This window comes from Bufo gargarizans, chromosome 10 (genome assembly GCF_014858855.1).
Source record: "Bufo gargarizans isolate SCDJY-AF-19 chromosome 10, ASM1485885v1, whole genome shotgun sequence".
Lineage (NCBI taxonomy): Eukaryota > Metazoa > Chordata > Amphibia > Anura > Bufonidae > Bufo > Bufo gargarizans.
The window spans coordinates 99,297,955-99,359,890 of NC_058089.1; the positions used below are offsets into that span (position 1 = coordinate 99,297,955).

Consider the following 61,936-nt stretch of genomic DNA (forward strand, 5'->3'; position numbering starts at 1 on the left):
GTACCTAATCCGTCACGCTCGTGTGAAAGGGGCCTTAGGCTTGCTGAGAGATTTATGTTTGTGCTTTGGGAATCCAGTGCAGTACGAGTTCTCATTGTGTAATCCCTGGCTGGTCTGATGAAAGTCTAATCCCTATAACTAAGCAGGAGATAATTGAGTGGTAGTTAAGCGGTCACATTCTGAGGACCTCAGATAGGTTCCTTGATTCCATTCTAGGACATTACAGTTTTAAGATGGCCGCAAACTTTACACCATTCAGCGGACAGCTATACCTCTTGGCCAAGTGTGCATGTGTTTTGAATGTGGATAGGGGAGCAAGTCACTGCTGGTCACCTCTGGACGTGGCTTATCTCCCCGAAGACAAAAGCATTGGGCATGCTGAAATCTAACAGCATAACCCTTCTTTCTCTCAGGTTCAGACGACATTAATCTGATGTAGATGACCATGTCTTATGGCCCCTGTTTGCACCCATTTAGCCACATACGTCTTTGCAGTTGCTTTGCCTTGCAGACCACAGGAGATATGGAATATCTGCTTAGGGTGACCATGCATGGTCAACCATATCATAGCTTTTGTAGCTATTGTATAGAAGAAAACAACAAATAATAACTGTAATAAATATTTTATTCATATATATCTATTCCAGATATTAACGTTTGATCATAGCAGTAAAAATAAAAGAATCTGGAAAATGATTGTGCGAACATAGGTTCTAAATCTATAAATGTGTGGATAAGTTGATAGGAGCTTGTCAAAAGAAACACAAAGTATGAAATGATAGATACATATCTGGATGGGGACAAATGCAAATTAGGAAGAGTCATTCCAGTAGTCATATGTGTCCTATACATAACATGACCTTAGAAGTTAAAATCCGTGTAGCCAACTTAAAGGGAATGTCCAAAAATGTTTTTAAATTAAAATGAGTTAAGTGCTAGATATATCTTTATAATGGTCCGCGCTCTTGTTTTTCTTGTACAGAGCTCTAAATCCCTGGCACAGGCATAGATATAAAACATAACATGCTTGCTACCCACAGTCACCACTAGAGGGACCTTACTGCACACCGCTATGCATTGAACTTCATGATAGCTCAGTATACTGTGAGCTCATATGTGCCCTCTAGTGGTGGATGAAGGTATAGCCAGAATGTTATCTGCCTACAGTTTCTGATAACTATATGTGTATATAGTTTTAACACTATATCTGACCATTACTATACCTGGCATGTTAGTGGTTTTCTCCACTGTATTCTACATCTCTTAATTCTCTGTTGTCCCGGAGCTAGTAGGTAGAGACTACCTGTAATGATGTCTGCCCATGAAATATACATGAAAACAGCAGATTCTCTACCCTATCTCACTCAGAATCACCATATAGGACATTATAGAGAAGTACTGAGCAGTAGTGATGTGAATAAAACACTTGGGGTGAGCTATAACGCTATTCGTTGCTGAATCATGCCAGTGTCTCTCGATCTCACTCTGCTGATCGCTGCTTCCTCTCCATAGACTTCAATGGCATAATGTAATATGAGCCTTCAGTGAGCAGGCAGCCCATCTTGGTCTCACAAGACAGATTTAACACAGAATCTGTGATTATGAAAAGGGGAGGGTGATAACTGGAGAACAAGGCATTTTCTCTGATAAGATATATTACAAAGTTTCTTACATTCAACTGTACTACTGATTTATGAAAAGTTGTGTGAACAGTTAGTGACCATTTACATCTATGTATAGCATTGGATTTTGATGAATAGGGCTGAACGTCATTTATTGTGTATATGAGAGCTAAAGTATATATGACCAGACAATAGCTGCTCATACTTATCACTCTACCAGCTTTGACGGTATGTACAGATGAATGAATGTATACAGGAGCCTCCAATCTGTCCCCTTATGGCATATATTAGGACAAAGGAGTAATTTCTGTAATGTCGGGAGATAAGCCGCTGTCGTAAGAGTCTGGCAGCTGCGCGTATCCCCTTCCCCTAATAAACATGCATGCTCAGCCAAAATTAGTGGTAAAGCTGTCTTCCATCTGTTTCCTAGATCAACGCTCTCATCTATGTCCTCAGCTAATGGCGTCAATACATAGGTGAATGTTATCTGACAACTAAGGCTTTACTCTAAACCACAGGGTTGTCACCAGCAGGTCATCTCCACACAATCACTGCTTGGTTCCGATTCGGCTATGTTCACATTGCTGTTGGTGGCTCATATGACGGATCTGGCTCAGCATCATACTTTTATTTATGAACATGTCTGTCATCAAGGGATAGCGATATTCTGAATTCAGAAGTAAATAGATATGAGAAATATTATGAGAAAATTGTCTAGTCTCAGGATACACTTTATGTGCATTATCAAGAGGATAGTCACCACTTACAGGGACTTTCTATAAAACATTATGCAATATACATACAGCTGGTTGTCCCTCTATAGTGCTGACCTGTCAGATGACCACAGCCCTTTACTGGGGGAGGACATGAGACCACCCACAGGGACTAGAGCGCAGTCAGTAACTTAAAGATATTGCAGAGTACGTGAGTAGTTTTGACCACATTAAACTGTCCACAGCACTAGGTAGGGACTCTTCAGAGTTAGTGTGAATATGTAGTTTTATTCTTCTAGGTTTTGGTGGCAGAGATTCACTGTGACGTGCTCTCAGCACTGGGCTGCGTCACAGCTCAGCAGTCGTCACGCATTCGCACTGCGCATCTGTCAGCAGTTTTGTACCTATGACACTGGCTGACCTGTTACATGTGCACTTGGCAGCTGAAGACATCTGTGTTGGTCCCATGGTCATATGTGTCCGCATTGCTGAGAAAAATTAAAGTTTTAATAGATGCAAATGAGCCTCTAGGAGCAACAGGGGTGTTGCCATTACACCTAGAGGCTCAGCTCTCTCTGCAGCTGTTGCGCCATCTGGACTTTAATTGACAGGACCAGGCAGCAGTCATGTGACGTATAGAGGCATGCGGTACACGACCACTGAGGTTAGCTGCAGCGGTCATGTGACGTATACAGGCATGCGGTACACGACTACTGAGGTTAGCGGTTGGCTGCAGCGGTCATGTGACGTATACAGGCATGCGGTACACGATCACTGAGGTTAGCAGTTGGCTGCAGCGGTCATGTGACGTATACAGGCATGCGGTACACGACCACTGAGGAGCGGTCATGTAACGTATACAGGCATGCGGTACACGACCACTGAGGTTAGCGGTTGGCTGCAGCGGTCATGTGACATATACAGGCATGTGGTACACGACCACTGAGGTTAGCGGTTGGCTGCAGCGGTCATGTGACGTATACAGGCATGCGGTACACGACCACTGAGGTTAGCGGTTGGCTGCAGCGGTCATGTGACATATACAGGCATGCGGTACACGACCACTGAGGTTAGCGGTTGGCTGCAGCGGTCATGTGACGTATACAGGCATGCGGTACACGACCACTGAGGTTAGCGGTTGGCTGCATCGGTCATGTGACGTATACAGGCATGCGGTACACGACCACTGAGGTTAGCGGTTGGCTGCAGCGGTCATGTGACGTATACAGGCATGCGTTACACGACCACTGAGGTTAGAGGATGGCTGCAGTGGTTATGTGACATATACAGGCATGCGGTACACGACCACTGAGGTTAGCGGTTGGCTGCAGCGGTCATGTGACGTATACAGGCATGCGTTACACGACCACTGAGGTTAGCGGATGGCTGCAGCGGTTATGTGACGTATACAGGCATGCGTTACACGACCACTGAGGTTAGCGGATGGCTGCAGCGGTTATGTGACGTATACAGGCATGCGGTACACGACCACTGAGGTTAGCGGTTGGCTGCAGCGGTTATGTGACGTATACAGGCATGCGTTACACGACCACTGAGGTTAGCGGATGGCTGCAGCGGTTATGTGACGTATACAGGCATGCGGTACACGACCACTGAGGTTAGCGGTTGGCTGCAGCGGTTATGTGACGTATACAGGCATGCGTTACACGACCACTGAGGTTAGCGGATGGCTGCAGCGGTTATGTGACGTATACAGGCATGCCATTGATGCAGCCAAACAAACATAGCATCGGAGCAGCCCTGGAAGGAAGAGAGGTTATTTTATCACAAATGCTGCAGTGACCCGAACAACCCCTTCCACGGGCGGTGGAAGGAAAATGCCACGCATATGGCTGACGTTTACAGGCCCTCATGGACATAAGTAACCATTGTAAAACTATATGTTGTTGGTATTTTTGGATATCGGCTCTACTGCAGCCGTTACTTGGCCTGATACTAGGAAAGTTTTTTAAAATGACTATAGCTAATATATTAAGGTGCACCTCTTTGCAGCGCTATTTTTTGGGGAAGGCAATTGCTCAGGATCCCCGTGGACAGGACTAGAGCTATATGGCAATTACGTGGGCACTATATGGTAGAATCACGTTATATATGGCTATTTGGGAGCTGAATGACTGTGAGCACTAGTATGACAAAAACTGCCCCAAAATGGCAAGGAAGTCTCTACTTTGCTTGTTGCCCAGGGCCCCATCACTATAAAATAAATAGTCTGATATAAAAGTAAAAAAAATTGGGGTCTGCTAGTATTTTACAGTTAGTTTATCTTTTACATATAGTGTTCATTTATTGTGCATAGTATTACCTTTCATTTATTATATATATATGTTTTTATTATATTGCTTATAGTTTTACATTTTATACTTTCTTTTCTCATCATAGGCTTTTAGTGTAACTATTTTAAAGGCGATACCTACTAATGAAAACCTGATACTTATACATATTCCTTTTTTGTAGAATGGTAGATTTCTTCAGTCAGTTTTTTGCACACTATTTTGGGGGCGGCCATCTTGCCCGAGCTGCTGTTAACAGCATTTAGACATCTACTTTCCATTAGCCACAAGGACCATAGGTAGAATAGGCTGGAGATGTTCATTGACTTCTAGCCATGTCTCCGTGACCTGTGCAGAGGACATTGTGGAGGGAGGGGGAGTAGATAAGCTGTGATCATCACCTACTGTAAATGGTGGTCCCTGTGCTATCTATACATAGGTGTTATCTGTCATTGTAATCCTGCCTCTGGTGATGATGAGATGACTGCTGAAAAGTGATCTCTACAGAAGGGGAATTGTCAGCCTATTATTAGGCTTGCAGGATTTTAGGATCTTTTTTTCAAATATAGATAGCGACATGGAAAATAAAAAATATGTTAAACATAAAACATTCATTTAAACAATAGGTCATTTTTAACAAAATATTAATATATGGTGGGAATGGCACTAATTTGGTATGCAGGCACGGGGCAGGTAGAGGCCAAGGACGATGCAAGCCGTTAGTTGTTGTAGGCAATGCTCATCTGCCTCTGCTTGTGAGTCTGGTATGGGACCTCTTCTTACTGGCAGTACATGGTTAGGACATTCTTCTGGTTTCCTCTAACTAGAAGAACTGGTGGTCTCAGGTCTTGGGACAGGGTCTCCAGCCAGGCCATGTATAGAGAACTGGGACATTTACCTTTTCTGGCAACGGGCATTGCTCTAATAAAAGAGAAAAAAAAAGACAATATGTTACGCCTCTGTCAGACAGTAAAGAACCAGATGCAGTTTAATTTCTACTATACACCGGCCATCCCCAAATGAAGCCTAACCAGTTCAGCCTTAGGATACTTTCACACTAGAGTTTTTTCTTTTCCGGTATTGAGTTCCGTCCTAGGGGCTCAATACCGGAAAAAACTGATCAGTTTTATCCTAATGCATTCTGAATGGAGAGTAATCCGTTCAGGATGCATCAGGATGCGTCAGTTCAGTGCTGCAGTTCTCTCTCCAGCCAAAAATCCTGAACGCTTGCCGGAATGCCGGATCTGGCATTCATTTCCATTGAAATACACTAATGCCAGATTCGGCCCCAAGTGTTCCTGAAAAACGTATCCGGTTTTGCGGTCTGCGCATGCTCAGACGTCAGACCTTAAAACGTCAGATCCGGTATTGCAATGCATTTGCGAGATGGATCCGCAGAGTCACTAATAATATACTGTGGCACAAAATACCACCCCAGCAGAGCCAAATACCACAGTGCAGCACAATATAATGTCCCAGCAGCACAAAATACCTCCAAGAATGTACCCCACTGTGGTGGCCTTTGCTAGCTGCCACGTTCTGCCCTCACTTACCTGGCTGGCGGTTGTGAGGAGGGCTCAGGTGGCCCCCTGGGCATCAGTCGCCCACCGAAAAGTTTCCCTGTAGATTCTATGGACAGTCCGCCCCTGAACACACTGCATGGTCAGGCTCTGTTTGCAGTTTGGCATTAAAATCAGAGGTGTATTTTTGCAGCCAAAATCTGAGCCTGATACTTGGATTTCTGCTGCACATATGCTATGGATGGTAGCAGATCAGTCAAATTGTTATTTAATGATTTCACATTGCATTTTCGCCCTCTGCTGGGCTTTCCATCGGAGATATACGTGTCAATACCTGAGAATGGTATTCAAACATACAGTTGCATGAAAAAGTATGTGAACCCTTTGGAATGATATGGATTTCTGCACAAATTGGTCATAAAATGTGATCTGATCTTCATCTAAGTCACAACAATAGACAATCACAGTCGGCTTAACCTAATAACACACAAAGAATTAAATGTTACCATGTTTTTATTGAACACCCCATGTAAACATTCACAGTGCAGGTGGAAAAAGTATGTGAACCCCTAGACTAATGACATCTCCAAGAGCTAATTGGAGTGAGGTGTCGGCCAACTGGAGTCCAATCAATGAGATGAGATTGGAGGTGCTGGTTACAGCTGCCCTGCCCTATAAAACACACACACACACCAGTTCTGGGTTTGCTTTTCACAAGAAGCATTGCCTGATGTGAATGATGCCTCGCACAAAAGAGCTCTCAGAAGACCTACGATTAAGAATTGTTGACTTGCATAAAGCTGGAAAGGGTTATAAAAGTATCTCCAAAAGCCTTGCTGTTCATCAGTCCACGGTAAGACAAATTGTCTATAAATGGAGAAAGTTCAGCGCTGATGCTACTCTCCCTAGGAGTGGCCGTCCTGTAAAGAGGACTGCAAGAGCACAGCGCAGACTGCTCAATGAGGTGAAGAAGAATACTAGAGTCTCAGCTAAAGACTTACAAAAGTCTCTGGCATATGCTAACATCCCTGTTAGCGAATCTACGATACGTAAAACACTAAACAAGAATGGATTTCATGGGAGGATACCACAGAGGAAGCCACTGCCGTCCAAAAAAAAACATTGCTGCACGTTTACAGTTTGCACAAGAGCACCTGGATGTTCCACAGCAGTGCTGGCAAAATATTCTGTGGACAGATGAAACCAAAGTTGAGTTGTTTGGAAGAAACACACAACACTGTGTGGAGAAAAAGAGGCACAGCACACCAACATCAAAACCTCATTCCAACTGTGAAGTATGGTGGTGGGGGCATCGTGGTTTGGGGTTGCTTTGCTGCGTCAGCGCCTGGACGGATTGCTATCATCGAAGGATTAAATGAATTCCCAAGTTTATCAAGACATTTTGCAGGAGAACTTAAGTCCATCTGTCCACCAGCTAAAGCTCAACAGAAGATGGGTGTCGCAACAGGACAACGACCCAAAGCATAGAGGTAAAACAACAGAATGGCTTAGACAGAAGAAAATACGCCTTCTGGAGCGGCCCAGTCAGAGTCCTGACCTCAACCCGATTGAGATGCTGTGGCATGACCTCAAGAAAGCGATTCACACCCGACATCCCAAGAATATTGCGGAACTGAAACAGTTCTGTAAAGAGGAATGGTCAAGAATTACTCCTGACCGCTGTGCACGTCTGATCTGCAACTACAGGAAACGTTTGGTTGAAGTTATTGCTGCCAAAGGAGGTTCAACCAGTTATTAAATCCAAGGGTTCACATACTTTTTCCACCTGCACTGTGAATGTTTACATGGTGTGTTCAATAAAAACGTGGTAACATTTAATTATTTGTGTGTCTTTAGGTTAAGCAGACTGTGATTGTCTATTGTTGTGACTTAGATGAAGATCAGATCACATTTTATGACCAATTTGTGCAGAAATTCATATCATTCCAAAGGGTTCACATACTTTTTCTTGCAACTGTATACCGTGATCTGTGCATTCAAATGGAGTCAAAATGATTCAGCTTTTATGCCAGAAAGAAAAGTGCTACAGACTGTTGGCAAAAAAGCCAGTGCCAAACAGATAGCGGGTGAAATAGAGCCCAAAGATGAATCCTTTGGACTCCATTTGGCTCATTAAAGTGAATGCACCCATCATGGTATTGAGTACCATTTTTGGGTAATTTAAGCCCAGCAGAGAGCTAAAATGCAATGTGAAATCCATACAGAATAAGGGCTCATGCACATGAACGTATTTCCTTTCCGTGTCCGTTCCATTATTATTATTTTTTGCGGACCGTATGCGGAACCATTCATTTTAATGGGTCCGCAAAAAAAGTGTGCATTCTGTTTCCATTCGTCCATACTGCAAAAAAATAGAACATGTCCTATTACTGTCTGCATTATGGAGAAGGATAGGACTCTGTTCTATTAGGGGCCAGCTGTTCTGTTCTGTACAGAATGCACATGGACGTCATCCGTATTTTTTGTGGACCGCAAAATACATAAGGTCGTGTGCATGAGCCCTTAGTAGCATGGTACTCATCTCCCTAGAAGTTTTTTTTACCACGGTGTGGATGAAATTCCGCACAGAACTTGCACATGACCAGGGTTGTGTAAACCCCATTCACGTGCATGGAGTGCAGGACATCTGTTCAGAATACGACACCCGGGACCCCGATAATACCAGTTTAGTCTACAGGACAGCTCTAACTTGCCATTACTTCAAGCACATGTATAAATTCTACTTTGTACTCACACGACAACCAGTGCAGCATCCCGGGAGTAATCCTGAAGGATCTCGTTCAATCGGATTTGTCTCAAAGACTGTAAAATAATAAACTACGTATATTAAGAAAATATATATAATGCGGAGCTCCGTTACCTGAAGATGACAGGGTCCTGCTTAGCTCAATAAAAGCTGAAATGGGGAGGAGGCCTCCTTCATTACTCCATGTGCCCTGACATGAATGAGGCAGTGAAAAATTACCCCAAACTAGACTCCCTAAGCAATAGATGCCATGTCAGCTGAACGGACTGCTTACATCATTGCATTATATGAAAATGTCAATTAAAGGGGTTGCGTCACAAAGCATATTCTACATTTTCCAAACCAGCACCTGGATCTGAATACTTTTGTAATTGCATGGAATTAAAAATGTATTATAGCTACTGAGTTATTCACTGAAATGTATCTGTATAGCGTCACCTGCTGTTTATTCTATTTTGCTTATTTCTTGTCCATCACACTGAGCTGGTCGCACGTGCTCAATTTAAATCTTCAACTGCCACCAGCCATATGTTCTGTTAGAAGCTGTGGCAGTTACAGGGAGAGAACTGCAGCAGAAAGGACACGCTCCCTCAGCTGCCAGGCTGAAGATAATATAGCAGAATAATTGGAAAAGTAAATGAGGAGATCTCTGGATCCATGTGAGGTACAGGGCTGCTTCTGGTTTTCTTAGAAAGATATTGTCATGTCCTATACTGTCTGCTTTTCACATGGCATAACCCCTTTAAGGAGCCAATTAGTAAAATTAGATTAGCCTTTTTGCAGGATGATGTAACGGCCCCTTTATACTGCCGGGGAAGCGTTCCTTTCCAACAATCGCCTGCTCGTCAGTGGAGGAGAAAGCTGTATTTTCATGCAGCGATCTCCTCCACAGTATAGGGACTGATATCGCTTGTCCTCATACAGTTGCATTTTTTCTGAGTGTTGTTTTAGACGGCACAATGTGCTGCCCAGAAACGATAAGTTAAGTGACCGCACAATTGTAATACCCGATGAAAAAGCGTTTCGCTCGTTCATCGGGTGATTGGCAGCACCTTTGAATGGGCCGATGATCTCTAACAAGCGTCAGTACAAATGTTCGGGCAGTGTAATGGAGCCCTTGCTCATTTCCCTAGAATTGTCACCCCCTGCTGGAGGCGGCTGCCTGATTTCCGACAGGCGCTCCCTGCGCACACAGTGTCACTGTATTCACACCTTGGCCCTGTTCCTCTTGATTTCCTCATCTGATATCTTCCACGGACAGTCGCGTCTCATCTCGTTTACCAGGACCTCCTCTTTGAAGCCGTCGTTCAGCATGTACGGAGCGATGAGATCTTCAAACCGCTTCACACTGCCAACAAACATCCACAGTTTATATGACCGTCATATGAGATGAAGAGCCGATTTACGGTAGCTGCCCCTCCTCATGGGTGCCTTATATACTAGCTATAAATGATACCCCTAGATCAGTACTGCAGTGGGCCGCCCTCCTGGTAAAATCCCTCTAGTCTATCCCAGTCAGTCCGTACCTAATCCTGGCAAAGTCCATCTGTACAGGGTACCAATGTGCTATGCCAGGCTTTAGCCAAGCCGAGGGGGCACAGGCAGTGTGGACCATGTGTGGTCCTGCCTGCACAGCGTTCACTGCGGCCCCCATTGCTCCAGTACAGTGAAATCCGTATAGTCTGAATATACTGAATCTAGAGCGCATAGGCCCCAAGAACTTTGGAAACCTAGTTCTTTAGTAAAACTGCAATATCAGTTAATAAACTATATTAGAAAAATGTTTTTAGGCCATTTAGAAAGGTTTTTTTTTAGGCTTATTAAAAGTTTGGTTACTCCTTAATACTGAGATCAAACCACGAGCGACTGATGTGAGCGAGTTATAGTGCGTCTCCATATCTGACAGATACGTTGACATAATACTTATTTTTGCTTTTTGGACGCTTTTCAGATTTATTGCATCTTTACCAGTGGCGTAAAATGACCGGACCCCACAGCGAATTTTTGAAAGGGCCCCCCCTCCCCCAGCAACTCCTTTGCAACTCCTGACTCCTGTGCAACCCCTGCTCCTGAGGCTAGTCAAGATGGCGCTCTTAGACTAGGCCCGGCAGCCGCTCCGTACATTCCCTACAGTGTCACTGTATAATACTGTAGAGGGGCCCTGACAATAAAATCTTTTATTCCTCCTCCTACGTGGGCCCCTACTGAGTTCAGGCCCTAAAACAGCCGTTTCCCCTGCTTTCCCTATAGCTACGCCCCTGGTCCTTACTGTTCAGGCCGCGGTTTCTGGTTGATATCTGGTAGGACATGCACCTCATGAAATCCAATTCTGAACTTACTCAACAAAGAGATCATCCTGTAACACAGTAAAGGATATCTGTCAGTAAAATCTGTAAAGTAATGGATAGTAATGTAAGGTTGTAAGGCAAGGACAGTAAAGGATATCTGTCAGTAAAATCTGTAAAGTAAAGGATAGCAATGTAAGGTAGTAAAGTAAGGACAGTAAAGGATATCTGTCAGTAAAATCTGTAAAGTAAAGGATAGCAATTTTAGGTAGTAAAGTAAGGACAGTAAAGGATATCTGTCAGTAAAATCTGTAAAGTAAAGGATAGCAATGTAAGGTAGTAAAGTAAGGACAGTAAAGGATATCTGTCAGTAAAATCTGTAAAGTAAAGGATAGCAATTTTAGGTAGTAAAGTAAGGACAGTAAAGGATATCTGTCAGTAAAACCTGTAAAGTAAAGGATAGCAATTTTAGGTAGTAAAGTAAGGACAGTAAAGGATATCTGTCAGTAAAATCTGTAAAGTAAAGGATAGCAATTTTAGGTAGTAAAGTAAGGACAGTAAAGGATATCTGTCAGTAAAATCTGTAAAGTAAAGGATAGCAATTTTAGGTAGTAAAGTAAGGACAGTAAGGGAGATCTGTCAGTAAAATCTATTGACTCCATCTTCTATGTACCAGCATGATCACTATGACTTAAAAAAAAATAAACTCTTTAAACTTTCAGTAAAGCATAACTGATAGTATGAATGCACATACATTATACAGTAAAAGGGGTTTCTAGGACTTAATACAGGCCATCAATATTAGATCAATGTTAGCCCAAATCCTGGCACCTCCATGATCAGCTGAGGGAAGGGGCTACAGTGATCAGAGGACTGCCATGTCCCCTTGACTAGGCACAGCTTCATACAGTTGGTAGTGGTTGTGACTGGCACTGCCACTCAGTCCCATTCGCTTGAATGGAACTAAGTTGTAGAGAGTAAATGTATTGGATGGGTACCCTATACGTCAATGTCTGGCCCTTGGAACATGAATTGAGAATTTAAAGTGTAACTGTCATTTTTAGTTTTATTTTTGTAATGTATAGAGACAGTGATACTGACCATTTTTTTTAATATACTTTAATTACTGAAATTGTACATTTCTATTAGAAGATAGCTCTTAAGTGTCCCATTTTGAGCCTTAGCAACGCTCCTCTGTCTTCTGCTTACATAACACAGTCAGTACTGAGCAAGTCTCCACAGTTATGTAAACAGAAGACAGAGGAGCGTTGCTAAGGCACAAAATGGGACACTTAAGAGCTATTTTTCTAATAGAAATGTACTATTTCAGTAATTAAAGTATATGACAAAAATGGTCAGTATCACTGCCCCTACACATTACAAAAATAAAAAAAGAATGACAGTTACACTTTAAAGGGTTTTAAAGAATTTAAACACCTTGAGAATTTAAAGGGCTAAAGTTTTTCTGGTAATTTTTTTATTTTTTTAAACAAATTCCTGCAGTATGGCCACCGAAATAGAAGACTCATACTTATCTGCTCTACGTCGCTCCCCCCCCCCCCCCCCTCCTCTCAGCGCTGCCTCCACTCTCTCCATCTTCTGGTCCCCATACCGCTTGCATCCGGCTGGCTACAGGCATGGTCATGTGCACCACTCCAGCCAATGACTGGCTTCAGTGGTGACCCGTTGCTTGTGGCTACATCATCACTGAAGCCAGTCATTGGCTGGAGAGGTGCATGTGACCATGCCCGTAGCCAGCTGGCAGATGTAAGCAGCACCAGAACCGGAAGGTGGAGACAGCGGGAGCAGCGTAGAGGACAGGAGCAGCGGGGAGCAGGTAAGTATATATCTTTATTTTCAGGGTCCATACTGCAGGAACTTGTTAAAAAAAATATAATTTTTACCGGAAAACCCCTTTAAGCAAAAATCTTTTTTTTTTTTTTTTTTTTCTTTTTCTTCTTTTTTTCATGTCTCTGGGTTTTTGCCCCTTGTCAGTGCTGAGCAGCGTACTGCTTCGGCTGGGTGAAAAGGCTTTGATGTGGGTCTGAAGAAATTAAAGGGGTTGTACGGGTTCAGAGCTGACACCCATTTTTACCCAGGCAGCCCCCCTGATATGAGCATCGGAGCATTTCTTGAATCGCACAGGACAAGGGCTTTTTAACCACTTCAGCCCCGCTAGGTGAAACCCCCTTCATGACCAGAGCACTTTTTACACTTCGGCACTACACTACTTTCACCGTTTATCGCTCGGTCATGCAACTTACCACCCAAATGAATTTTACCTCCTTTTCTTCTCTAATAGAGCTTTCATTTGGTGGTATTTCATTGCTGCTGGCATTTTTACTTTTTTTGTTATTAATCAAAATGTAACGATTTTTTTGCAAAAAAATGACATTTTTCACTTTCAGCTGTAAAATGTTGCAAAAAAAAACGACATCCATATATAAATTTTTCGCCAAATTTATTGTTCTACATGTTTTTGATTAAAAAAAAATGTTTGGGCAAAAAAAAAATGGTTTGGGTAAAAGTTATAGCATTTACAAACTATGGTACAAAAATGTGAATTTCCGCTTTTTGAAACAGCTCTGACTTTCTGAGCACCTGTCATGATTCCTGAGGTTCTACAATGCCCAAACAGTAGAAAACCCCCACAAATGACCCCATTTCGGAAAGTAGACACCCTAAGGTATTCGCTGATGGGCATAGTGAGTTCATAGAACTTTTTATTTTTTGTCACAAGTTAGCGGAAAATGATGATGATTTTTATTTATTTATTTTTTCTTACAAAGCCTCATATTCCACTAACTTGCGACAAAAAATAAAAAATTCTAGGAACTCGCCATGCCCCTCACGGAATACCTTGGGGTGTCTTCTTTCCAAAATGGGGTCACTTGTGGCGTAGTTATACTGCCCTGGCAATTTAGGGGCCCAAATGTGTGAGAAGAACTTTGCAATCAAAATGTGTAAAAAATGACCGGTGAAATCCGAAAGGTGCACTTTGGAATATGTGCCCCTTTGCCCACCTTGGCAGCAAAAAAGTGTCACACATCTGGTATCGCCGTACTCAGGAGAAGTTGGGGAATGTGTTTTGGGGTGTCATTTTACATATACCCATGCTGGGTGAGAGAAATATCTTGGCAAAAGACAACTTTGTATAAAAAAATGGGAAAAGTTGTCTTTTGCCAAGATATTTCTCTCATCCAGCATGGGTATATGTAAAATGACACCCCAAAACACATTCCCTAACTTCTCCTGAGTACGGCGATACCAGATGTGTCACACTTTTTTGCTGCCAAGGTGGGCAAAGGGGCACATATTCCAAAGTGCACCTTTCAGATTTTGCAGGCCATTTTTTACACATTTTGATTGCAAGGTACTTCTCACACATTTGGGCCCCTAAATTTCCAGGGCAGTATAACTACGCCACAAGTGACCCCATTTTGGAAAGAAGACACCCCAAGGTATTCCGTGAGGGGCATGGCGAGTTCCTAGAATTTTTTATTTTTTGTCACAAGTTAGTGGAATATGATGATTTTTTTTTTTTTCTCTTTTTTCCTTACAAAGTCTCATATTCCACTAACTTGCGACAAAAAATAAAAAATTCTAGGAACTCATCATGCCCCTCACGGAATACCTTGGGGTGTCTTCTTTCCAAAATGGGGTCACTTGTGGCGTAGTTATACTGCCCTGGCAATTTAGGGGCCCAAATGTGTAAGAAGTACCTTGCAATCAAAATGTGTAAGAAATGGCCTGCAAAATCCGAAAGGTGCACTTTGGAATATGTGCCCCTTTGCCCACCTTGGCAGCAAAAAAGTGTGACACATCTGGTATCGCCGTACTCAGGAGAAGTTGGGCAATGTGTTTTGGGGTGTCATTTTACATATACCCATGCTGGGTGAGAGAAATATCTTGGCAAAAGACAACTTTTCCCATTTTTTTATACAAAGTTGGCATTTGACCAAGATATTTTTCTCACCCAGCATGGGTATATGTAAAATGACACCCCAAAACACATTCCCCAACTTCTCCTGAGTACGGAGATACCACATGTGTGACACTTTTTTGCAGCCTAGATGCGCAAAGGGGCCCAAATTCCTTCTAGAAGGGCATTTTTAGACATTTGGATCCCAGACTTCTTCTCACACTTTCGGGCCCCTAAAAAGCCAGGGCAGTATAAATACCCCACATGTGACCCCACTTTGGAAAGAAGACACCCCAAGGTATTCAATGAGGGGCATGGCGAGTTCCTAGAATTTTTTTTTTTTTGCATAAGTTAGCGGATATTGATTTTTTTTTGTTTTTTTTCTCACAAAGTCTCACTTTCCGCTAACTTAGGACAAAAATTTCAATCTTTCATGGACTCAATATGCCCCTCACGGAATACCTTGGGGTGTCTTCTTTCCGAAATGGGGTCACATGTGGGGTATTTATACTGCCCTGGCTTTTTAGGGGCCCTAAAGCGTGAGAAGAAGTCTGGAATATAAATGTCTAAAAATGTTTACGCATTTGGATTCCGTGAGGGGTATGGTGAGTTCATGGGAGATTTTATTTTTTGACACAAGTTAGTGGAATATGAGACTTTGTAAGGAAAAACAAAAACAAACAAAAAATTTCCGCTAACTTGTGCCAAAAAAAATGTCTGAATGGAGCCTTACCAGGGGGGGGGGGGGGGGGGGGGGGTGATCAATGACAGGGGGGTGATCACCCATATAGACTCCCTGATCACCCCCTGTCATTGATCACCCCCCCTGTAAGGCTCCATTCAGACATCCGCATGATTTTTTACGGATCCATGGATACATGTATCGGATCCACAGAACGCATGCGGACGTCTGAATGGAGCCTTACAGGGGGGTTATCAATGACAGGGGGTGATCAGGGTAATCAGGGTGATCACCCCCCTGTCACTGATCACCCCCCCTGTAAGGCTCCATTCAGACATCCGCATGATTTTTTACGGATCCATGGATACATGTATCGGATCCACAGAACGCATGCGGACGTCTGAATGGAGCCTTACAGGGGGGTTATCAATGACAGGGGGTGATCAGGGTAATCAGGGTGATCACCCCCCTGTCACTGATCACCCCCCCTGTAAGGCTCCATTCAGACATCCGCATGATTTTTTACGGATCCATGGATACATGTATCGGATCCACAGAACGCATGCGGACGTCTAATTGGAGCTTTACAGGGGGGTTATCAATGACAGGGGGTGATCAGGGTAATCAGGGTGATCACCCCCCTGTCACTGATCACCCCCCCTGTAAGGCTCCATTCAGACATCCGCATGATTTTTTACGGATCCATGGATACATGTATCGGATCCACAGAACGCATGCGGACGTCTGAATGGAGCCTTACAGGGGGGTTATCAATGACAGGGGGTGATCAGGGTAATCACCCCCCTGTCACTGATCACCCCCCCTGTAAGGCTCCATTCAGACATCCGCATGATTTTTTACGGATCCATGGATACATGTATCGGATCCACAGAACGCATGCGGACGTCTGAATGGAGCCTTACAGGGGGGTTATCAATGACAGGGGGGTGATCAGGGAGTGTATATGGGTGATCACCCGCCTGTCATTGATCACCCCCTGTAAGGCTCCATTCAGACGTCCGCATGTGTTTTGCGGATCCGATCCATGTATCCATGGATCCGTAAAAATCATGCGGACGTCTGAATGGAGCCTTACAGGGGAGTGATCAATTACAGGCGGGTGATCAATGACAGGGGGTGATCAGGGAGTGTATATGGGTGATCACCCGCCTGTCATTGATCACCCCCCTGTAAGGCTCCATTCAGACGTCCGTATGCTTTTTGCGGATCCGATCCATGTATCCGTGGATCCGTAAAAATCATACGGACGTCTGAACGGAGCCTGACAGGGGGGTGATCAATGACAGGGCGGTGATCAATGACAGGGGGGTGATCAGGGAGTTTATATGGGGTGATCATGGGTGATCAGGGGTTTATAAGGGGTTAATAAGTGACGGGGGGGGGGTGTAGTGTAGTGTGGTGTTTGGTGCGACTGTACTGACCTACCTGAGTCCTCTGGTGGTCGATCCTAACAAAAGGGACCACCAGAGGACCAGGTAGGAGGTATATTAGACGCTGTTATGAAAACAGCGTCTAATATACCTGTTAGGGGTTAAAAAATTCGGATCTCCAGCCTGCCAGCGAACGATCGCCGCTGGCATGCTGGAGATCCACTTGCTTACCTTCCGTTCCTGTGAGCGCGCGCGCCTGTGTGCGCGCGTTCACAGGAAATCTCGCGTCTCGCGAGATGACGCATATATGCGTGACTGTGCGCCAGCCTGCCACCTCCGGAACGCACATGTGCGTTAGGCGGTCCGGAGGTGGTTAAGGAGATCTGGTGACGTATCGGGCTCTCAATGGGGACTGCTAGGTGGAGGCTTCCGTTCAGCATTGTGCCTGGTGATGTCACCAGCACTAATCGGTCAGCTTTAGCGCTTCCCTAGCCTGTAAAACGGCTAGGTCTGCACTAAAGCATGCCCATCAGTGCCAGTGACCAGTGATCAGTGATGTAACCCCCAACACTGCTAGATGGAGACCTCCGCCCAGCAGTGTACCAAAGTACACAAAAAAAAGCCCTTGCCCTGCGCGGTATTGCATGAAATGCTCCGATGGGGCGGAGGGGTGAAAATGGGGATATGTCCAGGTCCAGCTCTGAACCCAGACAACCCCTTTAGGCTTCTCCTTGTGGAGATCGCCAAGTTGTCATAGGGAGCCTCATAGGCCAGGCAATGCTCCAAGGTAAAAAAGTAATATATAAAAGCTCCTATCCAGGAGGACAAAAGCGGACTCTCTAGTGCCACCTATTGGATGGCTACCCTATCAATGGCTGTCCCCTGGAGGAATGCTTTATACATTATTAGGATGCCAACTTTTTTTTATAGAGCATAGAAACACAAACCACTCTGATTCAGTCCTACTGCTGCTATATTATTTGCATATTACGCCAAATATCGACCCCATCAGTTGTAACACAGGCCTATACCGTTTTTACTAAAATGCAGCTTTGCGGAGTGCGATCTATTCCAGGTTATTCTTGGAAGGCTCTACAAGCGTTGTGAAGGCTTGCACACTACATGAAACAATTGTGCACAACTGTACAGTATATTATCTGAGGGCAAGCTTACGCTTTACGCTCTTCATCCATCCTGTTGATCTGTCCTCCCACAAAAACTCGGATTTTAACTTTCTCCCATCTCTTTTTCCGGGTCAGAAGGTAGGGGATCAGTAGCGTCAGTCCTGCCAGTAAAAGAAGGCTTTGGTAAAGCATGAAATGACACCTGTCCGGTCTCCATACCTTGCAGGAGAGGAGGGCAGCCTGACCTCTGCCTTGTGAGCCCTGGGTGCCTATACACCCCCCAGAAATAAGAGGGCTGGTGAGGACAAGCTGGACAGAGTGGCATAGGGTAGAGGGGGTTTACTCTATGGCACATACCATCTTGAAAACTAAATAAAACCGCTGTGTCATTAGTGCCGTAGCTGTATGCAGTTTCTGACATCTCATGTCTTTGCTTATTTTGAAGGGCACCTGTCAGCAAATCTGTACCTATGACACTGGCTGACCTGTTACATGTGCGCTTGGCAGCTGAAGACATCTATGTTGGTCCCATGTTCATATGTGCCCGCATTGCTGAGAAAAATGATGTTTTAATATATGCAAATGAGCCTTTAGGAGCAACGGGGGCGTTGCCATTACACCTAGAGGCTCTGCTCTCTCTGCAACTGCCGCCCCCTCTGCACTTTGATTAACAGGGCCAGGCAGTGTCATCACACCTGGTCCTGGCAATCAAAGTGCAGAGGGATGTGGCAGTTGCAGAGAGAGCAGAGCCTCTAGGTGTAATGGTAACGCCCCCATTGCTCCTAGAGGCTCATTTGCATATATTAAAACATTGTTTTTCTCAGCAATGCCGGCACATATGGACATGGGACCCACACAGATGCCTTCAGCTGCCAAGCGCACATGTAACAGGTCAGCCAGTGTCATAGGGACAAAGCTGCTGACAGATGTCCTTTAATATTTCCTTTAACAAATGAATAAATACAGTACAGTAAATGATTTTGCCCCGTATATATATATACCTCCATCATCAAAGAGCCAGTAAATATCTAGGGTCTTTTTTGTTTGGTTAATCTGGAAAATGGTGCTGGCCTGCTGCTCGACTGTGAGAGCTTCTGGGTCCACTGCAATTCACAAAAAAGTACAATTATTATAGTAGCTTTAATTTTTTTTTTTTATTGGACAGTGATGTCATCTGCAAATGTCAGAGTTACTGTGAACAGACGGCTAGTCTCACAGCAGCTAACCTGATGATACCCCACAAATGTTCCATAGGTATGGGTCCTACTGAAAATAGCTGCCTTAGGGTACATTCACACGACTGTCCGTTACAAATGGTTAAACTGTCCGTTTTTCGTGGCCATTTTAGATCCATTTCCTGGCTGTTTTCCATAATTTTTTAACGGCTGTTAAAAACAGATGAATATTATTGGCTTTTTTTAAACCCCAACCCCTGCAGTGCCCTCAGTATATGTAATGCCCCCCACAGTGCCCTCAGTATATGTAATGGCCCCCATAGTATCCCCAGTATAAATAATGCCTCCCTGTAGTGCCCTCAAGACATATAATGGCACCATAGTGCTCCCAGTATAAATAATTTCCCCAAACCATCCCTAGTAGTGACGACAAAAAAAAATACTCAGCGCACTGGAGGCAGCAGGACCTGACGCTTCCAACAGGATCATGTGATGTCAGGTCCTTCTGCCTCCAGTGCGGAGTAAGTATTTTTCTTATACTCGCTGAAAGGTCCTTTCCCGGTGCTCATGTACCCGTTTGGTGCATCAGTTAAAGGGTGCACTTCTGTCTAAATGGCCGTTAAAACTGGCCCATTGATTTCAGCGGGAATAGCCCCATAGACTTCAATGGTTCTGAAAATGGCCGTGTGTTGTATGAAAGCACCCTAAGTGAGCTCAGCTATTTTCAGAACTCCCAGTGAATGGAAAGAGCTGCCCATGCGTGGTCATCTCTCTCTCACAGCAGCTGTGAAACAGGGCAGTGTTCTCGAGATGGGAGCGGGTTCCACAGGTGAGACCCGCAACTGACGGACATTTATGGCATATCCTGTCATGAATGTCGACATGAGAACACCCCTTTAAAGAAGCACTCTGACAGATGCATTTTTAGACATGAAGTGCTAACTCATCACTCAGATGCATCCAGGCATTTTGAACCCATCCATTATGGGCGCCTGTGTCACATGGTCCCCAGTCTGACAACCAGTCCAGAGCTTGCTCTCCTGAGTAGACAGGACGTCAGCCTCTCCTGTGTGGATGCTTACATGTGTACTAAAGGATTACACCTCCCCTCATCCCCCAGCACCACCCTCCTTATTTCTTTCTATGTCCCTTGATGTATCGAGCGCAGCTGATCAGTTCTGTCCTCTTGCAGAGACCAGGAGTGCAGAGATATGAGAAAAGTGAGTCCATATGGGGATCAGCTGTAGTTATACATCTCCCCTAAATGTCTCTACTAACTGTGAGCACTATTTGCAGATCTCCATTGTATGTTATGAGATGCAGCTTCACACTGCTCTTCCCTGCCTCCTGCTTGTAAGTATTGACAGGAAGAAACCTATCACAAGCAGGAGGCAGGGGAGACAGGCTGCACCTGCATTACGTAGGATACACTGAGACTCTGCAGTGGACGTTAGGGGACACCTGTCCTATGTCACTGATCTAGGACTTGCTGCCCTCAGAGCAGTGATGGTGAGGGGACCCCAGTGACCCTGTCTCTGCAAAGCCAGAGGCATAATGGACTAATGGGAAATGTAGGCTGCTTCAGGGGAACCATATCAGAAGGGATGAAGGTGCCAAGATGGCAGGCAACCCATAAATGGTACATCATCTAAAAGAGGTTTACACAAGGGCTCCTACTTTATGTTATAATAATAGACTATGTTGTAGTGTATTAGTGTATAGACAAAAAATAATGCTGGAGTGCTACCTTAAGAAAACAGAGCAGTGACGGAATTTTTTTTATTTTTTATAAACCAAAGTTTTATTGAATTTTTTTCCAGTTTTTGGCATACACATTTGTACATATCATATCAAGTTAGACATCTTTCCAAAGCATTATTTCTGGTGCAGTTTTTCAGATATAACCCTATTGCAAATAGGAATATTCAGAAAGGAATGTTTTAATGACACTGTATTGTACCTTTAATGGCTCAGATAGCACTTACTGCAACCTATAGACATAAAAACTAAAAAAAACTAAAAGTGGCCCCATGTTGTTTGGTGGACGCAAATTGATGGAAGGCGGGGCAACACAAGTGGGCGGGGTCAACAATACCATCCCATCAGTATACCATATACCATAGTGCAGCACCATATGTTGCCCCAAAAGCTGTCCCTCCATGGTGGCCGTCAATAAATGCCATTTTCTGTCCTCCTCCTGTTGTCTCTAATTAAAATATGGAGCAGGGGGCTTAGGAGGTGCAATGCGGGCCACAGCAGTTGAGTTCATGTGTGGTCGCTGGCCTGGTACATGAGCATTAAATATCACTGAGAGTTCATTATGTACCTGGCCAGCGGCAAAGAGGAGGGTTTGGGCGGCGCGCTCCGGAAATTTTCCCCTTAAGGTCTATGGCCAATCCGCCCCTGCCTACACATAAGGTTCACAGTCTATTACAAACTGAGGCACTAAAGCAGAAGGGTCACTTACATGTTCCTTGAGGCATGCAGTCCGCTCCGTTCTCCGCAGCAGTTTTCAGTGCTGGTTCCTCCATTTGCTCGTAGACAGGATTTACTACGTAGAACAGTAGGAGCTTGTTACCAATGTATGGTTAATGGTAGAGCGAGGCAGACTTACCGTGTGTGAGTGCACTTACTGTGAGCTTGCATGACACGGGACATGTTCAGACCCTCCTTCATCCTCAGCAGGCACAATCCACAGTTAAAGTCGAAAGCATCACTACGAGATAGGGGAAGACAGGAGATTGAGTAGAGACCCAACCCCAGCCCCTGGAAGGGTAGATGGGTCTTACAACTAGCCAAGGCTGGGAGTCAACTGGTAATACCCATAATAATCACTATGAATGACACTAAGATTATTATGTATTATTAGTTATTACTAAGGGGTAGCCTGCTTTGCACAGTCCATGACAACTAGGACAGCGCTAAAGCCCGCCCATCAGAGCCGGTGACGCCACCAGGAACACTGCTAGGCAGAAGCCTCCGCCTAGCAGTGTGAAAAATATAAACAAACGGCGCTTGAACTGCGCGATCCAGAGAGCATCGGAGCATTTCATATCAGGGGGGCTGTCTCGGTGAAAATGGGGATATGTCCGGGTTCAGAGCTGACCCCTTTAATACAAGGCACTTCCTAATGTATTGTGATTGTCCATATTGCCTCCTTTGCTGGCTGGATTCATTTTTCCATCACATTATACGCTGCTCATACCCAGGAGTTATGGCCACCGCTGCAACGCAGAGAGGCCGACGCTGTTGCCTATAGTGTGCAAGCATGACTGTCACTACTGGATCGCAGGGTGGTCGTAACCATGGACATGAGCATAATGTGATGGAAAAATAAATCCAGCCAGCAAAGGAAGCAATATGGACAATCACAATACATTAGTAAGTGCCTTGTATTCACTTTCTCTACATGATAAATGCCATTTGCTGAAGTGAGACCACCCCTTTAAACCCCAGCTGGTTAACAGCATTCTGATCATTTAGCTGCCCCATGGATTCTTTTGTACCAAGCATTCTCTTTAAATTCTATATTCACTGCTAAAACACTTTTATAATACCAAAAGCGTGCCAGAGTACATTGTAATGAGAAGTATCTGCCACCTAGTGGGCAGAGCTGGTACTGTCAATTTATGGCGGTGTATAAAGCATAATAAAGTACAATAGTAATTACAAGATGCCAAACAGCTTTATGTATAAAAATCGATGATGAATTATTATGAGATGTTCATACATACTGCAGTATGGCCACATAACTTTCCACATTTCTTGGGTGAGATGATTGCCAGTTCTTCTTATATCCTAAAAACAGGACATTTGGTTTCATGTAACCGATCCCAGAAGCCTAAAAAATGTTAAAAACAAAACAAAAAACAAGTAATGCACTGAAGATAACAGTACGTAATATATGGGATACGTCCCCACTGCATAAGAATATTAGACTTTACCCAGGAGTTGGTGACTATATATAAAAGGCATGAGGTCATTGGAGGAGGGGGTATAAATGAGGGCGCCGTCTGGGTAGATATTCACTCAGGCGTCTGCACCTTTATATGGATCACATAGAGGTGACTTCTAATAATCTTTAGATTTTTTTCAGCAGTGGGTACAATATTCTCTATAATTCTCACCTCACCTGCTGAAGTGCTCCATTAAGTGATTGATACATCCTTTTAAAAAACACAAGGTCTGCTGTATCTGAGGTGTGTATTATGAAGGTCTGCAGCAGCTGAGATGTGTATTAGGAGGTTCTGCAGCAGCTGAGGTGTGTAGTATGATGTTTGGCAGCAGCTGAGGTGTGTAGTATGATGTTTGGCAGCAGCTGAGGTGTGTAGTATGATGTTCTGTAGTAGCTGGGGTGTGTATTTCGAGGTTCTGCAGCAGCTGAGATATGTAGTATGATGTTCGGTAGCAGCTGAGGTGTGTATTATGAGGTTCTGCAGCAGCTGAGATGTGTAGTATGATGTTCTGCAGCAGCTGAGGTGTGTATTATGAGGTTATGCAGCAGCTGAGGTGTGTATTATGAAGGTCTGCAGCAGCTGATGTGTGTATTATGAAGGTTCTGCAGCAGCTGAGGTGTGTATTATGAGGCTCTGCAGCAGCTGTGTGTATTATGAAGGTTCTGCAGCAGCTGTGGTGTGTATTATGAAGGTCTGCAGCAGCTGAGGTGTGTATTATGAGGCTCTGCAGCAGCTGAGGTGTGTATTATGAAGGTTCTGCAGCAGCTGAGGTGTGTATTATGAGGTTCTGCAGCAGCTGAGGTGTGTGTTATGAGGCTCTGCAGCAGCTGAGGTGTGTATTAGGAGGTTCTGCAGCAGTTGAGGTGTGTATTATGAAGGTTCTGCAGCAGCTGAGGTGTGTATTATGAAGGTTCTGCAGCAGCTGAGGTGTGTATTATGAAGGTCTGCAGCAGCTGAGGTGTGTATTATGAGGCTCTGCAGCAGCTGAGGTGTGTATTATGAAGGTTCTGCAGCAGCTGAGGTGTGTATTAGGAGGTTCTGCAGCAGCTGAGGTGTGTATTAGGAGGTTCTGCAGCAGCTGAGGTGTGTATTAGGAGGCTCTGCAGCAGCTGAGGTGTGTATTAGGAGTTTCTGCAGCAGCTGAGGTGTGTATTATGAGTTTCTGCAGCAGCTGAGGTGTGTATTATGAGGTTCTGCAGAAGCTGAGGTGTGTATTATGAGGTTCTGCAGAAGCTGAGGTGTGTATTATGAGGTTCTGCAGAAGCTGAGGTGTGTATTATGTTGTTATACAGCAGCTGAGGTGTGTATTATGTTGTTATACAGCAGCTGAGGTGTGTATTATGTTGTTATACAGCAGCTGAGGTGTGTATTATGAGGTTCTGCAGCTGCTCAGGTGTGTATTATGATCTCCTGCAGTAGTTGAAGTGTGTATTATGATGTTCTGCAGCAGCTGAGGTGTGTATTATAATGTTCTACAGCAGCTGAGGTCTGTATTATAATCTCCTGCAGCGGCTGAGGTATGTATTATGAGGGTCTGCAGCGCCTGAGGTCTGTATTATGATGTTCTGCAGCAGCTGAGGTGTGTATTATGTGTAGAAAATTGTCTAAATGTAACACAGCAAGGAAGTTGTCTTACCCTTAGACTGGCGCTGGATACGCCGGCTCCTCTTCATAACCTCGGCGGATCCACCGTCAGCTATAGGGGTTATTAAGACCAGCGTCTAAATTGCCTGTCTTAATAAATGACCCCCATTGTCTGTGAATTCTGATCTTTTGTGATGGGCCAATACGACACTTAGGTTAGATGCACACGACCGTATTAGTTTTGCGGTCTGAAAACTGCGGATCTGTAAAATATGGATACAGGTCGTGTGCATTCCGCATTTTCCTACTAGATCTGGCTATTCTTTTCCGCAAAATGGACAGGAATATATTTAGCAGAAAGGACACAGGGATACAGACAGCACATGGATAAAATCCCATAGAAACGAATGGGTCTGCGTGTGATCTGCAAAAAATGTGGATCGGACGCAAACCAAAGCTACGGTCACGTGCATGAGGCCTTATTCCGAAATATACGGAGGAGCGAACATCACTACCTGAATGAGCATCTGGACCCCGCTGCGTAGGTCATCAGCGATCAGTCCCGTGTAAAAGGCTCTAATCTTTCTCTTATTTAGCCACTTGACATGGCCGTCTGAGTTCAGCTCTTGGAGTTTTTGTTTCCGTGGGCCCTATGTAAGAGAAAGGAAGTGTTACCTTTAAGTACTTTTATATGTGGCACAAAGTAGAATATGTGATATTTATAAGTACTTGCACTTAAAGTGATTGCCCATCATCTACACTAATAGTCTGGGGTGTAAACAGAAATATGGCAAATGTACTTATTGTTCAATATGTGCGCCATAAAACACCATGCATGCGGTGAGCCAATATCCCTGACCGGTGTGCACCCTGCTGATGAATCTGGTTTAGACAAAAAACAGCAGGTCGGACCTTTTCCAACACTTTTCTAAGTAGAAAAGTAGAGAATTTTTGAATAAACATGTACCACTGTGCACTAGACGGAAATCTCGCTCACACTGACTTGTCATACATTCATTGCTATTTCTCCTTCATACCTGTTTAATCCCTTTCTCTTGACTCTGCAGAGAATATTGTCTGTCTGCAGCCACCACTAGGGGGCGCTCAGTGCATAGGAATTCATACTGCTAATATTGAACGCAATGGAAGCTGCAAAAATCTCTATGCACTGACTTCTGGTTAGCGGCCGCTGCTGGAAAATGCTGTAGCCCTACTTTGAGAAGTAGAAGAAGTTCAGCACTGGGCTACCTCTTCACCAAGCTAAGAGGTCTGCCCACATGGCGAGTGTGCCACTGGTAACGGTCTATCGCTAGGCTATGCCATGACTTTATGATTGTTTGGGGTTCAACCCTTTGGAGCTCCAGTGATCCTGGGAATAGAGAAGATACAGCACCAGTATAGCTGGTAATCATCCCAGCCTTCCAGTTGTGCAGTCGGCACCATTCACAAAAACCAGCACTGCATGCCCATCATTGTCAGGATCAGCGAGAGTCCCAGAGGTTGACCTCCCCCCTTCCCCCAATCATAAAGAGATGGTATATCCTAGCAATACCTGTCTTAGGGCTCATTCAGAAGGCCGTATGTTTTGTTCCGCATTTTTGCGGAATGGGTGCGGACCCATTCATTTCAATAGGGCCGCAAAAGATGCTGTCCGCATCCGTTGTTCCTATTCTTGCCGACAAGAATAGGCATTTTCTATGAGAGTGACGGCCATGTTTGGTCTGCAAATTGCGGAACACACAGGGGCCGGTATCCGTGTTTTGCCGATCCGCAATTTGCGTACCGCAAAACACATATGGCCGTCTGAATGAGCCCTTATAGAAATCTCAGTCCCTCTTCTTGCTACCCTACAAACAGATGGAAGAGAGGAGCAGTGGTGGCCGTGCTTCCACACTATAGGAAAAAGCACCAGCCTATGTGCGCTCCCAAGGCGCAAGCACTACCACCGCTGCTGGATTGCAATGTGGTCGTAACCCCTGGATACGAGCAGTGTATAATGGGATGGAAAAATGAATCCAGCCAGCAAAGGAGGCAATATGGACAATCACAATACATTAGTAAGTGCCTTGTATTAACTTTCTCTACATGGTAAATGCCACTTGCTGAAGTGAGACGACCCCTTTAAGCTCTATTTTATAATTATATGCCAGGATCCGCTTTGTACTTACAATGATTACGTTCCCACAGATCATTAGGCTTTGCTTTTTTGTAAACGTTCCTACAAAATCCACCAGAGCTGGCCGGAAATTTGGAGGTCCTGTCAGGACTAAACACTGTGGTCTACACAGAGAGGATGTAACAGTAAATCAAAATGTCATGTACACATCAGACGAATAGCATTTGTATTTTAAAGTAAATCCTCATCTTGTAGGTAGCCCTACAAACAGTGACTGCTCTTTTAGATGACTATCCAGAAGAGGAGGGACATAGGGATATAAGGCGCTTGGAACTTCAGTAATACGATGCTACTGGCAACGCTCACTTTTAGTTACTATAATCATATGGTATTCTGGCTGCCACCACTAGATGGAGCTTAAGAGCTCAGTGTGTACTGTGTTATCATTGAACTAAGGGCTCTTTCACACTTGCTTTGTAAATTCACATTAAACGGATTCGGTTTGATTTTGCACATCAGGATGCACCCGTTCCGTTAGGATGCGGTTGTGTGAAATCAAAATAGGAAAAAACGGATCTGTCACTAAATACATTGAAAGTCAATGGGTGATGGATCCGTTTTTTTAGGCTCCATAAAAAACGGATCCATCACCATTGACTTACATTGTTTTCAGTGCCGGATCCGTTTATTTTTTTATGGCCAGACAAAAATTGCAGCTTGCAGCGGTTTTGTGTCCGGTCACAAAACGGAATGCTGCCGGAACGGAAGACGTCCTGATGCATCCTGGGTGGGTCTCTTACCATTCCGAATGCATGAGGACTAAACAGAATTTTTTTTCTCTTGTATTGAAATCCTCTGCCGGATCTCAATACCGGAAAACAACAACAACGCAAGTGTGAAAATAGCCTTAGTGTGTCAGCAGTATGCATTCAGCGCCCACCAGTGGTGGATGATGGTAGTCAGAATTTTATCATCTAAGGCTACTTTCACACTCGCGTTTGGTCCGGATCAGTCATGGATCTGCACAGACGGATCCGTTCAGATAATGCAACCGTTGCATGCGTTCAGAGCGGATCCGTTTGTATTATCTGTAACATGGCCAAGACGGATCCGTCTTGAACACCATTGAAAGTCAATGGAGGACGGATCCGTTTTCTATTGTGCCAGATTGTGTCAGTGAAAACGGATCCGTCCCCATTGACTTACATTGTGTGCCAGGACGGATCCGTTTGGCTCAGTTTCGTCAGACGGACACCAAAACACTGCAGACAGCCTCCAAAGCGGAATGGAGACGGAACTGAGGCAAACTGATGCATTCTGAGCGGATCCCTTTCCATTCAGAATGCATTAGGGCAAAACTGATCCGTTTTGGACCGCTAGTGAGAGCCTTGAACAGAAACAGAAAGCTAAAGTAAAAGTAAGCCTAAGTCTATGGGGGTCATTTACAAAGGCTGCACGCCAGTTTTCTGGTAGAATGTGATGATTCTTTAAAAAAAATAATAATAATGTTATATTCACCTGAAATTTTTGATGTGATCCTCCACTTGGTTAAGCCCCACACAGTAAGACAGAGCCATGTTATAGGATCCTGCCTGTACAGAGGAGCCCCAGTTTGCCTCTGTGCAAAAAGCAAAATAGTTCCCCATGTCAAATCTTATATTACATACACACAGTAAAGGTTTTCTAGTCCGTTTATAGAGATGGCCTATCCTAAGGACAGGGCATTAATGTCTGATCGGAGGGCATCAGACACCCCACACCCTCGCTGATCTACTGGCACCGGAAGTCGGCGCTGGGACTATATCGTCATACAGCACTGCAGTAACCAGCTCTGTCCTCTACATGATGGATGGCGCTGTGTAGTTCCAGTGTCAGAGCTACTGCAGAAGAGCTGGCAGTGGTGCAGGGTGTTGGACCCCTGCCGATCAGATATTGATGGCCTATCCTGAGAATAGGTAAACCCCTTTACATATATATATATATATATATATATATATATATATATATATATATATATTACTGTAATAAGTACAGATATCTGGAGAATTAAGACAGTATACATCATCATATATACATATATAGAATGTCATGTTCACCGTCTCAGGGATTGATAAGAAATTAACTATAATGAGTGTTTATGAGGTCAGGAGATCAAAGATTACAACTACACATGAACCGTCAGATGATGGGATTGAAAGAAAACACAAATTGACAGCTTGTAAAAATCCTCTGTGTAGTCTACGGTAGAAATTGCTGCGGATCCTACCGCGGTTTCTCACTTTGTTGCGGTCCAGCTTCAGAACACCTACTGTGGCTTCCAAGCGGTCTGTCCGGCCCCCACAACAAGAAAGGAAGTGGCGAGGTTGCTGCAATGGTAGATGAACACTACACGCAGCCGCCACCAGAGGAATTGTGGGGCAGAATATGCCACAAACTTCCATCAGTAATTTCTGCTGTGTGAACATTTCCTTAGGGTTGTTTAACACTTTTTAGAAAGAAAAAAAGAAACGCCACCGCAAGCTGTTACGTGTTGGCCAAGAGGAAACTATAAAGTGCGCTACAAAGACTGAATTTCATGGTGATTTTTTACAAACCCCAAAAATAGAAGCTTACAGAAATGTGATGGTCACTTACCAGGCTTCTTGTACAGGACGTACGCCAATAGAAAGATGACAATGCCAATCGCAATCAGGGCGCACTCCCAGGCCAGGAGGAACATGATGACGACGGAAATGACTGCTCCAAACAAGGAGGCCCATTTATTGTAATACTTAAATGAAGGTCTCCATCCTGAAGGCAAATTATTTAGATGATTACTATAGTGAGTTATTGCTATTCTACCGTCATACTGTATGTTATTTTATGTTACAATACATCTACAAACTCTAGGGGTATTGGCAAAATGTATAATTTTCTCAGACATCACCTTTAATAGGAACATTCTAATTTTACCATAGACTGCAACAGTGTACTATACAGTCTATGGCACAAGTGATCTAATGATCGAATGTTTAAGTTCCCTAGAGGGGCCCAAAAAAAAAAAAAAAAAAGGGGTAATCTTTTACAGTGAATGCCGTAACGAATAATATCAAAATGCTTGAAACACAATTTTTCTGGCGCTACGTCTCCCTTTTTTAAAATATTTTTTAAGAGCATTAAAACAACACACCCTGTGAATCTGGTATTGCTTTATTTGTATTGACCCACAGAATAAAGCTAAATTGTCATATTTATCGCCCAGTGAATCCCATACATTTTAAACCTGTAAAACAGTGGGAGATTACATTTTGTTTCCAATTCCATTCCATTAATATTTTTCCAGCTTCCCAATACATTGTATGGAATTTTAATTGGTGCTATTAGAAAGTACAACTTGTCTTGCAAAAAAAACAAGCCTGAAGCCCTCAGTTATGTGAATGGAATAGTAAGAGAGTTGTGGCTTTTGAAAGGCAGGGATCAAAAACTTAAAGGGGTTGGCCCATCTCACACATTGGTGGCATATCACTAGGATATGCCACCAATGTCTCATAGCTCTGGGACCCACACCTATCTCTAGTACGGATTCTGCAAAGTGCCAGAGGGTGCAACGTGTATGCACGGCTGCTCGCCTTTCATTTCTATGGGACTGCTGAAAATAGCCGAGCTCTGGCTTAGCTATTTCCGTCAGCCCCATAGAAGTGAATAGAATAGTGGCCACATTTGCGCGGTGCGCTTCCCATTCATTTCTACGGGACTTGGCTATTTTTGGCAATCCCTTCAAAATTAATAGAGGACGGCCCTGCATGGGCGGTGCACTCTCCTTCACTTTGCAGGCTCCTTTTAAGAGATAGGTGTGGACCTGCAGCTATCAGACATTGGTGGCATATCTTAGCAATGTGCCACCAATTTGTGAGATGCATCAACCCCTTTAAAATAAAAAAAAAGTGTAACTTGTGTTGTGTTATGACAACTTATGTTATCATAAAATTATAAAAAGTGAACACTTACCTGGTGAATTAGTGATCGATGCATGGAAACAACTGAAATTAATCAGAGCATAGGAACACAGAAAGAAATTCGAGATGATGGGAGCAATGGTGTTCAGTTCACCTGCAAGAAAAATAATCACTGAGTAATGGTCTTCGGCCAACAGATATTGAAAGTGCATGTAGGCTTAAGAGGAGTTGTACCATGAAACACATTCTATATTTTTCAAACCAGCACCTGGATCTGAATACTTTTGTAATTGCATGTAATAAAAAATTTGGTAGAGCCTGCAAGTTATTCAATAAAATGTATCTGTCTAGCGCCACCTGCTGTTTCTTTTTTTCCTTATTTCTTGTCCACCTCACTGAGGTGGCTGCACATGCTCAATCTTCAACTGCCACCAGCCTTATGTTCTGTTAGAAGCTGTGGCAGTTACAGGGAAAAAGCTACAGCAGAAAGGACCCCCCCCCCCCCCAAAAAAAAAGACACGCCCCCTCAGCTGCCAGTCTGAAATAAATCTAGCAGAACAATTCGAGTAATGAATGACTAGATCTCTGGATCCATGTGAGGTACAGGGTTTCTTGTAGGTTTATTAGAAAGACATGCGCTGTATGATGTTCGAGTTTAATTTTTTATGAAAAATCTCTCTATGTTATATCTATCTATTTCCTATCTCTCTATTCATCTATTTAATATCTCTAATATCTATTATCTCATATCTATTTCTCTAATTATCTACAGTGCCTTGAAAAAGTATTTATACCCTTTGAACTTTTCCACATTTTTTCACATTACACCCACAAACTTAACAGTATCATGAAATCCAAGGAACACACCAGACAGGTCAGGGATAAAGTTGTAGAGAAGTGTAAAGCAGGGTTATGTTATAAACAAAATATCCCAGGCTCTGAACATCTCACGGAGCACTGTCCATCATCCGAAAATGGAAGGAGTATGGCACAGCTGCAAACCTACAAAGACATGACTGTCCACCTAAACTGACAGCCCAGGCAACGAGAGCACTGATTAGAAAAGCAGCCAAGAGGCCCATGGTCACTTTGGAGGAGCTGAAGAGATCCACAACTCAGGTGGGAGAATCTGTCCACAGGACAACTATTAGTTATGTTCTCCACAAACCTGGCCTTTATGGAAGAGTGGCAAGAAGAAAGACATTTTTGAAAACAAGCCATAAGAAGTCCTGTTTGCAGTTTACCACAAGCCTTGTAGGGGACACAAATATGTGGAAGAAGGTGCTCTGGTCAGATGAGACCAAAGCAAAAAAGAATTCAGTGTCTCAGAAAACTACCACTGCACATGACCCTGAACACACCATCCTCACCGTGAAACATGGTGGTTGCAGCATCATGACGTGGTGATGCTTTTCTTCAGCAGGGACAGGGAAGCTGGTCAGAGTATATGGGAAGATGGATGGAGCTAAATACAAGGCAATGCAAGGCAATCCTGGAGGAAAGCCTGGTAGACGCTGCAAAGGACTTGAGACTGGGGCGGGGCAGGACAATGACCCTAAACATCCAGCCAGAGCTACAATGGAATGGTTCAGATCAAAGCATATTCCTGTGTTAGAATGGCCCGGTCACAGTCCAGACCTAAATCCCATTGAGAACCTGTGGCAAGACTTGAATATTGCTGTTCACAGACGCTCTCCATCTTTCACAGACTCTCTCCATCTAATCTGACTGAGCTTGAGCTATTTTGCAAAGAAGAATCGGCAAACATTTCAGCCTCTAGATGTCTAAAGCTTGTAGAGACGTACCCCAAAAGACTTGCAGCTGTAATTGCAGAGGAAGGTGAGTATTGACTCAGGGGGCTGAATACAAATGCACACAACACTTTCCAGATTTTTATTTATGAAAAATTATGAAAACCATTGATCATTTTCTTTTCACTTAACACATATCATAATTATTACTTTGTGTTTTTCTATCACATAAAATCCCAATAAAATACATTTAAGTTTGTGGGTGTAACGTGAGCAAATGTGGAAAAGTTCAAGGGGTATGAATACTTTTTCATCCGTCCATCTGGTAGCAATGTAATATGGCTGACGTACCAATCAGAATGAAGGCGCTTGCGATGAGAAAAGTTAGGAGGTATCCACGAATTGGCTCATTATTCTTCCCATATCCTTTCCCAAAGAAGCCGATCAGCGGGTACAAATTGTCCTTACAGAGACACTGCACGAACACAGGGAACAAAAATAATATAGGACACGGACAATCATAAAATGTTAGGCCGTAGTAACATTGGGCAGATTTATTAGTCCTGTGTAATATTCAGACAGTGTCTAAGGCTACTTTCACATCTGCGTTTTTCTTTCCGGTATTGAGACCCATCAGAGGATCTCAAAACCGAAGGAAAACGCTTCCGTTTTGTCCCCATTTATTGTCGAATCTGTTTTGTTGCGTTCCCACGCTGGACACCAAACCACCGCAAGCAGCGTTTTTGTGTGTATGATGGGATACTGATCCAGACAGATCCGGCATGAAACAATGTAAGTCAATGGTGCCGGATTCAGTTTTTTCAAACACGAAAAAAAATAAAATGATCCAGCGCCCATTGACTTACAATGGTTTTAGCGCCGTCTTGCTCATTTTAGAGTTAATACAACCGGATCCGTTCTGAACGGATGCGTTTGGATTCCCTGTCGGGCTAACTGGGATGGTGCATGTGACTATGGCAGGGCCAGCAGTTTAGTATCCTGACCACACACCACTAGTGGAAATCCACCAGCATTGTTCATTGTCCAGGTCTTCCAGTTCTGTACTGGATGGGGGGGGGGGGGGGATTTAAAGCTGAATACTCCAGATAAGAGAGAAGTTGGGGGTTCGCTCATTAGTTCTTGCCACGGAAATGCCAGTGTGAACAGAGTCTCATCTAAGGGGGTCTATACACCTTTGATGCCTATCAGCTCATTCTTCTAACAACTATCTCTTCCAATTCGCATTACACACGCATGCTCAGCGTCTATGTGTTGTCAGTGGGTAGACTGGGGAAAACTGCTGCCGAACACCTCAGGAAGTCGCTTATCACCCAGGAAAACAAAAAGATCAAGCGCTGAAACTCAAAGCGCCTGATCCTTTTCTCCTCCAAAATCAGAGAAAGGGGGATCTTTAGACCCACAACAAGGTGGCACTTCCATGGCTGCTCCAGGCTTCTAGGGTTAATGGTCTTCTGGTAAATCTCTAATCAGATCCATGGGTACACTATTATACATATAACATACATTCGATCCCGCTCATGAACACATACATACTGAGTATACTGTACCTGAAATACTTTAGGGGCTGAGACAAGACAAGCCAAAGCAGAGGACAGAGTGGCCCCAAAAATCCCAGCAGTAACAAGGGGAGCAAATCCAGATACCATGCTCATAGCCTGCAAAATACACACATTCTATAAAGGGGTTATCCCATGAATCATTTTTATACCAAAAGTCCTGGAAATGCTGTTAATGTTTAAAGTAGTTTACAGTGTTAGCATTCAAATACTTTTTGTCCCCCTTGGTGCTACTGCTAATCTGGGGAAAGGCTCTGGCCTGAATAGGTCTCCTCCCCCCTCTGGCAGCTGACAATATAGTCCCTTCTTACTTTCCCAGCAGAATGAGTCATCTCAGCTATACCGCCATGCTATCGTAGTGGCTCTACTGCTGACCTGACAAGCAGAAAGTTATTTCTATTGGCTGTTCTGCAGGAGGCAGAAGATGACTATCCAGAGACCTGGCTGTGGGAAGTGACTGAGCATGTGTGACCAGCAGCACTCAGATCATTAGGTGGACATTCACATTGGTATGTGTCTTGAACACCAGGTGGCAGCATATTGTGTCAGTAAGTGTCATATGTCTTCAGCAGATAAACATTGCTCTGTTGGCAACCAGTGCAGAGATGGTGACCTGTGTGCTGGTGGGGAAGGGGTTGAAAAGTTGGTGTCATGTGTGCTGGTCGGTGGGGCCGCAGAGATGGTGACCTGTGTGCTGGTGGGTGGGGGCGCAGAGATGGTGACCTGTGTGCTGGTGGGTGGGGGCGCAGAGATGGTGACCTGTGTGCTGGTGGGTGGGGGCGCAGAGATGGTGACCTGTGTGCTGGTGGGTGGGGGCGCAGAGATGGTGACCTGTGTGCTGGTGGGTTGGGGCGCAGAGATGGTGACCTGTGTGCTGGTGGGTTGGGGTGCAGAGATGGTGACCTGTGTGCTGGTGGGTTGGGGCGCAGAGATGGTGACCTGTGTGCTGGTGGGGAAGGGGTTGAAAAGTTGGTGTCATGTGTGCTGGTCGGTGGGGCCGCAGAGATGGTGACCTGTGTGCTGGTGGGTGGGGGCGCAGAGATGGTGACCTGTGTGCTGGTGGGTGGGGGCGCAGAGATGGTGACCTGTGTGCTGGTGGGTGGGGGCGCAGAGATGGTGACCTGTGTGCTGGTGGGTGGGGGCGCAGAGATGGTGACCTGTGTGCTGGTGGGTTGGGGTGCAGAGATGGTGACCTGTGTGCTGGTGGGTTGGGGCGCAGAGATGGTGACCTGTGTGCTGGTGGGTGGGGGCGCAGAGATGTTGATCTGTGTTCTGGTGGGTGGGGGCACAGAGATGGTGGCCTGTGTCCTGGTGGGTGGGGGCACAGAGATGGTGGCCTGTGTCCTGGTGGGTGGGGGCACAGAGATGGTGGCCTGTGTCCTTGGTGGGTGGGGGCACAGAGATTGTGACCTGTGTGCTGGTGGGTTGGGGCGCAGAGATGGTGACCTGTGTGCTGGTGGGTGGGGGCACAGAGATTGTGACCTGTGTGCTGGTGGGTTGGGGCACAGAGATTGTGACATGTGTGCTGGTGGGTGGGGGTGCAGAGATGGTGACCTGTGTGCTGGTGGGTTGGGGCACAGAGATTGTGACCTGTGTGCTGGTGGGTTGGGGCACAGAGATTGTGACATGTGTGCTGGTGGGTTGGGGTGCAGAGATGGTGACCTGTGTGCTGGTGGGTTGGGGCACAGAGATGGTGACCTGTGTGCTGGTGGGTGGGGGCACAGAGATGGTGACCTATGTGCTGGTGGATAGGGGCGCAGAGATGGTGACCTGTGTGCTGGTGGGTTGGGGCACAGAGATGGTGACCTGTGTGCTGGTGGGTTGGGGCACAGAGATGGTGACCTGTGTGCTGGTGGGTGGGGGCGCAGAGATGGTGACCTGTGTGCTGGTGGGTGGGGGCACAGAGATGGTGACCTGTGTGCTGGTGGGTTGGGGCACAGAGATTGTGACCTGTGTGCTGGTGGGTGAGGGCGCAGAGATGGTGACCTGTGTGCTGGTGGGTGGGGGCGCAGAGATGGTGACCTGTGGGCTGGTGGGTTGGGGCACAGAGATTGTGACCTGTGTGCTGGTGGGTGGGGGCACAGAGATGGTGACCTGTGTCCTGGTGGATAGGGGCACAGAGATGGTGGCCTGTGTCCTGGTGGATAGGGGCACAGAGATGGTGGCCTGTGTCCTGGTGGGTGGGGGCACAGAGATGGTTGCCTGTGTCCTGGTGGGGGTGTAGATATCGTGACCTGCGTGCTGGTTGGGGGGAGGAGGTTTGAAAAATGTTGCTATTAGGCCCAGTCATTTCTAGTAACGCCCCTGCCTAGTATGAAGAGGCAACATTTAGAACGGAGATTGTGCATCAAACGCAACAGGATCACCTGGTAATAATTTATCAGCCCGTGTTTACAGTTCTGTTTAAGGGCGCAGCTGGTGAAGTTCCATCCGTAGTCACATGCCAGCCCAACACAGTTGGTGCCTCCCTCAATAATGGTGTCATTTAGACTGCCGGAGGCGTCTCGAACCACACAGGAGCCTGCAACGGGGGGGGAAAAATGCAATTCATGTGTATTTGACTAATCGGTGAATTCAAACGGTGCTTGCAATGTCCATTTGCGCCAGAAAATCTCCTGCTGCATACATCACAGGTATTTACAGGCCCCCATTTACCCGACAGAGGCCAAAGCAGTGAACTTCGGCACACCTTTTTTTCTGTTGAATACAATAGTGCGGTCTTCAGTGCTATTTCATACAAAGGCACCCAGTAAAAAAAAAACGTATACTGCGCAGCAACATGGAAGCCTATTGGCAATGGACGCCACATTTTTGCCATCAGAGGTATATATTGGGAATTCCTCCTGACGTACACCTCTGGTGGAATATCTGCTTCTGTCTATAGGTAAGCATGTATAGAAAGTCATTTCAGGTAATAACTGGATACAGGGTAAAATTGCGCATATCACGTTTAGTTATCTATTGATCCTCCATACCGATAGTGGCAGATATAATCAGGTAAGAGACGGTCGTCCAGAAGATGGCCATCAGAGTGCCTTTAGGGATAGCCACGGCTGGGTCCTGAGTGAGAAAAAAAATAATACAAAAACAATTATAAGACCAGCACTTGAAAATGAGATAAAAATAATGCATGCCTTACGAATTCTAAGCCAACATAATGTGCGCGTGCGTTAGAAATCCGAATTGGCAACTCCCAATCTAATCTTGACATTCAGGTCGCTGTCCTTAGTTGTAAGTAAAATCGGTCACGGTTTAGTATGTGTGTAGGGACAAATACTGTGTATTTCCATGTGGAATAAAGCAAAAGGAAAAAAAAAAAGTCTTTGAAAATGTGAATGTTTCCAAAAAGGTGACGGTGGCAAATGAGCGGAGCTTTTTGCAATGTAAATTAGGGGTGACTGTATACTCCAGGAGCTACAGGAATGACATTTAACAATCTATGATATCCACTGTACCTTTAGATCTCCAGAGATGTTCGCTCCAGCTAGAATCCCAGTGGCGGAGGGAAAGAAAATGGAGAACATTCCAAAGAAGCTGCCGTCCGGTCCCCTCCACCGTGGCACAAAATTTTCAGCAAAGATGTCAGCTGTATATACGTATACATAAAAGAAGGTATGGGATTACATGAACTGCTCCATTTAGGATCAGCTCCCAGCTTGGCAGAGAGGGTATGATTGGCATATCGCCAACACTTACCTCTGTAGCTGAAGAAACCTTTGGCTTTTTTCTCATCTGTGGCCGGAATCACTGTCCCGACCAAATAGTTTACAAATGACACCATAATCACAATGAAGAAAAGAACCTGAGCCTGAGGAAAACAGAAACTACATTGGAGGCACTTGATTGTGTAGTGCACTATAGGGTGCAATATCTATATCACAACTTGCAAAAAAAATACCTTAAAGGGCATCTGTCAGCAGTTTTGTACCTATGACACTGGCGGACCTGTTACATGTGCACTTGGCAGCTGAAGACATCTGTGTCGGTCCCATGACCAATGAGTCCCCTGTGTGTGTGTGGATGCATGACCGCCATTCTATTTACTAAAATGGAGCGGTGGGCATTGCATTTAATTGAATAACTCTGTGGCTAACCACAGATTGGCGTGGTAATAAAAAGCAGGAAGTGCTCAACCCCATATGCAGTGGTGCATCTATACCTGGGGGGGGGGGCAGATCTTACACTTGTGGTCTGCTGCTAATGACAATCCCCAGCAAAAATGCATAATGGAGGATGCCTGCAGCGGACCACAAGTACCACAATGGACATCCTACACAGTATAGCAAATGTGTGAATGTGATAAACAGTAAAAATAATATAACAATAAGGGCTCGTTCACACGAACGTTTTTTGCGTTCTGTATACAGGCTGTTTATTGCGTTCCATTTCAATGGGTCCGCAAAAAAAACCTGAATGTACTCCGTGAGCATTCCGTTTCCGTATGTCCGCAATTCCGTTCCGCTAGATTTTGAGTCTTGTCCTATTCTTGTCTGCAAATCACGGTCCGTGGCGCCATTCAAGTCAATGGGTCCGCAAAAAAAACGGAACACATATACGAAAATGCATCCGTATGTCTTCCGTATCCGTTCTGTATTTTGCGGAACCATCTATTGAAAATGTTATGCCCAGCCCGATATTTTATATGTAATTACTGTATAGGCCATACGGAAAAACGGAATGGAAAAACGGAACCGAAACGGAAACAAAAAAACGGAACAACGGATCCGGAAGAAACAGCCCGCAAAACACTGAAAAAGCCATACGGTCGTGTGAAAGAGGCCTAACATTGTATGCATGGTCACACGCTGGAGGTTACTGGGAGATTGCTGTGAGTTGGAACTTGCGCTCCTATAATTCTCCCACTGGCTCCTGGTATTGCCCATACGGCCCAGGTAGGTTTAGCGTTAGGTCCCGAGCTACTTGAGAAACCTTGGTGCGGTGCTCGGGCTCAGACATGTCCTCCAAGCAGGATATGTTGGCTAATCTCTCAAGTTTACACCAGTACAAGGGTTAGTAAGCCCGCAGAGTGCACCTGTCTCTGTTATTGTTATATTATAACTCTGTCGCTATACTACATTTTTAACTACATGCAATTACAAAAGTATTCAGATCCAGGGGCTGGGTTGATGAATGTAGAATATTTTATGGCACAACCCCTTTAAGCTGACATGTCCTCCTAATTTTCCTCTGGATACCCTAGTATCCTTTTACTTCTTCTGCGGCTGGGACAATTGTGTTGCTGCAATTTAGCAAAAATGACATCAAACACTATGATAAGATTGTGACACGTGCCACCCTCGCCTGCCACATCCGAAATGCATAGAGAATTGCTGCTGCACGCCAAGCAGGACAGGTGGCAACCGTTTGACACTCACCAACTACTGCGCATGCACGATGCTTGCTGGGCAGGAAACGGGCTGGACAACCCCTTTAATAACATGATACGCTCTCGTACAATTTAAATGCCAGCTGATTAAAGGGATTGTCCAGCTTTCACTAAGACATGGCTTATCCTCAGAAGAGGTCATCAAGCAGCTGATCGGCGGGAGGTTTAACACCTCGCACCTCCACGATAAACTGTTGATGTCAATGGGAGCAGCGCTACCTCCACTATAAGCTTGACGGAGCTATGTAGTTCCCATTTCTGGCAATGGCACTACACCCGAACAGCGGATGTGCGGGGTTTTAGACCCTCAAAAATCAGGTAGTGATGGCCTGCCCTCAGGATAGGTCTTCACTTACTAAAGGCTGGACAACCCCTTTAAATCTGAGCATAAATCACCTGAAAAAAGAAATGAATCCGTTTTCGGTGTAGTCCTTACCTTAGCCTCCCACTCCATGCCAGCTAGTGAAATTCCTAATAAGATCGCCACAGTAATGATGCCAATAATTCGGATGTCATTAGAAGGATCCACAATGGTTGCGCCGTTTTCCTACAGTTCAGGAAATGATAAGTGTTATTTGTGGCAGCGTAAATCTATCTGCTAGAAATGACTGAAGGGGTATTCCGGTTGTTTCAAGTTATCCCCTATTAACAGTGAGGGCTAACCTCCGGCACTCCAGCTGTGGTGAAACTACAACTCCCAGCATGCTCTATTCATTTCAATGGAGTTCTGAAAACAGCCAAACAAGTGTGCATCTTGGGAGTTGTAGTTTTACCACAGCTGGAGTACCGGAGGTTAGCCATCGCAGGGATAGGGGATGACTATAAGATCGGTGGGGGTCCCAGCAGTAGGACCACGAGAACAGGGCCCCCCCCCCCCCCCCCTTCACCCCCCGAAATGAATGGAGCGGCCAGTCCATTAATTTCTATTGGAATTCTGAAGATTGCAGAGTACAGCGCTCAGCTATCTCTGGAATCCCCATAGAAATGAATGGTGCAGCCTCTCCGTTCATTTCAGGGGGCTGCATGATCGTGGGTGTCCCAGCTGTAGGACCCCGACTGATCTAATACAGACATGCTCAACCTGCGGCCCTCCAGCTGTTGTAAAACTACAACTCCCACAATGCCCTGCTGTAGACTGATAGCTGTAGGCTGTTCGGGCATGCTGGGAGTTGTAGTTTTGCAACAGCTGGAGGGCCGCAGGTTGAGCATGCCTGATCTAATAGATTGAAACTATCGGAATACCCCTTTAATACTGATGGGCACATTTTTTTTTTTCACCTGCATTAGATCCCGAACCGTCTCTGCAAAACCAACGGTATGCATGGCGACTGCAACAGCATTAGCAAATGCAAATATGAGTCCAATGGATCCTCCCAGCTCCGGTCCCAGACTTCTAGATATAAGGAAATAGGTGCCGCCTACATTTTCAGTAAAGAAAGAAAACAAAATTTAAATTTTCAGAAACGAACCACAAGTAGTGCACTTAAATAAAGGGCAGAGGTGTCGTTCTCCACCATTAATGGACTAATCAGCCTTACATTTCCCCCGCTAGTTTTGTACATAGCGCCGATCAGACTGGTTGTTGTGGCTGCAGTTGGCCGTGCATGCCTGGCTCCCTCCACTGACTTCTATGGCAGCCAAGCAAATAGTACGACTGTCTTGGAACTCCCATAGAAGTCAGTGGAGAGAGCCACGCATGCACGGCCACCTCTCTGTTCACTGCAACTAGTATTCTCAATTTTTAAGAGGTGGGACCAGATATACATTTCTGTGATGACAATACATTACATTTTTTACACCCCCCAAAAAAGGTAACCGCCACATGCTCCATAATTACTTTACCTGATTTGACCTTCCCGTTGGTGGAAATGGCCGAGATGGACAACCCTGTGATGCTGGTGACCGTTACAGACATGAGGATTATAAGCCAGGTGAGCGCTACGGGGAGAGTAAGCGATGAATGGCTGTGTAAAATATCAAACATGAGCAAGCGTAATGTGGAAGCGGCACGCGGTACTGACCTATGCCGGCCTGAGCTGTTATCCAAGGCAGTCGGAGGTAAAGAATCACTCCCCATATATTCAGCATGCAGCGGACCTGGAAGGGGATAAGAAATGTAACGTTGCAATACAGTCTCGGCAAATTGGATTTTGTATTAGACTAGAGCTACACGACGACATTTGTCGCAGTAATGTCACGCAACCTAATTTATAATGCTAGTCTATGGTGTCGCACTGCGACATGCGAAATGCTGCGACACAACAGTAGCAAAAAAAACATCGCAGCATGTGTGACACCATAGACTAGCATTATAAAATATGTTGTGTGACATAAATCTTGCAAACTCAATCCAGAAAAAAAACGTCTTTATTGCAATAAAATCCAAACACAAATCACATACACAGTCCACGTATCTACGCGTTCCGGACCCTACAATCATGGTCCTTACTCATGACCTACTTATTTGTCATGTTATGTCATGAGTAAGGACCGTGATTGTAGGGTCCGAAACGTGTAGATACGTGGACTGTATGTGATTCGTGTTTGGATTTTATTGCAATTAAGGCCTCATGCACACGACCATTCCGTTTTTTTGCAGTCCGCAAACCGCAGATCCGCAAAAAACGGAAGCCGTCCGTGTGCTTTCCACAATTTGCGGAACGGGCGGCCCATTGTAGAAATGCCTATTCTTGTCCGCAAAACAGACAAGATTAGGACATGTTATATTTTATTTGCAGGGCCACGGAACGGAGCAACGGCATGTGCTGTCCGCATCTTCTGAAGTGAATGCGTCCGCACACAAGCCACAAACATTGTGGCTCTTTTGCGGACCAAAACAACGGTCATGTGCATGAGGCCTAATAAAGCAAAGAAGTTTTTTAACCGGAAGCTGGACAATACGTTTTTTTTCTGGATTGAGTTTGCTCACAGCCGGGTCCGTGCTTCCAGGTGAGAGCTGCTCTTTGTCTTTTGGATGTTGCGCGACGCGTGTTGCAGTGTAGTTGTACACTATATGTTGCGTGACTTCTTACTGTCTTGCGGCACATGTCGCCGTGTAGCCCTAGCCTTAGGGACCTACCTGTTCAGGGGGTCATTAGATGCCGCAGCTCTGTACGTAACACATGAGAAAGCAGATGGGACCTGAGGCTCCGGGGCCCCATTTGAGCACCTGTATCAGGGCCCACTATTTATCATGTGCCACTTCTAATACTGGTGCCTTGCTATGGGGCAGAGAGACCTTTGGGCCTCTTCGGGCACCTGGTGCACGTCCTATCCCTGTATCAGGCAACCATTTATACTATTGTAATGATTAGATAATATAAAAATGACTTTCAAAAGTTGAAGCTCCTGGACCCCAAGGCAAACTCTGTAACAGAGTGTCCTCCCTACGTGTCTTTGGACCCCAGGGTCTGGGTATGACTACTACTTCTGCATCCCCTTTGACGAAATACCAAAGTGGAACGTACAGAAATTAGCTAACATGATATCATCGTTCTTTCTGAACTCACCATTACTCCTTTTATCCACCCAAATCTGATGGGTTCCCCTGATGGTTTCTCCACCACGTTCTCGGCTTCTCCATCGGGAGAGTCGCTACTGGTTTCATACACTGGAGGCTGCAGATGATCTTGCTGAGGAGACAGAATGGGTAAGGTTACAGGCAAACTCGTAATGGTCAGCCCCAAGCCTAGTCAGAACCTATAGCACACCCTACACAACGAAGACATGGAGAAATGTTTTCTGCATGACCCCCCTGGCTGCAGCCATGTTTATCGCTCAGAGGATCACCCGGGCTCGACATACGTTTTTAACATTTAGAATTTTTTAAAAGAGGGCATCCGTGAGATCAGGAAATGTTCAGAGCGTGTTTTCAGTACTAGTCCATTTCACTGACAGCAAGAGGAGATCTTGACGAGTGTGAGACGTTAGAAAGTTGTTTAAAGGGAATCTCGGCAGGAAAATGGGGCTGGCTCTCAGAACTGCATTTAATAGCCTGGAATACATGAGCGAAATATTATGGAGTCTGATGTATTCACGCTATTTCACCTTCCTGCTGACCTTCTTTCTAAGAGCCCAGTCACAAAACCGTATATATTTTTCTCCGTATCCGTTCCGCAATTTTGCGGATCGGATGCGGATCTATTCATTTCAATGGGGCTGCAAAAGATGTGGACAGCACACCGTGTGCATTCCGTTTCTGCGTGTCCGTTCCGTGTTTCTGCAAAAAAGATAGAACGTGTCCTATTCTTGCCCGGCATTTCTATAACGGAGGAGGATGTTCGGTTCCGCAAAATGCAAAAGGCACATGGCCAGTATCCGCGTTTTGAGGATCAGAAATTTGCGGTCCACAAAAACGTATACGACCGTGTGAATGAGCCATAACTAGTGTTTACACATGAACCTGACATCACAAGGAAGCCATATTTTAGACAGCAGTGAGAGGAGAGCAGGACAGTGGACTAATGGACAAATACCTCTGACAGCTATCCCTTCTGACCCCCTGTACACATGCGGGTTGGCTGAGTATGCATGTGTTCTCAATAGGGAGAGGGAAACCACTGCCTGACACCTCTGGTGGCGTTTATTGCCTTTATAAATAACGCATATTGAAATCCAACTGTCCAATCCTCCTTTCCCTTGGTATCTGCCATCACAGAAACAGTTTTACCACCTCCCGCCAAAATAAGTGCGTTTGGCTGACATGTATCTAATGTGTATGCCAGTGCAGACCTTAAAGGGGTTGGTCCATCTGACACATTGGTGGCGTATCAGTACAATATGTCAGATAGGTGCAGGTCCCACTGTTCAGCTCTTTTCGGAACTCCTACAAAAGTGAATGGAGAGGATGCTGTGCATGCGCAGTGCACTCTCTTTTTCTTTTTAAGGCTCCATTCTAGAAATAGGCGCTGGTCCCCAAGGTGGGACCTGCACCTATTTGACATTGATGGCATATCCTAGAGATATGCCACCAATGTGCGAGATGAGCCAATCCCTTTAAGGATTCATGCACTTGACCGCTGGTTGTTTTGCGGTCTGCAAATTGCACAAAAACACGCATACCGGCCGTGTACATTCCGCATTGTGCAGAATAGAACGGCCAGTCCTTAATAGAACAGTCCTATCCGTGTCTGTAATGTGGACAATAATAGGACACAGCCATGCGGACATATGGACATGGAATGCACACATTTCCGTTTTTTCTTACCCCATTTAAGTGGGTGGTTCCGAATACGGGCCACAAAAAAAAACGGAACAGACACAGAAAGAAAATACGTTTGTGTGCAATGGCCCTAAGGTGGCACTCAGGGCTATTTTTTCCACCAAATCTACAGACACTACAAAGGGATCCTATGGATCTGATTATAAGTCAGTGGGGTCCGTTGGGTGCTGGTGGCTTCCGTAATAATTACAAGAATACACACAAAAAAAATGGAGAGCTCACCAGGGTAGAGCCCGACCTGCTATCAACCAATAGCTCTTGCAGTAAATATCTAGAATGATGGTCGGCTCACAAGTAATCAATACAGTATTTATTACTAACACTAGATTCACACAAACACTTAAAATCAATACGCATAAAAATGTATAAATTAAGTCACGGTCCCTCATATACTATAAGTTGCGGAGCTCACGCAACCTACAATTCATATGCTGCGATTTTTCCATATCCCACTCCTGATTTATCAGGTAAATAAGCTTCCAATCTTGGGTTTAATCCTCTTATTATAGAGCGTACCTGTGGTATGTTCATACAGAATGTCCTGCGCTAGTGCGCTTTTTACCAAACTCCAGTGCAATTATGTATAGAGCAATGCACACAAAACCCTAAGGGATGGGCTTATGTAAGGTTTATACATGTTTATACGTATTGGCTTCCGTAATAAACTGGTGACAAATTGATGACGCCAACCAAGAACTTATAAATGTTCATACCCTAGAAACCACAGGTACCACCAGATTCCTGAACAGTAAAATAATGGACTCGTATAACCTTTGAAACAGCTTATGTATAAAGATTAGTCTATGACCGGCCTCGGAAACTTTCAGTACATACAAGTAATAGGGCGTCGGTGCCAAGTGACCAGTGGGTGCAATATACAACTTGTACTTTATCATTAAGATCCCTGCTCTTTCTATGCTTAGGAGTCCAGTAGGCGGTCCTATCAGTGTTTGACAGGCATTCACATGGAAACCTAAAACTGTCCCCATGTTGTAGACTGGTCCAAATTGACAGAAGGTGGGCCAACACAAGTAAGCAGGGCCAGCAATACTCTAGTGCAGCACAAAATACCGCCCCCGCAGAACCAAATACCACAGTGCAGCACAAAATACAGTACCACCACCCTCACTACAGCATTAAAGTGGATCACTGTCCTGAGAATGGCGATGCATTTGAATTCAGGAGAGCATGTGCAGCCGCTGGCCAAGTGCTTACCTACCTGATGCTCCCACATTAATTAAGGTTGGAGCATCAGATCATTATGTACCCGGACGGCGGCCGCGAGGAGGGCAGCAACCATGGGCATCTTCCCACCAGGAAATTTACATGTAGAGTCTATGACCAGTCTGCCCCGGGCATTCATACAAAAATAGCTGTCAATCACTGAGTAGGACCGCCCACTGGACTCCTAAGCATAGAAAGATTTTAATGAATAAAGTGCAAGTTAGACTGAATCTTCTCCCACAAATCTATTGAATCAAATCCTGTTCTATAACGTGATGCTGGCAGATCAGACACCATGAGGGACATTTACAAAACTCTTTACGCGTATTATACCAAAGTGTATTGGGTGATTACACTTTAGATTGCACATACAGTACAATAGACCAGCAAAAAAAATTCAACTCGAAATTGTTAACCACTCAAAACGGATGAAAAGCAGTCTTCTTTGGGGGAGGGGGTCCTCAAAAGAAGAGAAGCTTCTATCTGGACATGTGTATAATGGATGCTGGAGTGGTATCTGACATCCATGAGCAGCCATGCTACAAAAAAAATAATAATAATACACATCCTGCGTGGTATATGTGTTACTGAATGGCTCTTTACCATATAGTACAGGAAACCCCAATGGAGAACCACCCAACGGAAGCCAAAAGAACACTCTGATGGCCTCCGTTGGTATAATGGGGTTTTGTTTAACCTGGATAAAGTTTTGAGAACTAGACATGGTTTTTTTGTAGTTTGGTTTTGAGATCTAGACATGGTGACAGTACATTCTGGTTATTGTCCTTTGTATCTCACCTTTAAGATGGAGTGAAGGTCCTCTAAAGTTGGCCTGGCTTTTTTCACCCATCCAGGCACCTCAGTATTAGCATAGTGGTCATAGTTTGGGACGGCATCAAGGGTATTGTATCCAAACGTCCTCATGTAAAAGGTATTGGAATGGGTGAGGTTGTTGGGGTTGAAGGTATCATATGAGGTTTCTTGCTGTCCATACTGAGATTTGGTGCTCTCCTCAGTGCTGATCAAGGAGCGGATGGTAAAGCGGCCATTGGACGGAGCGCTCTCTGCTGCTGTCTCATCTCTGCTTTCAGCCATTTCATCACCACACTTGTGTTTCAGGTAACTCTTGCCATGAAATTGAAAATGTGGGTTTTATACTCCGAGGAACCAGTAGGAACCAAACCTGAAAAATCACTAACCAGAATAAGAGGCGATTAGATGCTTTGACTCCAAATGTCACAGCCTCAGGCCCAAAAAAAATAATTGCTCAGTGACCTGAGAACACATTGAGATGAGAGCAGATAAGAAACCGCAGTGAGGAAGGGGCAGGCAGCCTTCAAGCTAACCACTGCTTCCTCCATGTCTCACAGTTTTGGTTTTTGAGGGCTCAGCATTTTGCAGGTCCAAATATTTGGTCATGAATATTGGATTGTACTTCTATAAATTCTTAAAGTAACTCAAATATATAAATGGCTTCAGTTTATCCATTTCCTTGAATTTGCTGATCATTCATCAGCATGCCAGGGTCACCATTCATTATCATCCTACAGGACCATATTCTTCTCTAGGTCTGTGATGTAGTTCAGTGCAATCGACTGGCATTTCAAGGCAAAGGCGAGACTGACTAATGTGACTAGTTCCAAAATATGTCTGCACCCCTGAGCATGATCAGGGGAGACATTAAAGGACATCTGTCGGCAGTTTTGTCCCTATGACACTGGCTGACCTGTTACATGTGCACTTGGCAGCAGAAGACATCGGTGTTGGTTCCATGTTCATATGTGCCTGCACTGCTGAGTAAAATGATGTGTTACTATATGCAAATGAGCCTCTAGTAGCAACGGGGGCGTTGATGTTACTCCTAGAGGCTTCGCTCTCTCTGCAACTGCCGTGTCCTCTGCACTTTGATTGACAGGGCCAGGGGGTGAAAATGTCATCATGCCTGGATCTGTCAAAGTGCAGAGGGCGCGGCAACTGCAGAGAGAGCAGAGCCTCTAGGTGTAACATCAACGCCCCCGTTGCTCCTAGAGGCTCATTTGCATATAGTAACACATCATTTTCCCCAGCAATGCGGACACATATGGACATGGGACCAACACAGATGCCTTCAGCTTCCAAGTGCACATGTAACTAGTCAGCCAGTGTCATAGGTACAAATCTGCTGACAGATGCCCTTTAATATCTGAGTGCACATCTGCTGACAGATGCCCTCTAAGGAATGGGGGTCAGCCCAAAGATTATATTGGGTTCCCAGTTCAGTTTTGCTGATGTTGCAGCGGCCATTGAAAGGGAAACCCTGTATAGGTTCTCAACATCCATTAGAAATGAGGGTGCCACTATGGCACGTAGAAGCCTATTATATGAGCCACCGAACACCTCAAAAGATTTGTTAGGAATAAAGCCTTCTAAATGTGGTCTCAAGAGCAGATCTTTGGGTCTGTGGCTGCAGCGGTATGACTTACAGTACTCCTCTTTCGGCACCGCACCTTATGCACCGTATTTTGAATCTGTGTCCGATCTACATTTTTTCCAGATTGCATGCAGACCTGCTCATTTCTGTGGGGCTGCAAAAAATGCAGACCCCCACATGGATGGCATCTGTGAGCTGTCCACATCCCTGTGTCCTATTCTTGTCCATACTGCAGACAAAAATAGTCATTTCTAATGATGGGAGGAATACAAATGCGGACTACACAGCAAAGGTGCTTGTATTTTGCAGATCTGTGGTTTGCGGACACAGTCGAGTGCTGCCTACATAATAAGAAAGTGGAATCAAGTACGGACGATTTTCAGCAGAGTGGAGTGGAGTAGACCTTGGGGATTTTGTTCAGACAATTTTATAAAAAAAATAGTTGATTTTCTCCATTCCCCATTGGCACGCTTTCATGTACGAATTGGTCGGCGCTGGTGCATGGCTTGTTACAATAGAAACCGTGGTTCTATCTTGCAACAAGCCACAAACACAGATCTGCAAAGCCACGAAGAATTGACACTGTATAATAAACCTACATAACATTTCACTATAAATGATTACGTTTTATTTTCTAAAATCTTTAAAAACCTCAGGATGCTATTACACATGCGGCTTGCACTGCAGGCAGCTAATTGTTGGGCTGCACCTATGTTTCAAGTGGCAAGTTTAGGTGCAGACAGGCAATTAGCGGGAACCATGGTGCAGTAGCCACGACTTCAGATGCAGGCGTAATAGTGCCCAACACCTCTGTGCTCCCAGCAAATCACCAAGACAGAGGACATGAACATTTATTTGCAGATAGGAGGGCACAAATCCACAGCACATTACCGTAGTGGCAAAGTGGATGCGATTTTATCAAAGTCTCATCCAGGTAAAATTCCTGTGCAGACGCCACATAACTTGTGATAGTTATGTACATAGTTTTCTTCCCATGTGGTCATACCCTTAGGTCTCATGCACACGGCCGTGGCCCGTATTGCAGCCCGCAAACAGCAAGTCCACAATATGCGGGCACCGGCCGTGTACTCACCGCATCACAGATGGGGACCCATTCACTTGAATGGGTCCGCAATCCGGATATGCGGTACGGGACGTAGTGCTTCCGTGGGGTTTCTCTCCGTACCACAAAAAAATAGAACTTCAATTTTTTCGGGGTGCAGTCGAATCACGGACCCATTCAAGTTGAATGGGTCCGGATGGTGCCCCTGCATTGGGAACCGCAAATTTCAGGCCGAAATGCACAGAACAGCCGAACAATGGCCGTGTGCAAGAGGCCTTAGTATGCGCTGCTTCATCTCAGAAACAGGTTTGCAGGTGCGGTTCTAGAAAAAGTTACTTAGGGGCGATCCACACAGCCGAATTTTGGCGCAGACAGCCGCACTGAAATCCTGCGTCCTTTCTGCCTCCCATTCACTGAAGCGGGATGCAACGCAGAGCAGCGGGTTAAAGCAGCAGCCAGGCCGAGAACAGACACGTCCTTCTCAGTTTTGCCAGGGCTTTCAGCCGCTGCTCTGCAACCCCCAGCGCTGCCTGAATGGAAGGCAGAAACCACGCAGCAGAATTTCAGCACGGGCGTCCGGGGTGCAAAAGACGCCGTGTGAACATATCCTATGGGTACGGGCACACGATCAGATTTTCTGATGCCGTTTTTAAAGCCAAAATCAGGGGTGGATCATAAAAGGAGAGAAAGGACAGATATAACTTCTCTTATTTGGACCCACTCCTGAAATTGTCTTCGAAAACTGCATCAGAAAACCTGAACGTGTGGCCGTACCATAAGGTTGCTTCTATTGAACATGACATTGCAGTACCACACGTAAAACAGCAATGCCTACTACATTAGGTTCCATATGCTACAGTTTACCGTGCTGAAGATGTAAAGATCCACAGCACAGTATTACAATGAAACCTCCACCAACAGCGGCCTAATCTATAGATCTTCATTCAAACTGATGAGAGTTGTACTTTACTCAGCATTCATCAACCATTTAGATCAGGGATCAGCAATCGTTGGCACTCCAGCTGCTGTGAAACTACAACTCCCAGCATGCACACTTACATGACTGTTCTTGTAACTCTAATAAAAGTGAAAAGAGGATCCTGGGAGTTGTAGTCTCAGAACAGCTGGAGTTGCAGATTCCTTAGATGCACATGGCTGAGAAATTAACACTTTATACTAAATCGCTAAATTTCTTCTCTTACCTTTTGCTAAAAGGAGCCTTCTGATTTGCATAATCCTGTATGAGTATATTAGGATTAGCTGTTCTTCTGCAGATAGTCCCGGAGAGGGTTGAGGCGGACACCAAAAATGCCAATGAGCGCTACATAAAATTGCATTTCTTTCCTGTACATTTCCATAGCATTTTTTTCAACCTAACAATACATGTCTGTGTGATCCGAAGTACTTGTCTATTATCAGAAGAGCAAAATGACAGCCCTGGATTGTTAATTCTATGTCATATGGTTGAATGGCTTTCCTCCTTATCGGAGTCATTTAGTCTTCTTCTCGGTGCTGTATTATTAGCCGGTCATTTTCATAAGGACTCCACATGTTCTGCGGCCCTCCAGCTATTGCAAAACTACAATTCCCAGCATTCCTGGACAGCCTACAGCTATAAGAGCATGCTGGGAGTTGTAGTTTTGCAACAACTGGAGGGCTGTAGGTTGAGCATCCCTGCTATAGGGCACAATACCTCTGTGTTATGGAAGAGTAGGGAATCTGTGCAGCCTGGAGGAGAAGTGCTGGCAGCATGTATGACTATTTGCCACAAGCTTTTCTCATCCGCGTGTATTCAAAGAGGTATCTCCCAAGAAAGAGAACCATCTCCCCAGAGACACCTATTGGAAGTGGACCCCTCTGAGTCAAGATCCGACTTTCCGACAAGCCTTGGGATTTGACAAGGGAATAGAACCTAGTCAGATATCTCTCCATAGACAGCTGTTTCAGGGTGCTTGCCCCTCATCAGTGTGGAGTAGGATTCTGGCTGGGTGCAATCCCTTGGAAGTGGCTTAGGCAGGGTGCTGAACCTCCTTGAAGAGACCAGTCCAGACTTACTGGAAGTACTTAATGGTATTGAGCAGGCATGCTCAACCGGCGGCCCTCCAGCTGTTGTAAAACTACAACTCCCACAATGCCCTGTTGTAGGCTGATAGCTGTAGGCTGTTAGGGCATGCTGGGAGTTGTAGTTTTGCAACAGCTGGAGGGCCGCAGGTTGAGCATGCCTGGTATTGAGACTTACTGGAAGTACTTAATAGCATGGAAACTTATTCCCTTGTCAGATCCTGACTCATAGACAACCACTTCCAATAGGGGGCACTGGCGAGATGGTTCTCTTCCTTGGGAGATACCTCTTTGCATATTCAAATCCCATGGGGCATTGACAATAAGTCTCCATACAAAGTACTTCAAGTAAGTCTCCGTACAGGAGAAGTCACCAGGGCGCATGCGTGGACTCGGCGTGCGCGTTCAGTACAGCGCGCGGCCCGGCTGGGAGAAGACATCAATGAAGATGGAGCCCGCCCCCTGTCGAGTGCCGAAACCAGGAAGTAGACGGCGCGCCAGGAGCATTAAGTATCAAATAGCATGTTGAGAAAACCCCTTTAAGGAGATTCGGCATCCTGCCTAAGCCACTTCCAAGACATCGTCCCACCCAGCAAGAATCCTACTCCATACTGATTGACAGATTACTGGGAGGGGCTGGAAAAGATCCAGCGGTCATGGTCCATATCGGAACCAATGACAAAGTTAGAGGTAGGTGGAGAGTCCTTAAAAATGATTTCAGGGATTTAGGTCAAAAGCTGAGGGCAAGGACCTCAAAGGTAGTATTTTCCGAAATACTGCCTGTACCACGAGCCACACAAGAAAGGCAACGGGAGATTAGGGAGGTTAACAAGTGGCTCAAGAACTGGTGTAGGAAGGAGGGGTTTGGGTTCCTGGAGAACTGGGCCGATTTTTCTATCGGCTACAGGCTCTATCGTAGGGATGGGCTGCACCTCAATGGGGAAGGGGCAGCTGTGCTGGGGAGAAAGATGGCTAGAAGGTTGGAGGAGTGTTTAAACTAGGGACTGGGGGGGAGGGTAATTACGTTATAGGAGGGGAAGATAGCGCAGATAGAGACCGGGGGCAAGGTAATGGGACTGGGGGGAGGAATGGAAGGAGGGACTAGAACAGTTCAGAAGGAAAGGTGTAGGGTAAAAAATATACATAAACCTCTCAAATGTATGTATACTAATGCCAGAAGTCTGACTAATAAAACTGGTGAACTGGAATTAGTGATGTGTGAGGAGGACTATGACATAGTGGGAATAACTGAGACATGGCTGGATGATAGCTATGACTGGGCAGTTAATGTACAGGGTTACAGCCTGTTTAGAAAGGATCGTCAAAACCGGAGAGGGGGAGGGGTCTGCCTTTATGTAAAGTCCTGTCTAAAGCCCACACTCCGCGAAGATATAATTGAGGGACATGAACATGTGGAGTCAGTGTGGGTAGAGATACATGGAGCTAAAAACAACAATAAATTACTAATAGGAGTTTACTATAAACCACCTAATATACCAGAGTCCACAGACAATCTATTACTAAACGAGATAGACGAGGCGGCAAATCATAATGAGGTGGTTATTATGGGGGACTTCAACTACCCAGATATAGACTGGGAAACTGAAACTTGTATAGCTCATAAGGGAAACAGGTTCTTGGCAATAACCAAAGACAATTACCTCTCCCAACTGGTTCAGGACCCGAATAGAGGGACGGCCATACTGGACTTAGTATTAACCAATAGGCCCGACAGAACAACAGACGTGCAGGTTGGGGGACACCTGGGAAATAGTGACCACAAAGTAATAACCTTCCAATTATCATTCAAAAGAGCGTTTCTACAGGGAGGAACAAAAATACCAAACTTCAAAAAAGCTAAATTTAGCCAACTAAGAGAGGCCATAGGCCAAACTAACTGGGACAAAGTCCTCAAAAATAAAAATACAGCCACAAAATGGGATATCTTTAAAAACATCCTAAAATCTCATTGTGAGAGGTACATACCGTATGGTAATAAAAGGTTAAGGAACAAAAAGAAACCAATGTGGATAAATAGAACTGTAAAGAAAGCAATAAATGACAAAAAGAAAGCATATCATTCACTGAAACAGAAATGTAGCACGGAAGCACTGAAAAACTATAAGGAAAAAAATAGAACATGTAAAAAACAAATAAAAGCGGCCAAACTAGAGACCGAGAGATTAATTGCCAAAGAGATTAAAACTAACCCTAAAATGTTCTTCAATTATATAAATGTTAAAAAGTATAAACCTGAAGGTGTCGGCCCTTTAAAGAGTAATGAGGGGGGAGTCGCAGAGAGCGATGAGGAGAAAGCAAAGCTGTTAAATATTTTTTTCTCCAATGTATTCACCAAGGAAAATAAACTGTCAGATGAAATGCAGAATGCAAAAATAAATTCCCCATTAAAAGTGTCCTGTCTGACCCAGGAAGAAGTACATCAGCGACTTAAAAAGATTAAAATAGACAAATCGCCAGGACCGGATGACATACACCCCCGTATCCTAAAGGAATTAAGTGATGTCATAGCCAGACCCTTATTTCTGATATTTGCAGACTCTATACTGACAGGGAGTGTTCCACAGGATTGGCGCATGGCATATGTGGTGCCAATATTCAAAAAGGGGCCAAAAACAGAGCCTGGAAACTATAGGCCGGTAAGTTTAACATCTGTTGTGGGTAAACTGTTTGAAGGTTTTCTGAGAGATGCTTTATTAGAGCATCTCAACAGAAATAAGCAAATAATGCCATATCAGCATGGCTTCGTGAGGGATCGGTCATGTCAGACTAATTTAATCAGTTTCTATGAGGAGGTAAGTTCTAGACTTGACAGCGGCGAATCAATGGATGTCGTGTATCTGGACTTCTCCAAAGCATTTGACACTGTACCGCATGAAAGGTTAGTATATAAAATGAGAATGCTCGGACTGGGAGAAAACATCTGTATGTGGGTAAGTAACTGGCTCAGTGATAGAAAACAGAGGGTGGTTATTAACGGTACACACTCAGATTGGGTCACTGTCACTAGCGGAGTACCTCAGGGGTCAGTATTGGGCCCTATTCTCTTCAATATATTTATTAATGATCTTGTAGAAGGCTTGCATAGTAAAGTATCAATTTTCGCAGATGACACTAAACTGTGTAAAGTAATTTACACTGAAGAGGACCGTATACTGCTAAAGAGCGATCTGGATAGACTGGAGGCTTGGGCAGAGAAGTGGCAGATGAGGTTTAACACTGATAAATGTAAAGTTATGCACATGGGAAGGAATAATGCAAGTCACCCGTACATACTAAATGGTAAAACACTCGGTAACACTGACATGGAAAAGGATCTAGGAATTTTAATAAACAGCAAACTAAGCTGCAAAAACCAGTGTCAGGCAGCTGCTGCCAAGGCCAACAAGATAATGGGTTGCATCAGAAGGGGCATAGATGCCCGTGATGAGAACATAGTCCTACCACTTTACAAATCGCTAGTCAGACCACACATGGAGTACTGTGTACAGTTCTGGGCTCCTGTAAACAAGGCAGACATAGCAGAGCTGGAGAAGGTCCAGAGGAGGGCATCTAAAGTAATAACTGGAATGGGGCAACTACAGTACCCTGAAAGATTATCAGCATTAGCGTTATTCACTTTAGAAAAAAGACGACTGAGGGGAGATCTAATTACTATGTATAAATATATCAGGGGTCAGTACAGAGATCTATCCCATCATCTATTCATTCCCAGGACGGTGACTGTGACGAGGGGACATCCTCTGCGTCTGGAGGAAAGAAGGTTTGTACACAAACATAGAAGAGGATTCTTTACGGTAAGAGCAGTGAGACTATGGAGCTCTCTGCCTGAGGAGGTGGTGATGGTGAGTACAATAACGGAATTCAAGAGGGGCCTGGATGTATTTCTGGAGTGTAATAATATTACAGGCTATAGCTACTAGAGAGGGGTTGTTGATCCAGGGAGTTTTTATGATTGCCTGATTGGAGTCGGGAAGGAAGTTTATGTTCCCCTAAAGTGGAGAAAATTGGCTTCTACCTCACAGGGTTTTTTTTTTTTTGTTTGTTTTTTTTGCCTTCCTCTGGATCAACTTGCAGGATAACAGGCCGAACTGGATGGACAAATGTCTTTTTTTCGGCCTTATGTATTATGTTACTATGTTACTATGTTACTATGTTACTGATGAGGGGCAAGCACCCTGAAACAGCTGTCTATGGAGGGATATCTGGCCTGGCCATATTCCTTTGTCAAATCCCAAGGCCTGCCGGAAAGTCGGATCTTGACTCATAATGAGACACTTCCAATGGGTGGCGCTGGTGAGACGGTTCTCTTTATTGGGAGATACCTCTTTACATATTCATTTCCCATGGAGCATTAAGTCTTCATACCCTGGGGTACTTCCAGTAATTGTCTATACAGGACTGGTCTCTTTAAGGAGATGGGTTTTCCAATTCTTAGACATTCGTGAACTTAGATCTACAATACCAGATCGTGGGAGACCGACAACCGGCACCCCCACGTATCGAAACTATACAGTGGACGCAAGGTCCTGTCCTCTGTGTATTGGCTGTGCGGCCCCAAAAACCACACAGTGAATGGAACCTTCTGCTTCCGGCTTCGTCCACTGTATAGTTCGGTGATGGTGTTGCCCCCAATCTGATATTGATGACCTATCCTAAGGATACGTTATCAATATCTAAGTACCGGCGGAAACCCCTTTAAATTTGCAGATATTATTTGAATGGGAAATGCTGGCTATTCCAAGAGGCATCAACCCATCTGCAACCCAGATACAACACCGCTGATCTTAAAGGGGTTCTGCAGTTTGCTTAAACTGATGATCTATCCTCTGGATAGTTCATCAGCATCTGATCGGCGGGGGTCTGACACCCGGGACCCCTGTCGATCAGCTGTTTGAGAACAGGAGCGCCGCCGCCACAGCCTTTTCACTGTTTACCGCAGGCCCAGTGACGTCACGACTAGTATCAACCGGCCTGGGAGGGGCTAAGCTCCATTCAAGTGAACAGAGCTTGGCCCCGCCCAGTCACTGGGCCTGCGGTAAACAGCGAGAAGACCGCGGCACTACTGCCAGCGCTGCTGCCTTCTCAAACAGCTGATCGGCGGGGGTCCCGGGTGTCGGACCCCCGCCGATCAGATGATGATGATCTATCCAGAGGATAGATCATCAGTTTAAACAAAGTGCAGAACCCCTTTAACATTCAGATTTTTTTTTTTATTTATACATGTAAATCTCGGTTTGATCTGAACTCACTTGCCCAAGTAGACCCTCGTATCAGGGACTGACAGCCATAGAGTGCTGCAGGACAATTGAATACTTGCTTCGGAGTTCCCCAAAATATTACAGCTGATCACGGAGGGTCTCCACAGCAGAACATCCCTGTGATCGTCTTAGCGTGGGAACCCTATAACAAATCAAACTTGTGAATAAGTACCCTGCTGTAGTCACAATACAACAGATCTGCCAGAAAACCTTCCACAAAGGGTAAAAAAAAACCTTCATTTTCAATGCATCAGATTACAACTCTCATTAAAATGATTGAACTCTTAGGTCACATGCAGATCACAGATAGTGATCTTTATCAAAAGCAATCGAGACAGCGGGCAAATTAGTAACACTACAATGACTTATACTGAAAAGTTAATGGAAAAAGTGTATTGTCTGCCCTTCGGGTAAGGGAAAATTTATGATTAGCAGCATTAACTTTACCTGTGCTGGGAGCTGGCAGTAATATATTGTAGTACAACACTTAAAGAGGAACCAGGAAGCAAAATTGATGTTGGTCAATGCATCAATGGGTGCACATCTGCCATTTGCTACAGACCCTGCTGTCCATTGTCCGCTATGACTATAAAGAGAAAGGGGGTCATTTATTAATCTGAAATACGCCTAAATTAGGTGTATTTCATACGCAGATGACGGTGCAACAGTTAGTTGCGCTGCCATCTGCACCTTTTCCCCCCGCTTACGCCAGGTCTAAAATTGTGGGAGGTGATGTGACAGCAGGCCCTTCTCATTCATCATTTTCTACGCCAGTTTAAGGCGTAGAAAATGGTCTAAATGTAAGACAGCTTAGACTGGCGCTGGATAAGGCCTGAGCCTTTACATAACTTCGGTGGATCCTCCGACAGCTATGGGTCTTTATTAAGACCGCCGGTCTTAATCAAAGTGCCTTTTCCCAAAACCAGATTCTCCCATTTTTCCTGTTTTGCCATAAAATATAATTATTCAATTGGAGACCATGTCATACATGATCACGTTAAGTCTGCAAATAAGTGAAGGCAAGTATGAGACTGGTGGGGGGTGCAGCTGCAGTATCAGAATCCTGTGCTATGGAGACACACAGGTCTATATATAAAAGCTGTATACACAAAATATGTATATGATTTTTAATCAAGAGTTGATTAATCAAGAACAGATTTATTCTAGATGCACTGACACAATAAAAAATATTTTTTTAAGTTCATTTCCATGGTTTTCCAGGACTAACTTATTGACGTCAAGCAAATAGTAGCAGCACTGCAGTAAACAGACATGGACACTACACAACTAGGGGCAAAAAACAAAAGAAAACAAAAAAAAAAAAACAGCTGATCAGGGGTGAGGGGTGTGCTGGGAGTCTGCAGATCTGATACTGATAACATATCCTAAGGACAGGTCATCAATAAGTTAGTCCTGAAAACCCTATTAAACATCTTGAATGGAGGAGCAACTAAAAGTGTTATTTTTCTAAGCAAAACATGCTGTCTTTTGCCTTTTTTTGTGTGATTATTTCCCCATCTGAAGGTGAAATGCACTTTACAGTGCAACATTTGATGTTTTTTTTTATATTAAAACTCAGCCTCCCAATAGGGAAACAATGTACTGTGCACTTTGTACTTAATCACAAACCTACAGCTGAGCCTGTAAATCACGCTTGCTGGTCAAGGAATGCTTCTCCGAAAACTTGCATAACTATATATGTGGAACTGTTTACAGAGATCAAATAGTAGATAAACTGGGAACATTAACTGACTGAAACGGTCAGCTAATATAACCCTCGGCAAAGACTTTAGTAAAACAAAGCAATACATTACAATGAGACCGTAATGCTCCCGTCAGCTCAACTGCCTAGAAAATGTTCCTGTTACTTATAGGAAAGGTCCAGCTTCATAGCAATTTTTTTTCCAATGCACCTAAAATAAAAAAAAAGGTGCAACTCTGCAAATAGTCTTCATTAAAAATTGTAACATTTCGTACCACGCTGTAGAAAGTAAGAATTTGTCTTACCGGTAATTGTATTTCCAGGAGTCCGACATGACAGCACCATATGGAGGATGTCTCCGCACCCACTATTGGGACAGGAAACAGAGAGGTTAAAAGTTTCCCCCCACCCCACTCACACCAGCGTTTTTTAAATGATCACCCAATAATGGATATCTACCGAAACCCCTTTAACAAATAATAGTGAAATAATAACATTAAAGGGAAGTTAGGGAGGGAACTCCGGTTGCTGTCATGTCGGACGCCTGGAAATACAAGTACCGGTAAGACTAATTCTTACTTTCCAGGACGTCCTCCATGACAGCACCACATGGAGTAATACCAGATTAATATACAGACTTAGGGAGGGACTACGGCTTGGAAAACTTTCCGTACAAACCTCTGGTCATGGTTTCCCGCAATATCTAATCTATTGTCTTTGCAAAAGGTATGAGAATTTGACCACGTAGCCGCCTTGCAAATCTGGTCAATAGAGGCTTCTGCGTGTTCTGCCCACGAAGCTGCAGCTGCTCTGGTGGAATGGGTTCTGATATCTTGAGGACAGGATATTCCCTGCAACTGGTAGGAATCCCTAATCACATGGCTAACGTTGTCTTAGAAGTTTTCTTGCCCTTGTTTCGGACGGCAAATTGTGTGAACAGATTAACGTCCTGCCTAAACCCACTGGTAGCTTCTAAATAGATCAGAAGAGAACGCCTGACATCTTACAAGTGGAAGCTTTTTTCCCTGTCACTTTTTGGATCTGCAAAAAAGGTAGGCAATATTATTTCCTGATTTAGATGGAACCTAGAAACTACCTTTGGTAAGAGGGTTAGATCTAGTCTAAGTATGACCCCATCATTAAAATTCTCTGGTGGTTAAAGCTTGAATTTCACCTAACTTGCAGGCCAATGTTATAGCCACTGAAAGGCCGTTTTTTGGGATAGATTTTTCTAAGAGCTATCTTGCATAGGTTCAAAGGGTTCCTTTATTAAACCATTGAGAACTATAGTTAGGTCCCAAGGTGGGACTGAGGATTTCAGAGTTGGCCTGATCCGTGTGGTTGCTTTTATAAACCTGCTTATCCATCTATTTTCTGCCAGAGAATAGTTTAGAAACCAGCTCAAGGCTGCTATCTGGACTTTTAGGGTGCTTGGTCTATGACCCCCTATCAAAGCCACCTTGTAGAAAAGTTCAGGATTTACCCCGTTTCTCAATGCTATCCATGAACAGAATTTTTTCCAAATTTTATTATAGATGGCAGCGGTTACTTGTTTATGGCCTTTTTGAAGGGTTTGAAATTACATTGTCCAAATACCCTGCCTATTTCCGGGTTCCAAATTAGACCCCGAAACCGCAGATCTGGTCTCAGGGGAAGCGTTATTGGATCTTCCAAGGCCAACGAGGTTAAGACAGGAAACCACGCTTGTTTCGGCCAGAACAGGGCTATTAAAATTACTTTTGATGACCCCATCCTGATTTTCCTCAGAATAGACGGAATTAGAGGGAAGGGGGAAAAGCATAGGCCAGCTTCATATCCCATCTCTGCGACAAGGCCTCTACCGCCATCGGATGGTCTGCTGGATCCCGGGAGAAGGAGGAATTTGTTTGAGTTTTTTTCCCGTGTGGCAAAAAGGTCTATTTCGGGATGTCCCCACTTCATTGTTAAATCCAGGAAAATCTGTTTGTTTAGGGACCAATTGCTTGGGTCTAGGTAATGCCTCTGAAGTAGAGGGTATCTTGTTCCCCCCTGGTGTTTAAGAAACGCGACCGTCGTCATGTCTGAAAAAATTCTTATGTGCTGTGCCAGCAGAAGATCCTGACCCTGTTGCAGTGTTCCAAACTGCTCGTAGTTCTCGGTAGTTTGAGGGTTTCCTGTTTATGCTCGTAGTTCTCGGTAGTTTGAGGGTTTCCCTTTTGTCTCTTGATCCCAAGTTCCTTGGTAGCAATTAATTCCAATCTTTGCCCCCCATCCCTGCTGACTGGCACCTGTTGTTACGATATAGGGGCTTGGGTTCCAGGGAAATCCTTTCGACAGGTTGTCCATATTCTACCACCATTCCAAAGATTTCCGAGCGTCGTCTTTTATCACAATATTTTGATTTAGGGATTGATGGTTCCCATCCCAAACATAGAGGATCATCTTCTGAAGCGATCTTGTGTGATACTAGCTCCATGGCACTGTCATAATATAAGCTGTCATCAGGCCTAGGATACTCATTGCCTCTATGATCGTACAAATGGATTTCTTCTGAAAAATTCAAATTTTTTCTATCAGATTTTCCCCAATTTCGGATGCAACCTAGGTCTTGTAGGAGAGAAATCACAGTCTGAGTATGATCGACTAACATCTGTATTGAGTCTGCAATTAGAAGAAAGTCGTCCAGATTTGGTACAATTTTTATTCCTTTCAGCCTGACGAAAGGCGCAATTTCTATTATTAATTTTGTGAATACTCGAGTGACCGATGATATTCCGAATGGAAGGCATTGGAATTGATAAATGACTCACCCCGCCTTTTTCCCTTACCGCAAATCTTAAGTATTTCTGGTAATCTGGGTGAATTGGCACATGGTAATATGCATCCTTCAGATCTAGGGTGCACATTACTGCTCCTGGAGGAATTAGAGGTATGGTAGATCTAAAAGACTCCATCTTAAAGTGTTGATATTTTATTGATTTGTTCAGAGGTTTCGGATTTGTTATGGTCCTGAACAAACCATCCGGTTTTCCTTACAAGAAACAGTCTGAGTAATACCATTTGCCTTCCTGATGTTTTGGGACTTGAATCACCGCACCTAGATTTTTTTTTATTTTATGACGTCTTCTATCAGATTTCTTTGATTTGTATTTTCTCCTTACCAGGTCAGCAAATATTTTTGTTGAGGAATTGACAAAAGT

At 44.7% G+C, this 61,936-nt stretch overlaps 1 protein-coding gene across 1 annotated transcript; it reads right to left on the reverse strand.

Moving 5' to 3' along the window:
* Positions 1-5,266: 5,266 nt before the first annotated feature.
* SLC12A3 (solute carrier family 12 member 3) lies at positions 5,267-47,355 on the reverse strand. The gene is made up of 26 exons (XM_044269990.1): positions 47,041-47,355; positions 43,307-43,429; positions 41,819-41,894; positions 41,640-41,735; positions 41,076-41,215; positions 40,234-40,344; positions 38,108-38,219; positions 37,867-37,997; positions 37,387-37,471; positions 36,778-36,932; positions 34,403-34,510; positions 33,186-33,309; positions 31,136-31,237; positions 29,783-29,938; positions 28,667-28,766; positions 27,201-27,312; positions 25,548-25,682; positions 23,227-23,333; positions 22,126-22,208; positions 21,960-22,043; positions 19,319-19,420; positions 18,367-18,478; positions 11,183-11,269; positions 10,126-10,261; positions 8,902-8,969; positions 5,267-5,547 (listed from the first exon to the last, which is right to left on the reverse strand). The coding sequence occupies exons 1-26, from the start codon at positions 47,335-47,337 to the stop codon at positions 5,406-5,408; spliced, it is 3,084 nt and encodes a 1,027-aa protein (XP_044125925.1). The 5' UTR covers positions 47,338-47,355; the 3' UTR covers positions 5,267-5,405.
* Positions 47,356-61,936: the final 14,581 nt, after the last annotated feature.

Excerpts from the sequence above, each read along its gene's own strand:
- SLC12A3 (XM_044269990.1), bottom strand. The coding sequence starts at position 47,337 with ATGGCTGAAAGCAGAGATGAGACAGCAGCAGAGAGCGCTCCGTCCAAT. Across the intron at positions 38,220-40,233 it reads GCATGGAGTGGGAGGCTAAG|GCTCAGGTTCTTTTCTTCAT; the intron begins GTAAGGACTACA and ends TGTTTTCCTCAG. Across the intron at positions 23,334-25,547 it reads GGGTCCAGATGCTCATTCAG|GCTTCTGGGATCGGTTACAT; the intron begins GTAGTGATGTTC and ends AACATTTTTTAG.